Here is a 72,089-nt window from a genome sequence, read left to right as displayed (position 1 = left end):
TGTAAAGAAATGAAAATGCATTTGTTCTAATTTAGTTCTGCTTTTGAATTCTTATATGGCCTTTCCTGGGTCCCTCTGTATTGCCTGGACATAGGCAATGTCCTGTCTGCGAAATGGATAAAGCCTTTCTCAACCCCAAAGTTTAATGAATCACTTATTGTGCCTCCACCTTTTTGCTAAGCCCTAGAGTAATTAATCTTTGTTTTTAAAGTACTCTAAAATCCTAGGTCATAAAGTGTACCAGATTAATAAATTACTGTCAAGTATTTGTAAATAAGGAGGCCTTGTCTAAACATTACCTATTATAAGAATGGAGTGGAAGTGAAGCTTAAGATCACCTCTTCCTTCTTTCAACCCAGCTCTTGGAATACTCCTCCTTTAATTGTCAGATTAGGTTTCTCAGTCAGTTCAAGGGTGGAATTTCTTCCTTTTCTTTTTAAATTTCATTAGGATGTAATTCTGATCTTAATATGTTGATTTTTCAGAGGTAAAGAAATTCAGACATCTTTTCAATAATTATGGAGGGGTAGATTAGGTACCAACAGAGTATTCTCTTCATTTATCTCCTGTCCACTGAGCGAGGAAAACATGTCCATAAGTGGAGAGGGTGGCCTTTTGGTGTTGGGATGGGCAGGTGGTTGAGCACATGGTTTGGGACTATGACTTGGGGGAGCTGTGGTTCATAGAAGGTGAGCACTCAGGTAATTGAAAGTGATGATTCATTCATTCAGTACAGATTGAGCACCTACTCTATGTCAGACAATGTATTTGCAGGGTCAGAGACCTGAACAATGTGAAGCAGAGCTAAGGTTGAAATTGTTATCCATTGCCAGAAGTCCTGGGTATTTCCCAGGAGTGGCTTAGAACAGATAGAGGGATTTATAATAATGGTCATAGTTTGTTTCAGTCCTCCCCTGCTGTTGGGCCTTCTAGGTATTTAAAGAGCTGGTACTTTCTGCTCTGAGTGGAGATTTTAATTAAACTGGGATTGTAACTGCAGTAGTTTGTGAGCAATTCAGGATAATGCTACCAATGATGCCTCATGGTTTTTGAAGCATTATACTTTACAAAGAATTTTCTTAGGAATTAATTAATTTAACCCTTATAGTCCTGTAAGGTAGAAGGCTTTGACCCGCCAATATCACATATACAGTAAAATCAGGAGTGTCTGACCACATGACCAGTCTCATTTCTCTCCCTGATCTGTGTTCCCAGGGCTTAGAGCAGGATCAGCAAACTACAGCCTGTGGGACAAACCCAACTGTTTTTAAAAAGCCCCTGACCTTGTATTTTAAAAGGATTATAAAAACAAAGGATACGCGACACATAAATCTAAAATATTTATGTGTGGCCCATTACAAGAGTTTGCCAACACTTGGCTTAGAGGCTTACATACAGGTGTTCCTGCTATGCAGGGACTATTAGTATAATCCAGTCTAGAAAAGCATTTGGAAAAATTAACAGTAACTCAGAAATGTGTTCACAATTCTTGCAAAAATATTTTAAGAGGCAAAGGCAAAATGGTTAGGGCTACTGAAAAGTGTGAAGAATGCCAGATATAGGTGATGGGGAGGAAGGCAGCAAACCGCATTTCTATGTATGTACCTATGCAACAGTCCTGCATGTTCTTCACATGTACCCCAAAACCTAAAAGGCTATAAAATATATATTTTTTTAAAAAATAATACCAACCTAAAAATAGACTGTCCATGGTTCTGCACCAGTGCTAGTACCAGCTTGTAGGAGCAGAATATGCACATCTCTTCCCATCTCCAAATCCAGTGATGTCAAGTGGATGGCTTGGAATTGACCAAAATGGAAATATTTGCACTTCAGAAACTGGCAAAATCTACAAACTGGGAACTTTCCTCCACAGAAAGCTGGTTTTGAGACATTTACCATAATACTACAAAATGTATGTCATTTGATGTCTGAAGTCATTTGTAACCCAGACTCGTATTTATCCTAGTAATAAGGAGACTTGTGCTTAGAATATTTTTTTTTGTTACTTAAAGCTGTATTTTCTCAATTATATGAATGAAAATTAAATTATATAACATATAAATACTAAATAACACAGCGTTTTATTAAAGCCTTTGTCACAGTGTCTAATAAATTTTAACTGTTTTTCACAGACACTCATTGTTTATGTAGGTATTCTTTTTTTTTTTTTTTTTTGAAAGAAAGAAAGAAGGAGAAAGAAAAAGGGGGAGAAAGAACAGAATTCTTGCTCTATTGCCCAGGCTGGAATGCAATCTTAAAAAGGTATTAAAAACCTCTTTTATGCCAGTAATTGTACTTAACAACAGAGACAGGAAGGAATAAGGGAAGAAAATAACAAACAAACAGCCAACCAATATTTCATTTAAGTCTGTGAGATGCTATGCAAATACTGAAGAGTAATTTACTTCCAATTATGTAGTCACTTTCAGAATAGGTGTAATATGATACTGAGAAAAATGCATGTTCTGTAGACCTGGGGTGGAGAATTCTATAAATATTCCCTGAGTTTACTTATTCCAGGCCTAAATTCAAATCATAGATGTCCCTATTAATTTTCTATCTGATCGATCTGTCGAATATTAACAATGCGATGTCAAAATCTCCAGCTATTATTTTGCAGGAGTCCAAATCTCTTTATAAGTCAATAAGAACTTGTCTTACGTATCTCGGTACCCCTATATTGGGTGCGTATATATTTATGATCATTGACTCCTGTTGTTGCATGATCCTTTTACCATTATATGTCCTTCTTTGTTTCTTTTGGTCTTTGTTACTATTAAAGTCTATTTTGTCAGAGACAAAAGTTACAACTCCTGTTTTTCTTTTTTTTTTTTTTTTTTTTTGCTCTCCATTTAATTGGTAAATCTTCCTCCATCCCTTTATTTTGAGTCTTTGTGTGTCGTTGTGAGTTAGATCTGGATACAACGTACCAATAGATTTTAACTTTTTATTCCATTTGCCTGTCTGTGTCTTTAATTGGGGCATTGAATCCATTTAAATTTAGGATTAATATTAATATTTGTGAGTTCAATATTGTAATTTAATGCTAGCTGGCTATTTTGCCCATTAGTTGATGTAAATTCTTCATTATGGAGATACTCTTTACGTTTTGGTAAATTTTGGGGATGACTGATACTGGTTGTTCCTTTCTGTTTGTAGTGCTTCTTTCAGAAGTTCTTGTAAAGCAGGCCTGGTGGTGATGAAATTTCTGAGTGCTTGTTTGTTCGTGAAAAATTTTATTTTTCCTTCATTTATAAAGCTTAGTTTGGCTGGATGTAAAATTCTGGGTTGAAAGTTCTTTAAGGATGTTGAATATCGGCCCCCACTCTCTTCTAGTTTGTAGGGTTTCTGCTGAGAGATCTGCTGTGAGTCTGATAGGCTTCCCTTTATGGGTAACCTGACCTTTCTCTCTAACTGCCCTTAGAATTTTCTCCTTCATTTCAACCCTGGTGAATCTAACGATTATGTGTCTTGGGGTTGCTCTACTTGAGGAATATCTTTGCAGTGTTCTCTGGATTACCTGGAGTTGAGTATTGTCCTGCCTTCCTAGGTTAGGAAAGTTTTCCTGAATAATATCCTGAAGAGTATTTTCCAACTTGGATTCATTCTCTTGATGACATTCAGGTACACCTATCAGTCATAAATTAGATCTTTTCACATAGTCCCATATTTCTTGGAGACTTTGCTCGTTCCTTTTTACTCTTTCTTCTCAAAACTTGTCTTCTCGTTTCATTTCATTAAGTAGGTCTTCGACCTCTGATATCCTTTCTTCTGCTTGATCAATTCGACTGTTAAAACCTGTACATACTTCGTGGAGTTCTCGTATTGTATTCTTCAGTTCCATTAATTCACTTATTTTCGTTTCTAAATTGTCTATTCTCATCAGCATTTCGTCAAACCTTTTTTCAAAGTTCTTAGTTTCTTTACATTGGGTTAGAACAGGTTCTTTTAGCTCACAGAAGTTTCTTATTATCCATCTTCTGAAGCCTAAATCTGTTAATGGAACACACTTGTTCTTCATTAGGCCTTGTTCCCTTGATGATGAGGAACTGTGATCCCCTGTAGACGGAGAGGCATTCTGATTCTGGGTATTCTCAATATTTTTACACTAGTTTCTTCCCATCATTGTGAGTTTATCCACTTGTCATCTTTGTGATTGCCAGCTTTCAAATTAGATCTCTGAGTGGACGTCCAACTTGTTGATTCCCAGCGCTGAAACCTGAGCAACCCACTGCGCCAGCTAAAACAGCGGCATTAAGATTCATGGTGCTTTTCTGCTCGGGAATCTCTGGTCTGGCTTCCCTCTTGAATCCCTTTTTCAATCAGGTAAATGGGCGACTCTGCTTTCCCAGAGCTCCAAACATCGATCAAAAGGGGACCCAGTCCCATTTACTCTGCACCGAGAACCGCTGCGCCAAAGCACCGGCAAAACCGTCACACCGACCACAAGAGTCGCGCTGGCGACCCGTGGGGCTCCTCCGCTGGGAATCTCCTAGTCCGTGGGCAACAAAAATTCGTCTGAAAGTGTGGCGTCCTCTCTTTCTGTGCGCTTTCTCTGGGAGCTACAATCCTGAGCTGCTAGTAATCAGCCATCTTGGATCTCTCTCTTGAAATTTAATAGAAGCTATTTTTTGACCTGATCATTGATAAATTTTCTTAGAAACTGAAACTGAGGGCATATATAGATGTATATGATCTATATAAGGAGAATAATAAAAATAACCAGATTATTGGGTTGTTGTGAGAATTAAGTGCGTTAATAGATGTAAATTTTCTAAGGTAAAGCATTTAAAACAGTGCAATATTGTTTCTGTTATTTCCATATCCGTACTCTAGTTCTGTGGAACATAGTGCATTCAGACTAATGCCATCTAGGCTGAGTCTGGAGCTGACCCTGGGCTTGCAGTTGGGGGAACGGCTATCTACCTTTGCTTTGCCGTTTCCATTTATTCTCGGGCAAGTCAACCTCAGTATGCCTGACTCTTTTCATTAGTAGGCAAAGCTTAATGTCACCCACATTGCCAGTTAGTGGGAGGATAGACAAGATAATACCTGGGAAGCTGCTTTGCTAATGGCAGCATACCACACAAGCCTAAGGTATTATTATCTCACAACAATATATTCTTGAAATGTATGCAGTAAGACTCAGGCTGACATTCTGTTGAAAAGAAGAAATAAATGAGTCATATCTTCCTCTGCCTTTCACCCTTTTCTGTCAAAAGCAGTGACTCACTGGCCAAAAATGAAAACAAGGCTGTCAGAAAGGCTCATATGAAAGTTTTAATCTACTTAGATGAGCTCTGATGGCCCTATGTATTATAGCAAAACTAAGCTATTGACTGGAAACCAAGATACCGAATTTTAGTACTATAGAAACTAACATGAGGCTGGGTGTGGTGGTTAACCCCTGCAATCCCAGCACTTTGAAGGCCAAGGCAGATGGATGGCTTGAGCTCAGGAGTTTGAGACCAGCCTGGGCAACATGGTGAAACCCCATCTCAACAAAACAAAGCAAAGCAAAACAAAACAAAAATTAGTTGGGCATGGTGGTGCATGCCTGTAATCCTAGCTAATGGGGAAGCTGAGGTGGTAGGATTGTTTGAGCCTGCGAAGTGGACGTTGAAGTGAGCCAAGATCACACCACTACACTCCAGACCTGGGCAACAAAGCAAGACTTTATCTTAAAAAAGAAGAAAGAAAGAAATGAACACAAATGTGCTCAATATAGCTTATCTATTTTTCTATTATATAAAATGCAATTTTTATTTTTTTATTTTACCTCCTTTTTTAAAATATAAGTTGTGCTATGTATTCGCAAAAATGGTTTTATATTGATGTATTTTATCGCTATTGTACAAGTTCATGAAGAAATTCATTGTAAAATACTATTTAAAAACAAAAAGTTAAATGAAATTATACACATTTAATAAAATAACTGTTACGAGTGAGCTGGGAGACAGCAACACTTACTCTTGTTAATATTTGCTATTAGCTCCCGGTGCATATGAATCTCCTTGGCATGTGGTTCGAATGCAGATTCCTTTGCTATGTGGGGTGGGGCCCAATATTGTGCATTTCTCCCAAGCACCCAGGTAATACCCACGCTGCTCTTCTGCAGACCACACTTTGAGTGGCAGGTGGAGGCTCTGCAACAGTTAGCAGGAGAGATGGATTTTTTGAGCTTCTGCTGACTGACTGAAAATTGTAATCTGGCTCCCAGTGGCTGAGGTCCTCAGGAGATAATGCCTTTTTTTTTTTTTTTTTGTGGCATAAGTTCTAAACTAGTTGAAAAATGAAAGAAAAAGGTAGATATTGAAGCTAAAGTCTCACCTTTATTACTAATGGAAGTCTAAGGTGGAGGATGCAGCTTAGCATGAGAATCAAATGGGTTTACTCTCTGACTGGCAGCTGGGCCCTTTTACCAACTCTGCCCAAGCAACACTGGCCTGCAGCAGGCCAGACCCCTGTTCCAGAAACGCAGAGCAGAGCTCCTGCACTCTCAGGCTGGCTCATTCCCAAGAGGAAGAAGGGCTGAGCAAAGCTGAGAATGCCTAGTTAGTCTTCCTAAATTGACTAACTAGGTAGTGAAAGGGCTGGAGGGTGGCCAAGAGTTATGACACCTTGCAGAAGTAAACATCTCGAGGACCCAAGAAGTAGTTCCCATTAATGTCAGTGATGGAATTGTCTTTTTCAAAAGTTATTTACTCATTTTTTTTTTTTTTGGTTTCCTGTAAATACCCTTCTTCTTTTATTCTAGAGTGCCCCCTAAAAGTTTGGATCATGAGTTAGTAGTTTATTTCTGTATACGCCACTTGGTGCTGTGAACTGGGGAAGGGTCAAAAGCCAGGCCTAAGGTGGGCACCTCGTGAGTTTAAGGAAAGGGGAGCAGACGAGATGCAGGAGGCCTCATGCCCAGGCAGAAGGGCACAGTGTGGTCCACTCCCAACTGCTGCCTGTGCACCAGGCAGCTCTAGGCCATGCCAGGTGTCCATCTCTACCCCTTGGTGGGGAGGTACCTTGGAGGGAGGCAAACTCCTTGGACTCCTCAGCAACCTCGTGGATTAGATGGGGGAGTGGTCTGCAGCTGTTTCCGTCAGCTTTTCACCTGAGCCATACTTTTGTACTGTTCACATAGAACCTCTTTGCTGTGGAGTGAACATTTGTGCCACTCCCAAATGCACCTGTTGAAACCTAACCACCAGTGTGATGACATTGGGAGACAGGGCCTTTGGAGGGGGTGATGAAATATGAGGGTGAAGCCCTTATGCATGAGATTACTGCCCTTATAAAAGGGACCCCAGAAGGCTCCCTCCCGCTTCTGCTATGTGAGGACATAGCAAGTAGGCGCCATCTGTGAACCAGGAAGATGGTGTTCACCACACACTGAATCTTCCAATGCCTTGATCTTGAACTTCCCAGCCTCCAGAACTTACAGAAGTAAATTGCTGTTGTTTATAAGCTGCCCAGTTTATAGTACCTTGTTATGGCTACCCAAACAGACTAAGACACCCCTGAACTCTAGGCCAGGCAGGGATTGTCATGGGGCAATGTGGGGAAAGCAAGAAAGAATCTCAAATGTCCCTCCTGTTCTCACTGCCTCCACCAGCACCTTCTCAATATCATATAGGATGGAAAACATCAAGGTAATAAGTAGAGTTTAAATCTGCATAGAATAAGGTGAGAATTGGGGGTGAGAGGGGGCAAAAACTAAGAAGAAATGTTCAGAGTCACCAAAATTAAATGTCTCACAGATGAGAGATAGAGAGTTACATATATTGAAGAAGGTATAGCAAAAAGCAAGCAGAAAAATGTTCCACGAACACCCTTAATCATTAGGGTGATGCAGATTAAAACCGCAATGAGATACCTCTCTATTACAGTGGCACAAATCTAAAAACATGGACAATATCAAATATTGGTGAGGAGAAGATGGAGCAACCAGAACACTGTCACACTCTTGGTTGGCATGTGCAATAGTATGATCACGATGGAGAATAGCTTGGCAGTTCCTTAAAAAGTGACAATACACATACCATAGGTCCCAGTCTTTCACTCCTGAGTATTCACCCAAGAGAAATGAAAGCATCCATCCACAGAAAGACTCGGTCACAATATATGGATGAGACTATCTGTAGTATCTCTGAAGTGGAAACAATTCAAGTGCCTATCAACAGGTGAATGGATAAACACAGTGTGATATACTCAAATGGTGGAATGTGACTCAGAAATAAAAAGGAACAAACTATTAATATAACACAACACATGAATGAATCTCAAGATAGTTATGCCAATGAGAGTCTATAAAATGCAAGCTATCCATAGTGAAAGAGAGCAGACAAGTGAAAGATTGCCTGGGGACAGAGAGGTGGGTAGGATAGTGTGGTGGGACCTAGTACACAGGGGTGTGAGGAGACTCCTGTGGATGAGATACATTCAGTATCTTAGCTGTGGTGATGGTTTCATGGATGTATCCTGATGTTATAACTTATCAAATTGTGCGCTGTAAATATGTACAATTTGATGGCAATGGAAGTAATTTGGACGTTTTTCTCTGCCAAAGGTTTTTTTCTCTCATGTTGAAATGTGATCCCCGATGTTGGAGGTGGGGCCTGGTGGGAGGTGTTTGGATCATGGGGGCAGATCCCTCATGAATGGCTTGGTGCCATCCTCATGGTGATGAGTCTGTTCTCACTTTGTTAGTTCACATGAGATCTGATTAGAAACAGCCTGGGACCTCCTCCCCGTCTCTCCGGCTCTCCCTCTCGCCATGTGACACGCATGCTCTCTCTTTGCCTTCCAGCGTGATTGGAGCCTCCCCGAGGCCTCACCAGGAGCAGATGCTGGTGCCATGCTTGTACAGCCTGCAGAACTGTGAACCAAATAAACCTTTTTTTTCTTTGTAAATTATCTAGCCTCAGGTATTCCTTTAGAACAATGCAAATGAACTAATGCAACAATTAAATGCCAATAAAACAATTAATCTTAAAAAACCTCACTAACGTTTTTGGGGCACCCTGTTTATTGCTGTGGGTGTGTGACAGCTGGTAGACGGGGCTCATGGAAAGGTCAAAGGAGGCGTGGGCACTCATTCCCCTTGCCCCTGTTGTTGCTGCAGTTGGTATGTTGCTCAATATCATATCAATATCATGACTTCTTGGAATCCTGGGTGATAAGAAGTACAAATGGGTGACTGGGCCACACACAGTGACTGCTTCTGCAGTGTGGGGATTCTGTGTAAAAACCCCTTCCCCCTGGTTCTAGGTACTGGCCACCCTCCCAAGGGATGTGAGGTACTTTGGTCATCACTTACCTCCTTCCTCCTCCCGCTTCTCTCCAGCCTGTGCAGCGTGGGGGAGGAGCACCAGCTCTCATGCCATGCTGCTGAGGTCTGCTTTTGTGCTTCCCCACCTGGTGTCTGTGAGACCTTAGCCAAGCACTCTATCTTCCTGGAGCTGCTATAACAAAGCTCCACAAGCCAGGTGGCTTAGAACAGTGGAAATGTGTTGTCTTACAGTTCTGCAGGCTGCAAGTCAGACCATAGTGTTAATAGGGTTGATTCCTTCTGAGGGCCACTAAGGAGACTGTTCCAGGCCATACTCTCAGCTTCTGGTGGTTTGCCAGCAATCTTTGGCATCCCTTGGCTTGCAACAGCATAATTCCATAATTGTGGAAATATATATATTGAGACCGAGTCTCTCTCTGTTGCCCAGGCTGGAGGGCAGTGGTGCAGTCCTGGCTCACTGCAACTTCCACCTCCCGGGTACAAGCGATTCTCCTGCCTCAGCCTCCTGTGTAGCTGGGAATACAGGTGTGCACCACCATGCCCAGCTAATATTTGTATTTTTAGTAGAGACAGCGTTTTACCATGTTGGTCAGGCTGGTCTCGAACTCCTGACCTCAAATGATCCACCTGCCTCGGCCTCCCAAAATGCTAGGATTACAGGTGTGAGCCACCACATCCGGCCATTACATGGTATAATCACTACATGTGTGTCTGTGTTTTCACATAGCATTCTTTTAGAAGAATGCCAGACATACTGGATTAGGGGCCCACTCCGCTCCAGTAAGACCCCATCTTAACTAATTACATCTGCAAACATCATATTTTCAAATAAGGCCACATCTGGGGTACTAGGAGTTAGAACTTCAACATATGAATTTTTGGAGACACAACTCAACCATGAGAACAACAGATGTAATGTCCCAGTCTTCTCATCTATAAACCGGGGATCTTAGTAACATCCACATTGCAGAGTTGGTGTAGAAAAGATTCAGTCATTTACTAGACAGGCTGTGGCTAGCTAAGCCACGAAGCCTCACACTCAGCCATTTAGAACATGTCAAGCACATTGCAACAGCTCTCGCTCATAGCCAGCAGTCAGTAAATGTGAGCCATCACTATTGTTCACAACCACACGTGCAGTGTTTGACCCTGTGAGGATTTTTTTGTTCTGGATTTACAAACTAACACCCCTCCCATCTGACCTTTGACCAAGGTCTTTACTACACATATAAAAACAATAATATAAAGCAGTATGAGCTAAGTACTAAAGTCCTGAGGAGGTGATATTTCTGTGTGTCAAGAAGTCAAGGAAGACTTCATGGGAGATGTTAGCAGATTGTATTAGTCTGTGCTTGCACTGCTATCAAGAAATACCTGAAAGTGGGTAATTTACAAAGAAAAGAGGTTTAATTGGCTCATGGTTCTGCAAGGCTGTGCAGAAAGCAGGGTGGCTTCTGCTTCTGGGGAGACCTCAGGAAGCTTCCAGTCGTGGTGAAAAGCAAAGGGAGAGCAGGAGTCTTACATGGCTGGAGCAGGAGCAAGAGGGAGGAAAGGGAGAGGTGCTGCCCACTTTTTTTTTAATGCTAAATCAAATAATCAAGTGTTTATTTTCATATATTTTAATATCCCTATACATTTAAAACAGCTGTGTTTTATTAGAAGTTCTGCATTTAAGATAAAATGCATCTCCCTCTCATTTTTCCTGGTTCATATATGAGCCCACAGTATTTCTTTATTTTTATTTTTACTTTAGGTTCTGGGGTACACGTGCAGGTCATGCAGGGTTGTTGCATAGGTGCATATTATATCCGGCATTTCTCCCCATGTTATCCCTCCCCACACTTCCCACCCCCTGTGCTGCCCACTTTTAAACACCCAGATCTCGTGAGAACTCACTCACTATCTCGAGAGTAGCACCAAGGGGATGGAGCGAAACCATTGACAAGAAACGGCTCCAATAATCCAATCACCTCCCACCAGGCCCCACCTCCAACACTGGGGATTACATTTTGATATGGGATTTACAATTTGACATGGGTGGAGACATGTATCCAAACCATATTACAGACCTTGAAGATGGGGAAGGGGATTGAATACTTTTTTCAAAAATCCCATTTTGTGCTTCTGATTTTGGGAAAAATCACAGTTCTTCCTTGAGCTTCAATTTCTCACCTATAAAATGGCAATAATATAATTGTTGCAATGATTAAATGAGGCAAGGTAAAGTGCCTGTCAGATGTCCCAAACGTAATCCGTGCTCAGTGAATATTTTCTAAAACTGTAGAAGTTGTGTTGCGGGCAAAGACTTGGACAAATTATTAGGAACAAGACTGTGGCTTTTGTGCAGAGCACAGTTGGACTCGTTGGCTTAGTAATTCCACAATCGAGAACAACGACTACTAGTTTCTCAGTGATGACACATCAGGATCAAACACCCAGGAGACCTCTCCGGAGATTGCTGTTCTCTTTGAAGACGCTGCTTTTACGCTGAAGTCCGTACCTTGAAATATGGACACAGGAGGTCAGTAACGTGCTGTGGTTCTACACAGAAGCAAAACACTGAGCCCCCTGTGAGCATCTTTAAGCCATAAATTCCTTGTTGTAAACTAAGAATATGTTATTCCTTCCATATTTTCAGATAAATTGACAGGTTACCTTGAAGAAAGTATGCTTTCAGCTTGTTCAATGGAATAGGTAGGCACTACCTTATTCTTAAAGAACCATATTATGACACCGCTGTTTTGAAGAAATTTGTTTTATTTTGTTTTGTTTTGAGACAGTCTCTCTCTATTGCCCAGGCCGGAGTGCAGTGGTGCAATCTTGACTCACAGCAACCTCTGCCTTCTGAGTTCAAGCAATTCTCCTGCCTCAGCCTCCTGAGTAGCTGGGGTTACAGGCATGCGCCACCACACCCAGCTAATTTTGTATTTTAAGTAGACGGGTCATGTTGGTCAGGCTGATCTCGAACTCCTGACCTCGTGATCTGCCCAGCTCAGCCTCCCAAAGTACTGGGGTTAGAGGCATGAGCCATGGTGCCGGCCATGGTTTTTTTTTTTTTTTTTTTTTTTTATTTTTTAATGAAACCTATGTTTTGGTCAAGAGTGTTACCACATTTATATCACAACTTTTCTTAGGAAATACACTGAAAGACATTTAACATTAGAATGAGACTGATCATAATGTAAGATTTCTCTGATATTTGCAATGGGGCTTCAATATCTTAGATCTCATCATGATGGGCAATTGCTTTTTTTTTTTCCTAGCCTTGATTTCTCATCTTCAAGACAGAAATAATGCAGCTATTCTCATAATTGAGAAAATGTAGTTCAAGTGCCGATCACCAAGCCCTAAACATTTTGTGGTTCTGGCTGCCGGGTATCCTTACTATTTGGGGAGAATTCAAAGATGGGTGAGGGACAGGGCTTGCCTCTACTGCGGTGGAAGTCAAAAGGGGGCGATTTTTCTTCGACTCTTTGACCCCTGGCCGCTGGAGCATGGTCATGTGACCAAAGCGTGGCTGAGCATCTCAAATGCTCCGCCACTTGCATATTATTTGTGATGGCAGGTGTAGGCTAGTGGCATAATAGCAAGTACCTGGTGTTTGGTCTTTTATGCTGACTGGCAGCACCATGGTCGCCATGGCGACCCCCATGACCCACACATACGCCTTTGGATGGCATCCCGGAATGAGAAAATCTGAAGTAACTGGAAGGTCATGAAAAGAGAAAGAATGATCAACCCCAGCAATGCCTAATTAACTTTGAGACATTTTCTATTGTTTCTGATTTCTGCCTCCATTGATAAGGCAATTGGACTTTGTAACTGACTTTCGTACAGCCCGCGACTCCAGACCTTATAACCCCAACCCAACTTGCAAAAACCACCGTAAACTGTAACTTCTGTAACTTTCCACTGCCTACTACAAAACTATAAAACCAACTCCAATTCCTCCGCCCTCTGCTGACTCTGTTTTCAGACTCAGCCCGCCTGCCCCGGGGTGAATAAACAGCCATGTTGCTCACGCAAAGCCTCTTTGGGGGGACCTCTTCATTCAGAGCGTGCGTTTTAACACCCGGGATCAGCGGGACCCCGCAGGATGTTGGCGAGGCTTTGTCTACCTTCGCTTCTGCCTTAGTATGCTGAGTTTTCCCAACAACGCTGGGAGCTAATTTATATCCTTCTAACAAATTCAGGTTATATTTATATTAGCCAGAAAATCTGTTGTTGTTTGCAACCCAAAGCACTGAAGAGTGCAAGCTTCATGTTTAAGTTTACGGTCAATGTGCAAAGTTGCTGGTTAAAGGATTCTGGTTGGTGGATAACAAAGCTTCTCCCGAGTTTTTTTCCACAGTACAATCGATGATTGTAGAAGAACAACTGAGCAATTGAGAAAAGACCTAGTGTTCTGACACGACAACAGAAATAATATTTACTAGGCACAGAGAGCAGGGTTTCAACCAGCCTGTGATTGTCAGCCACACACTGGTTGCCTGGATGAGATAACTAGGTCCTGTGTGGCTTCGCCTTCTTACTAACTTCAGAGGCTGCACCCAAGCTCGGTTTCCCATGGGACCGGTGACTTCCTCTCTCATAACCCCCCACATCAGACCTTCAGTGAGACTAAATGGAAATACCTCTGAAATCTGCTGATGAGACAGCAGTAGAACTAACAGTATATATACGTGTGTGTTGGGGGTGTGTGTGAACATACTTCAGTATCAAAACAGGAATTCCTATGCCTAAGTCGCCTAATAATACCATATGGCCACTCACCATTGCATCAGAAGGTAAATAGCTTCTCTTCAGATGATGTTAGAAGAATCATTTGTTCAGTTACTCAAGTTAAATGTCATCTACTTTTGAAATGTTTCATTGTGCTTTACAGTCTGTAACTAAAACCAAACCCCACACCACCACTGCAAAACAAAAACCAAAACATAAAAGCAAACCACGGTTATTTGCTTCTCAAACTCTCTCACTGCCTGACATCAGGACAATTTTCTTGGTGACAGAACCTCCATTTCCTCACTGTCCCCCGCCACCCACTGCCCTAACCCCATCAGTCCTGGCCTTGGGAATGATGTGGTCAGAGAAAATGATCTCCTCTTAAATCTTTGATTGAAATGGGCTTGGCACCCTGTAATAAGGAAAGACATTTGTATCATCTATATTCTAGGTTGATCATAAAACCATCTTATAAAATTGGTTAATTATGCTGGGGTTCAACTGTTTATTACGTCAGATAAGTAGGGTTTTGGGGCAGGTCTGAGATGAAGAGATTGGTAGTAAGGGAAGGCTTAATTTATAGCTTTTATTACCAGTAAAATCCAAAGCCTTGCAAAATCTCAATGGTGCCCAATTATATAAAACCAAGGTAATTTTTCTTGCATCATCAATATTTAAAAGCCTCTTGGCTGACCATGTTGAGACACCTATGTTTTGAAGCATGTGACGAAACATCTGTGAGCACAGTTACAGCATTCCATTGAATAATGTGCTTCAAATTCAAGATGCGCAATTTCAAATTAGCAATATTTACAGACATGTCTGCATCCATTGTACCTAAAAAAAAAGTTTAAATGAGATAAAAATCTGGGGAAAAAATGTAGCAGCTCATTTCCCACAATCTCCTTTGCTTTTTTAAACTTCCTTTGAACGCAGTGCTTTTTGCATAATAGTCTCCCCCCTTAATTCTTGAATATTTCCAAATTGACGTTAAAATCTTTAATGACTCATTTTTTACACCAAATAACTCTCTCTTTTTTTCTTTTTACCAACTTTTTTCTTTATACTAACTCTCTAATATGCAAACATATGTCTGGAGTACCATAAAAAGGATTTTAGTTTTCAAGAATAAAGGGAGAATGTAGGTAACAAAATCTAATACAGAAGATGCATTTAACATCATGGTATAGTAGGAAAAAATCAAGTTATTCTTTCTTGCATCATTGATGTTTACAAGTCACTTGATGAGCCATTTATGAGATATCTCTGTTTGTAGCATGCAAAGTCAACAGCTGGGTCACATTTATAGCATTCAACTCAATACCATGCCTCAGAGTCCAGGTTGAGAATTTGTGATTTGCAATTGATAGGCATCCTTGCCTTCAGACATGGGAAAACTCTTAAATAGGAAAAAATAATGGTGAAGAAGTCATAGCATATTGTTTTCCCCTGGCAAGTAAAACATTAATTGCTGTTTGCATACCAGCTCTTTCTTATAAGAAATCATCCTAAAATCCTAAAATAGCCCCTTCATACCAGAGTCATATCTAGAAACCTCTTTCCATAGTTATCCTAAAGCACAAAATGCCAACCCTCCAAACAGTTGAAGACAGATTTTTTTTTTTTTTTTTTTTTTTTTGAGACAGAGTCTCACTCTGTCACCAGGCGCCAGGCCGGAGTGCAGTGGCCCGACCTCGGCTCACTGCAACCTCTGCCCCCTGGGTTCAGGCAATTCTCCTGCCTCAGCATCCCGAGTAGCTGGGATTATAGGCGCGCACCACCATGCCCAGTTAATGTTTTGTATTTTTAGTAGAGACGGGGTTTCACCATGTTGACCAGGATGGTCTCAATCTCTTGACCTCGTGATCTACCCACCTCGGCCTCCCAAAGTGCTGGGATTACAGGCCTGAGCCACTGAACCTAGCTAAGAATTACTTTTTCTTTCTTTTGTTTTGAGATGGAGTCTTGCTCTGTCACCTAGGCTGGAGTGGAATGGCATGATCTCAGCTGATTACAACCTCTGCCTCCCAGGTTCAAGTGATCCTCCTGCCTCAGCCTCCTGAGTAGCTGGGATTACAGGCGCCTGCAACCATGCCCAGCTAATTTTTGTATCTTTAGTTGAGATGGGGTTTCGCCATGTTGGCTAGGCTAGTCTCAAATTCCTGACCTGAGGTGATCCACCCGCCTTGGCCTCCCAAAGTACTGGGGCTACAGGCATGAACCACTGTGCCCAGCGGCCAATAATGATTTTTAATGAGAACATCACGGCTTAAAGAACACGGCTATGTACCTTACCATTTCCCTAGAGTTGAAGAGCCTTAAGATTTTTCTACTTTTTGTTTGTGTTGCAAAATGAGTATTTTAATTTAATCCCTTTTCTGTTGCTAGGTGTGAATGGTATTTTGCTTTAAGTTTTAAAATTACTAATTACTCGAACAATAAAAAACTACAAAATTTGTATTTTCTTTTATAAAGCTACATCTTTTCCTATTCATTTATTGTTTTCATGTTTTTATTGATCCATAAGAGTTCTTCATATGCTAAGAATATTAACTTTTTATTCATTAACTGTTGCAAAAAATTTACACCTCTCTTTTTGTCTTTAATTTGGTTTATGCTAAATTTTAAGATTCATAAAATTTACAGGTTTATGGGGTTATAAAGTCTATCAGTCTTTTTTCATTATGACTTCTTCCATTTTTTTATACTATAAAAGCTACTTACCTTCCAGGGATCAGAAAAACAGTTAAAGTGCTCTCTTGCTAGTTATTTTTGGTTTGTTTTTTCAGCTTAATTCTTTGGTTAATCTGAATTTGTTTTGATGCGTGGTGTGAGAGGAGAATGAGAACTTTCTTTTGGCCTAACCACAATGACAGGTCCATATATCTACCTGTTAAAATAAATGAAAAAAGACACCCAAGACAAATACCCAATGCCAAGAAATCAATTAATGGGTTTTCTTCTTGGAAACACTATCTTGTTACAAAGGAAAAAAACTTTAGGAAACTTTTATATAACTTCAGGTTTAGCCCAAGATTTTTTAAACACAGGAAAATCTCTCTTCTTTTTTTCTTAGTTATTCAATGCATACAGTACATTCCTTTTACCTTATTTCGGAGTATTCATGTCTGATTTTGTTGATGTGTAAACCCTTTGAGGCTTGTCTCTCTCTGTCTCTGTCTCTCTTGTCACACATACATATCTTTCTCATTTGGCCATCCCCTTACTTCCTAAACCTTGCAAGAAAAAAAAAAAAGGTTACCTTCAGGTGAATGAGTAACTTGGAGTTGAGATACAAAGGACTTGCTGGGTTAACTTCTTGTTATGTTGCAAGCTAAGACCTCAGAAGGGATCCTGATTGAGAATGAAGCACATGCATAAATAAACCCCCAGCCAATGCTTGATTTGAATAGATATATGGGAGCTGGGGACAGCATTGACCAGATGCCGGACCATATGATAAACACAGAGGATCACGGTGTGGTATAAAACCCGGGCGGTTCCATGGTACAGCTGGCCATGCATAATCTTCTGCTAATTTATAAGGCGGGAGCATCTGCTCTTTTGCTGCCACTCTCCAATTTTCTAACAACCTTATCCTTGGGTCTCTGGTTTAATAGAGAAGCCCCATGATGTGGCAGGAAAGAAAGGAGGGTTACCATCAGTGAAAAATGACACCGCCCAGGATCCTGTCTTTCAGAGAAAAAAGAGAGAAAGTCCTTGATTCTTGATCTCATCCTGACTAAGCCTTCTTTCTGGGATAGTGTCATTTTAAAATCTTTCTTTTAAATAGGGCATCTTGGGTTGTCCATTGCATGGTGTCTTTCTCTATAAGAAGAAGCTTCTTTCTGCTCCTTAATCTACTAGAGGAGGCCACAAGCCGTGGCTCTTGCCTGTAATTCCAGCACTTTGTGGGGCTGAGGTGGATGAATCACTCGAGTTCAGGAGTTCAAGACCAGTGTAGCCAACATGGTGAAACCCCCATCTATAATAAAGATACAAAATTTAGCCAAGGGTGGTGGCTCATGCTTGTAATCCCTGCTACTCGGGAGGCTGAGGCAGGAGAATCATTTGAACCTGGGAAGTGGAGGTTCCAGTGAGCTGAGATCTTGCCATTGCATTCCAGCCTGGGTGACAAAGTAAGACTCTATCTTAAGAAAAAAAATGTAATCCCAGCACTTTGGGAGGCCAAGGCGGGCGAATCACAAGGTCAAGGGATCGAGACTATCCTGGCCAACATGGGTGAAACCCCATCTCTACTAAAAATACAAAAATTAGCCGGGTAAGGTGGCACGTGCCTGTAGTCCCAGCTACTCAGGAGGCTGAGGCAGGAAAATAGCTTGAACCGGGGGGTGGGGGGTGTGGGGGGGAGCGGGAGGCTGTGCTGAGCCAAGATGGTACCACTACACTCCAGCCTGGTGACAGAGCAAGACTGTCTCAAAAAAAAAACCCAAAAAACAAAAAATCCCCAAAAATCTATAAGAGGAGAATTTAGGCCAAACTAAAGCTTCAGATTGCTTTTAGTTAGAGATAATATTGTTTCTATTTAATTCAAGTCAACTAGCATTTTTGGGGGACTACACAGGCAAAATTGAGAAGCAGTAGTTATGACGCCCTCCTGGCCCTGTAGCTTCCCAAACACCCTTTGAGAAGGCCCGTCTCCCTACTCACAATTCTTGCTCCTCTTACCGTTTCCCTCTCTACTTCCTGCCAGGCAGGCTGGGGCTATGGTGGTGGCCTGCCTTTCATTACCTACTACATTATGCCCAGCTTTCTGCTACATCTCTGTTTAGCCCCATTGATGTATGAGTTGGTAGAGGCTTAAAACAGTTTTATTTTAAAAGAAACATCTGAGACTGATGTTAAAAGGCTCAAAGGAATGAATATCTTAATGATAGAATTTCATTTTCTGGGACTCTTAGGTAAAATAGTTTAAAGAAATGGATGACGTTACCTTCAAATAATACTCTTTTGGAAGAAGCCTATTGGTCTAGGGATTAGAAGAGGTTTTAGTCCTTATTCTGCCACCACTATTACAGCCTCTGATGTTGGTAAACCACTTAACCCCTCTGAGCTTGGAGTCTTAATATCTTTTTGCTTTTGAATGGCAGAGAAAAACAAAACAATACACTTGGACCTTACTTCCTCAGGGCTTTTGGGACAGCCCCCAATTTTTTCTTTCTTTTTTTTTTCTTGCCCAAGCCCTAGAAAGGGATCTGAGGAATCTTCAAGTAGAAAGTAGGAGTATACTCCAATGTGTAGATGAGTATACACACAATGTTCTTGTGTGTAGTCCAACCCAGGAGCCATCTGATCACGAAAGCATAAAGCCATTTTGCATTCCCCAGGACTTGAGTCAGAAGAGTATGTGGATCTGCCACTAATGGGTGGACTGGGATGACGACCTCATTCATTGCCCTGAGATCCTGTACCATACGGTATTCCCCCAAAGGCTTTAAAATGGGTAAAATGGGGGTATTGCAGGGAGAATTACAGGGTTTTAGAAGTCTATGGGCAAGCGACTCCTTAACTACAGACACTACGCCCTATCTTGATTGGGTATTGTCTTCTGTTGCGTGAATGACTGGGGTCTTTGAGCTGTATTTTGACTGGCACTGCTATTCTAGCTCTGCCAGCCCTCCCAGTACACCATGCTAGTGGGTTGACCTGTTTGTGTACAAGAGCCACTGTCAAGGATACCATAAAACTCATAGACAAGCTTAGGTTGCTGTTATATTGGAACTCATCATATAAAGGAATTTACCCCAAAGTGTTTATGGCCTGTACACTCAATGAATGTTACATGTATGACCTTCTGCAGTTGCCCTTTGACCCAGCATCCCTTTGACCATTTGTACTCCCTTGAGCCTCCTGCCCACCTCATCCAATGGACAGTGGAGTGGCAAAGGCTCACGTCAAGTGGTTGAGATGATTTTTGCAGTGATGTGCATTCCATGGGCAAGGGTCAGGGCAAAACTTTGACCCTGTTGATCCCTTCTCACCCCCTCCTTCAGCTTTACCCATTTCTCCTGGACCTGTGTGCCATGTTTGAATGCCCTCAATTTCTCACCATGTCCTGCTCAAAGACCGTATTCACTGATGATGCACTGATTTTTTGTATAAAGATTCCCAAAGTCCTCTGGTCATAAGAATCACCTGGGGTGCTCACCTTGTAATTCTGAGTCAGAAAATTTGGGGTGGGGCCTGCTGATCTGTACATTTAAGCAAGATTCCAGGTGAGTCTCATGATCACATGAGTCTGAGACACATGGATTTAATGACTATGAGAGTTGAAAGAGGCCCCTGAGATCATTTAAACTAGTGGTTCTCAAAGTGCAGCTCTCAACCAGAGCATCATTGTCGCCTGGCAATTGTTAGAAGTGCGAATTTATGACCCTATAAAATAGGAACTCTGGAGGTGGGGCCCAGTGCCCTGTGTTTTCACAAGCCTTCCACATAATTCCTGCAGAGGCTAAAATGCCAGACTTGCTGAGGTGGACCAGTCCTCCCCTGTTGTCCTCTATTTTACAGATAAGGAATGTTGGCACTGTCTATCACTTTGGGACTTTGGGAATTGAGGTTGGGGAGGGGGAAAAGTGCTATAATTCCTAGGTAATTGTGAACAGGTGGAGAAGAGAGATGGTAGAGAGCTCCTGAGAATGGGGCATTAGTGGCGTGATCCTCAACTTCCTCTCCCTGTTCCCTGAGCCGGATGTCTCATCTGTAGACAAGGACTTCAGACACCAGGTGTCGGAAGGGTCAAAACCTTTGTGGTAAACCAGAGTTTAGATGTTTATAGTAACTGTTCATTAAGAAATCCCCTGAGAACCCAGCCACCAAGAAGCCCCAGTTCCTCTAGAGAAAGACATGTCTCACTCTCAGAGAAGTTTCAGCTTTGCTTTTGGTGGTTAGTGCCTGTTCATTCTCAGGATGGCTCATGAAAGACTCTTCTAATTAGTGCTGTGGAAGAACCATCTGAAATTGTAAGCTGTGGGTAGATAGTACTGTGGTTTAATCACACACCTTCCTGTCACACTGATGGGAAGGATCAAGGGTTCAGCATAGTTCAGCCACCCCTGTTATTCTCAAAACCAGTTTTCCCAAACTCCAGTCATTTGGCTATGATTTTCACAATGTTTCTAAATTCTGGTACAATATGTACTGTCATTTATCCAATATTTTTCATTAATTCAACTTAAAAAAAACTAAGAATAGTTTCAAATTTTCAAAATGATTGTGAAGATGGTACAGAGAGTTCTCTTATATAAACCCTACACCTGGTTTCCCCTATTGTTAAAATCTTACATTAGTGTGGTACATTTGTCACAAATAAAGAACTAAATTAATTGATACATTATTGTTAACGAAACTCTGTGCTTTATTTGGTTTTTACTTAATGTCCTTTTTTACTGTACTTGGATCCCATTTAGGGTCACACATTAAATTTAGTCATTACATTGTATTTGGGTCCTATTTCAGGTCTAACAAAGAGTGAACTGATACAAAAGAATGACACTCTGGTTACAGCTATTGCTGTGAGTATTAAAGCCCTTTGTCTCTGATCCAAGAGTCTCATGTCTTCTGGCAGCATCTAAGAAACACTGACAAGCCAATTAATTAGTTTCCAAATAGGGTAAAGGATCAGATCTCTTATAGTTCTTGACAATTTTTTGTTGTACAATTGAAGTATTCAAAAATAATTTAAAAAATCAAATTCATAAATATTTAAACTAATTCAATTAAATTATAAAAACCTTCTTAATAGTGATGGTTGAAAGTTGCCAGATTCATAAACAGAGTAATAAGGTTTATGAGTCGAACTTAAAAATTCAAGGAATAACAAGGAATTTGAATTTGTACTTTTAATAAAGTATTAATCAAAAAAATTATAGTATCGCCTAAGAAATTTTTCTTGTGTATAAAAGCCACTATCAAGGATGCCATAAAACTCATCTAGATAAGCTTTGGTTGTCATATTGGAACTCATCATGTAAATAAATTTATCCACAACTGTTTATGACCAAAAATGACAAAGCTTTACTGTGCTCAAGCACATTTGCATTTTAGCATAAGATGAACAGCTTTTTTCAAAGAATGAATGTCTAATGGTGAAAATTTGGCACCAGCACAGGGATAGTGCCCCTCATGTCACATTATGAGGTTAACTTCTTTTACAGATTCAAAGGACAAAACAGGGTCCTCTACTTTGTCTCTGCTGAATCCTTGAGACCTAGAACAGGCACATAATTGATGTTTATTAAAGATTTGCAAATTAATGTTCAGATTTTAGCCAGGGCCAGATTTCAGTTTTAGAAACATCACTCTCGCTGTAATATGAAAGTTTGGTGGAGGAGGTAACATGAGAGAGGAGACCAAGCAGGGAGTTGGTGGCAAGGCCAGACAGCAGACACACAGCCATGGCTTCCAGGGTTTTGGACTAAAATCCTACCATCTTCAGCAAATAGCTAGACTCATTCTGGAAAACATCTATTGGCTTATTACTCACCCTGAGGGAGGCTGAAAGCCTGACCCTGGGGTCCCCCGTGACCATGTGGCCTGCACTTCTCATCATGAATGGGTCTTCTCTGGACCATCAAGCCATGAGGCAGGAGGAGCATAGCAAGATTGGATCCAACCTTACAGCACAAATAAGACTGCAGGATGTCAGGGTCAATGGACAAGGTGACCTGCTCTGTGGACCTGTGACCTACTCAGTCTCTTTCCCAGATACCCTGGCGTTTTCTCAATGTGCTTGTGAGCAAATGTCCATGCAGTTGGGATGGGGAGTCCCACATGGCTCAGAAGCATGGGCCTCCCTTTCACTAAGGCTGGCTGACCTGGCTGCTGCCAGCCTGAGTGTCCCATCGGCCAATGGCAAGAAGCAGCCTATAAACATCTTGGAGGGAGCAGTGATTTGTCCTCCATAGGGTAGGCACATCCAGATTTGGGTTTACCTTCTGAGCCCAGCATGCTTATGTGTGACCCAGCACATATGACTTATTCAATGTCTTACACACCACGGTGTTTTACACTGCTTCTGACTAAGAACTCAAACTTAGTTGGCCTTGGGTCTGCTTACTGGGCCACTGAGCACTCTTAAAGTTCTTTTCTGCACATGGATCTTCAGGCTGACCTATTTCCTGGCTTGTAGGCTTGACACATTTTTCTTTCCTGTGTTTGAATGGCAGGTACCTTGAAGCCACCTGAAAAAAATATTGGCTTGAGTAGGAAGGTAACACCTGAATTTGTTCTTTGCCTGAGGGTTCCTCTCTGTTTGGCTGAGGTACCTTAACAGGCCTTTGAGAAAGGCTGTGAGTAATGGTTTTATCGCCTGATGCTAGGGTTCAGTTAAGTGCTATTGTAAGCCCTCTTTACCCATCCGTTGGTTTTTCAAGACTTACAGGTCTCATCTTTCTGGATGCTTTCTATTTTCTTCCAACTCTGCTTGTGAACTTACCAATTCTTGTCTGAGTTGATCACTTCTTAAAAAACCTCTTAATAGACAGCAAAGAGTAGCCAACACAGATTGACATTCAGATTCTTTCCAATAGTTTCATTTGAAGTAATAGGAGAAGTAATCTGCTTCTCCAGTTATCGTAGGTAATAGTTTTGCCAGATGTTTTGTGACAACAGAACAAGGATGGTCAATATTTTAGCCTGAAATGCTCACATCCCCGTCACCTGCGACTCTCTCATTGTATCAATGCCATATCTTAGGTTTCCATTATGGCATCACCATGCAAGTTTCTGTATTATTTGGGGCAAGTGCTAAGCTGCTGTAAAGAGAACCAAAATGCCTGGGCTTAAATATGATAGACACTTATGTCTATCACATATTACATATCACATATTACAGTACAATGCAGGCTCTGTTCCAGGAAGTGATTCAGAGAAGCTATGAGTGAAGTCAAGCAATTGTCTTCAAAGCATAGCTTCCACAGCTGCTGAAGACATAGAAAAAGGAAGGGTGATTTGAAAGTAAACATCTTTCAGAAAAGGAACTGGTAGGTGAACATACCAATTTCATTCATTTTCATTTGGTGAGAACTCAGGTACTTGGCTACATTTAGCTGCAAAAAGTTTGAAAAAAAAGTCATTTCAAGTGGGGCAGCCCCACTGAAGAAAAAGTGAGAATAATTTTTGGGGGATAACCAATATTGTAGTCAGCATACTGGTCTACCTTATTCTTTATAATGCTTATGTAGTATACCACGTAACAGATGCACTGTAATTTTTCAACCATGTCTCTCTTGGAGGATTTTTAGATCATTTCCAATGTATTGCTATGATAATCCCTCTTTATACATAAATATTTGAGCCCTCTAATTTTATAATTTGTGTCCAAACTGCCCTCTGAAGTTCTATTATCCTATCCTCGTACTAAGGGTATTGAGTATGCTGCTTCCCCATGGCTTCACAAAAGTGTGTCTTATATGACTTTTTAGTTTTGCCAATTTATTTGGTAAAAGATGGTGTCTTGTTTAGCTTGCATTTAAAAAGTTATGTTTAACATTTTTACCTTTCTTTATAAAATCATTCCCTCCCTCCCTCCCTCCCTCCCTCCCTCCCTCCCTCCCTCCCTCCCTCCCTTCCTTCCTTCCTTCCTTCCTTCCTTCCTTCCTTCCTTCCTTCATCTCTCTCTTTTTATTATTTTGAAACTGCCTATTCTAACCTTTTACCACTTTCCTGTTGAGGTTTTGGTAAGTTTTAAAAATAAATTTTAATTAGCATTTTATAGATGCATAATGTTTTTCTGAATATAGTATTCCCGGGCATCACTCAACACCAGGGGTGGGAAAACTATGGCTTGGAGGCCAAATCTGCCCTGTAAATGACATTTTATTGGAACACAGTCATGCTCATTTGTTGACATATGGTCTATGGCTGCTCTTGCCCTACAATGGCTGAATTGAGTAGTTTTGACAAACATTATGTGGCCATGAGCCTAAAATATTTACTCTCTAATCTTTACACAGAAAAAAGTTTGGTGATTCTTGCCCCAGACTCACGGAAAGAATCTCCAGTGTTGTGTACACACATATATTTTGAAAAAAACTTCCCAAGTTTCCAAAGCTGGAGAAGCATGTTTGGAAAAAAAGTATCCAAAGTTTGAGAAACATGATTTAGTTAGTAGTAGAATACAGAAAGGCATACTCTCTCATCAGACTTCTTTTCACCTCTTGTGCATTTCTTCCCCTTTTGTTTCCATATCTGGCCACCCCAAAACCAAAATTTTAAGAGAAACATTTAGGGGGTTTCCAAGTTAGTATGGCTTGTAGTAATCTGTTTTATTACTCAGGTATTGCAAAATTCCTTAGCTGTAGTAAAACTTCATAAACAGTAAAAATTTGGGGCAAAAGCAAAAAGTGGACATTTCTTGCATGTTAAAAAAGAAAACACAGTTCTTCTCTTTAGGAAATAATTTTTTCATGCACAGTGGTACATGTGTGTGCCTAGACATGCATACATTAGCATAATGATGTGTATGTTTATACATAGCACACATAGACACATAAACATTGAAATCGCCACTTTGGATCAAACTCATGATTTAGACAGTCCAGTATTTTGTCTTTAGTTCGTGTCCTGAGCCACCCTCAAACCCTTCATGAACAAGGAAATAACCACTTAAACATCTGAAGCTTTCATCTCGATGTCAATCTCAAAGTTACAGGATGAGTCTGAACGATCCTACTTTTCCTTAGTACACCATTTGACTCTGTTATCCATGACTTTATTAGATCCGCTTTAAAAGGTACTTATATATTTTCCCTACTCTCACTCCACCTCAACAAAGTGCAATAGGGTTCTGTTCCTAAAGACAGAAAACACTCCAGGTGATGCCATGCAATTATTACAAAGCCCCTAAAGCAGCCTTTATTTTTTGTGTTATTTTCTCTCTCATTGTGGAAAATATTTCAATACCACCTGAATTTCAGGCAAATGCTTATATAAATAAAAGCATTTTTCCCTAAATGTAAATAGATTTGATTTCCTAAATGAGGAGGAAAATCTTTACATGCTGCACTGATGGCCTAGAATCTTCTTATGTGTGAATTAGAACTTCAAATATAACTTAAAAAGTAGAATTGAAGCATACCAAAAACAATGTAAGCATTGCCTATGTTCCTTCGGCTTGGAGTTTAGAATTGTTATTTTCTTTTCAAACGGGGCATTTAGTGCCAAAGGTTCAAGGGACTATGTTTCATTTAACAGGTGCATTATGTTAGAAACAGTACCCTGGATCATAGAATTAATATATTTTTCTAGAAATGGAATTATTATTCAGAAATCGAAATTAGGTGCTTCATAAGATTTCTAGGCTCTTAGCAAATGAGCTGTGGAATTTAATAGACTGGCCATGGCCCCTCATTTCTGAGTATGTTATGTAAGTTCACTGCGTGGGAATTCTATGCTCATGCCCAGTTTGATCCATACCCAGAGCTACAGATGATCCTGTATTAAGATGTCCTTTAAAAACAATGTACACACTGAGATGTTTCGACTTAATAAAGTGAATATCTATTAATATGATGGTTAGTTTTAAACATCAAGCTGAAAGGGCTAAGGGATACCCAGATAACTGGCAAAACATTATTTCTAGGTTTGTCAGTAAGGGTGTTTCTGGAAGAGATTAACATTTAAATCAGTGGGCTGAGTAAAGAAGATCCACCCTCACCAATGTCGGCAGGCGTCATCCAATTCATTGAGGGCCAGGACAAAACAAAAAGGTGGAAGAAAGAGAGGTTTGCTCTTTCTTGAGCTGGGACACCCATTTCCTCCTGCCCTTGGACATTGGAGCTTTTGGTTCTCAGACCTTCACATTCTGGGACCTAGACTAGCAGCCTTTGACTGAGTTACACCACTGGCTTTTCTGGCCTTCAGAGTCACACTGAATTACATCATCAGCTCTCCTGGTTCTCCAGCTAGCATAGAGCATATTTTTTGGGACTTCTCAGCCTCCATAATTATGTGAGCCAGTTCTCATAATGAATCTCCTTTTATTAATCTATATATATCTTATTGGATTTGTTTCTCTGAAGAACTAGGACTAATACAGTTAACATTTAAAAATCTTCCAGGTTTCAGGATTCATATTCCTTATTCTATTCAATACAGATTTAGTTTACCTGTTCATTTCATCCTTATAACATTTATTTCATCACAGATAATACCTTTTTTTCTAGTGTCTCTCTTCACTCATGTAGGTTATGCAAGTCAAAGGTTGGTAAACTATTGCCCACAGGCAAATACAGCCTTCAGTTGTTTTTGTACAACCCATGAACCAAGAGTGATTTTTATATTTTTTAAAGGTTTTTTAAAAAAAGAGAAGAATATGCAAGAGAGCCTATATGTCAAAGATAGTTTCTGTCTGGCTCTTTACAGAAAAATTGGCCTACCTCTTTGCTACATCACAGTAGAAACACACACACACACACACACACAAACACACACACACAATTACACATGAGTCATATTCCTATTTTATTGAATGGACTGAAACTGATAGGGATACAAACAAAAGAAGAAAAGGCTTTAATTGTATCCCATTACAGTTTTATTTAAGCTATGTTGGATCTTCCTTCCCCAATCTTTGACAATATCTTAGGCAAATCCTGTAGCTTTCCAGACAACTTCAGGTATTAAAAACTCTAATTTATTCTCACATATATGCCAGTTGTCTTTTGACAAGGGTGCCAAGACATTCAATCAAGGAAAAGACAATGTTTACAACAAATGATTTTTGGGAAACTGGGTATCCACGTGCCAAAACATGGAGTTGTACTCTTCTTTCCACTGTATAAAATAATTCAAAATAGATTTCAGACCCAATTATCAGAGCTAAAACTATGAAACTATTAGAAGAAAACATAGGGAAAGTATAGGCAGCAAAAGAAAAAATAAATACATTAGTCTACATCAAAATTTAAAACTTCTGTGCATCAAAGAACACAATCAACAAAGTGAAAAGTCAGTCCACAGAATGGGAGAAAATGTTTGCAAATCCTATATATGATAAATGGTTAATATTCCAAATATACAGAGAACTACAACCCAAAAACAAGAAAGCTAAAAAAACTTGATTAAAAAGTGGGCAAAAGACCTGAATAGACATTTCTCCAAAGAAGATACATAAGTGACCAATAAGCACATGAAAATATGCTCAACATCAGTAATCTTTAGAGAAATGTCAATCAAAACCATGTAATACTTTATATCCATTAGGATGGCTACTATTAGAAAAAACCAAAAATAACAAGTACTGGTGAGAATGTGAGAAATTGGAATGAAGCACTGTTAATGGGAATGTAAAACAGTGCAGCCTCTATGGAAAACAGTATGGTGGTTTCTAAAAAAATTAAATGTAGAATTACCATATGATTCAGCAATGCCATTTCTGGGTGTACACCCAAAAGAATTTAAAGCAGGGACTTGAAGAGAGATTTGTTCACCCATGTTCATAGCAGCATTATTTGTAATAGTCAAAAAATGGAAGCAACTCAAGTGTCCATCAACAGGTGAATAATTTGTAAAGCATGTTAGTGATTTGTTTCTTTGCTCCTATAAGGCTATCTATCCTGCACAATTCCTTGAGGAATTATCTATCTAATCTACTTATCTATTGCTGCATAGCAAATGATCCCTAAAGGCAGCAATTTAAGACAACAAAGAATTGTTTTCTTGTATAATTGAGAGTTAGGATTTTGGAACAGAATTAGTTGGGTGGTTTTGGTTCATGAAGTTGCATTCAAGTTGAGCTAGGATACAGCCTTCTTAAGGCTTAACTGAGGCAGGCGGATATAAACAGAAACCCAAGCTCATTCAGATGGTTGTTGGCAGGAGGCTTCACTTCATCACATTATAGATTTCTTCACGGGGTTGCTCATGACATGGCAGCTGGTTTTCCTTAGAGGAGTGATCTGAGAGATGGAGATAGAGATAGATAGAGACAGAAGTATAGATATGTAGATATGCAGTAGTACCCTCCTATCTGAGTTTCCCTTTCTGTGATTTCAGTCACCACTGCCAATGGCAGGCCAAAACTCTTAAATGAAAAATTTCAGAAAGAAACCATTCATCAGTTTTCAATTGCATGCCATTTTGCATAGCGTGAGGAAATCTTGCACTGTCCTGTCATCCTGCCTAGAACATGAATCATTCCTTTGTCCAGTGGATTCATGCTGTATGTGCTGCCCAGCCATGATTCACTTATGAGCTGGGTCAATTATCAGCCAGAAAAAACATAGTGTATATAGGGTTCTGTACTATCTGCAGTTTCAGGCATCCACCAAGGGTTTTCCCTTGGGGGAACAGATAGTCGGTGGATAAACAGGGGTGGGGAATACTGCATACAGTGTCTTCTGTAACTCAATCTCAAAAGTGACATGCTCTCACTTCTGCTATAATGGTCAGGTCTTGTATAATAGGGGAGGGGACCACACAGGGTGTGAATAGCAGGAGGCAGGGATTTGGGGGACAATTTTGGAATCTGGCTACCACACGTACTAATGCTTTGTGATCCCCAAATTTCAGCCCTAAGCAGCCTACCCCCTACAGCAATTTCCTCCTGGAGTCCTCCAGCTCCAGTAGCCCTCTTGTGTTGAGTTCCTTCAAGACAGCTCATATCCCACTACCTAACTCATCTCATGAGAAAATCGCTGTCTTTACCATATTGATTGAGTGGTACAATCAGACTTGTGCTGCTGCCTCAATTCTGCCCTTGGGCTGCCATCAGTGGCTGCTTTGGCAGATTCTACAAAATTCCCATTGTTTATTTTAACTATTTTGCTATTATTTCCAGATAAGTATTATACTTGCTTAAGTAGACATATAATATTACTGTTTTAAGAACATATCAATGTTTTCTGTTGGTGTTTACTTGCCTTTGTTTAATGCTATTAATTGACTGCCATTTATTCAGTTTTTTCAGTTTAATAATTTTATGTGGGCAAGTGATGTGTCATGATCAGTAATTACTTCCTCATTTAATACAGAATGTGAAGTTGCAGGGATTCTCTCTAAAGTGACTAAGCTGTGCATTTGATAATAATCTTTTCACCATTAATTAATTTTTTATGAAAGATTTTAAGGTCTAGTTTCTCTCATTATTTTCAGATTTTGAGTTTAAGCGTTTATTTAAAGATGTTCTTATACAACTTTTTCTTTTTACCTCCCCCATCTCCTTTTTTTAAATTTAAATTTTAAGTTCTGGGGTACATGTGCAGGATGCGCAGGTTTGTTTCATAGGTAAATGTGTGTCATGGTGGTTTGCTGTACCTATCAACCCATCCCCTAGGTATTAAGCCCAGCATGCATTAGCTATTCTTCCTAATACTCTCCCTCCCACTAACCCACCCGCCCCAACAAGCCCCGATGTGTGTTGTTCCCCTCCCTGTGTCCATGCGTTTTCATTGTTCAGCTCCCATCCGCCACCCCTTTGATATATGTTTGATCAAGTTTCATCATTAGGCAGATGAAAAAATTATATGATTTGTTTTATATTGTGAAATCCAAATGATCAATTCCTACCATATTCTTGACTTGTAGTTATTCTCAGTGATTTAGTATTAAACAATATAATTGTGTTCAGGGGAATTTAAATATATTTATATCTACTAATAATTAAAATAAATGAAATATAAAATTATAATATCATTTTCAAAAAGTTATTTCTTTTACAAGCATATTTGGAATATGTTGTTAAAATAACTGGTAAAATAAAACAATAACTAATAAATTATACCTACAATTGAGATTTTAGAATCAAGATGAGGTAAACTGAAACAACATTTTGTCATTTTAATTAAATTTTACCACAATTTTAATAAAAACAATACAATTTACAATTCCAATGTTCCTTCTTGCTTTAGTTGTCTGGGTAAGTAATTGAGACATTACATCCACACCTATTAGATACAATTTTAAGAAAAAAATGAATTGTTCAGTATAGAAAAGTATTTCTTAGCTACTACTATGTGCAACTGCTGCACATCTCATGCTAATTTATGAAAGCCTCTAAAACATGTTTTGGAGTGTGAACAGAAGCAAGTAAATGGAGTTTCTGGAACATGGTGCTTCATGATGCAGACATTTATTAGTTTAATGCTGTGAGGAAGGAACGATTTGGAAATAGATTTTTCTTTTCTATTTTTTAAGCACTTCTACCTCTCAAGTCCTCCTTGATGTCTGAAGCTGTCTCTCTAGCATACCCCGTAACAGAACCCATCACTCTATCCCCTACTTTATTCCCAGACATAGGGCAAGAGGTGCGAACCACAGTTATTACTGTGGTATAGCTGGGATTGGTCAAGAGAGCAGGTGTTTTGAGTTATGGGTTACACATGCCAGCACATGGGATGTGGTGTACAATCTATGTTCAATGTATTTTTACTGAGTCAAATAATCTATAGTAATTAAGTCGCCTTAACTGAGACTGGATCTAGTGCTGCTGAGGCCATGAGACTCAGAGCAGAAAGAGGTTGATAGACTTTTTAATGTCCTAGGAGCTTTAATGTTTGAAGAAAATATGTTCTTAAGGGTTGTCAATTGTTTAATGTTCAATTAATAAATAATTTTAATTCATTAATCAATTGCACCCATTTTTTTGAGACGGAGTTTCTTGCTTTTGTAGCCCAGACTGGAGTGCAATGGTGCTATCTCGGCTCACTGCAATCTCCGCCTCCCAGGTTCAAGTGATTCTCCTGTCTCAGCCTCTCGAGTGGCTGGGACTACAGACACACACCACCACGTTGTGCAAATTTTTTGTATTTTTAGTAGAGACGGGGTTTCACCATTTTGGCTAGACTAGCCTTGAATACAGGTATACAGAAATACAAGTATACAGGTCTTGAACTCCTGACCTCAGGTAATCCACCCGCCTCGGCCTCCCAAAGTGCGGGGATTACAGGCGTGAGCCACTTTGCCCAACCAATCAATTGCCATTTTAAAAAAGGCGGCATTTCCCTAAAGAATTCATGGCACTTATACAAGAAATAAAAAAGTCTTATGAGAGTTACCAATTAGATTTCTCCAAACATTTAAACATTTATTAAAAATTTAATTAAAGGCCTTTTACATTTTAATTAAAATGAAGGTGTATAAGTACTTTACATCCCATAAGAAACACAAATGTGTAAAATATTGCAAAGTTTACAAAACCAATGAAAGCTGTTATACCAAACTATTATGAACAGAAGAGATAAAATTTACATTTTGTTCTTATCCTGCACGTTCCCGGGGTTTTATTTTTTACATTTTCTAGGAGTTTCAATAATCCTGCCAGCCATTGCTTTATTACTAGCTTGTGATTTTTGTAACCGTACCAGACCTAAAGAAAAATGAAGGTTATTGCTGATATTATAGCTTCTTGGGTAGAAATCACAAGTTCTTGGATGGCAAAATCCAAGACAATTAAAACCCAAGTGTTGATAACAGGCTGAGTCTGTTTTGTAAAACTATCTGCACTCCTTTTATTATGGGACTCTCAGGTCCTTGCCTTTTATGAAGATTCTCAGTTTTTGAGATGTGCTTTTCTTCATATGGGATATTCTTTAAGTTTTGTGAGAATAACTGTACGTTTTGGTATACAGACATAGATCGCTGATATTTAAAAAAAATAAGTATTTATTATTAATATTTTATTAAAATTAGTAGCTATAATTGGTAGAAATTTTCCTTTCCTAGAAAATGGGAGATTGTTTGTCTGGGTAGTTTCCTTCTTTAGAACATTTGGTGACTGTGTCCTTTCGGAAGCCTCCTGCTGCCTGTCTTTTAACTGATCTTACTATGAGAACTCACAGGTGCTGGGCCTTCCTCTCCTGTGTGTTGTATAAAATCAGCAGAGCCGATCAGACCTTCCTGTCCTTGGCATAGCTCCTACTTTTCCTGGGATTGTTTGGTTCACTCACATGTTTTTGTTCACCCTTTCCGTTTACGTAGACAGGAACAAATCCATACATACAGTTTGAAATATATATAGATTCTTAATTGAAGAACAAAGGCTCCATGAATATCACATTTTCAAATATTCATGGAGATTTCTTTAATATTTTATGTTTGTATTTAAATATATATTTAATAAATATTTTTATATTTTATGTTATATATTTAAAAGTCATTAAAAATTAAAACAATTCTTTTCATTTTTATTATTACAACCAATTTTTTGTGCATGTTATCTTGACTTTTCTCTTTTGAGCTTTGTTTTGAACTCATTCTCAAATTGGCATAACTTGGCTGGTGGGAAGCTGCCTTCTACTTCATCCTTTTAAGCTCTGCCCTTGATTTTCTTATGACAAAAATCGTGTGCTCCAGATTCATCTAGGTTTTTTCTTCCATATGGACTCCTTGGAGAGTCCTGTGTCTTTGAATCTTTGAATTGGAGGTTAGTGTTAGAGACTAAATCTGAGGGTGAGGATGCACCTGAGAACTGTGAAGGGTGAGAGCTGTCACTGCTACTATGGATTGAAAAAAAGGGAAAGATACTTTTAAGGTTATGGTTCCACATTCATCTTCCAAATTTATCATCATGCCATACCTCATTTTCACTATAGTAAACGATTTTATGACCCACCAAAATATCCTTTAATAGGCCGGGCACAGTGGCTCACACCTGTAATTCCAGCACTTTGGAAGGCTGAGGTGGGCAGATCACTTGAGGTCAGGAGTTTGAGACCAGCCTGGCCAACATGGAGAAACCCCATCTCTGCTAAAAATACAAAAATTAGCTGGGCATGGTGGAACGTGCCCCTGTATTCCCAGCTACTCGGGAGGCTGAGGCAGGAAAATCTCTTCAACTGGGAGGTGGAGGTTGTAGTGAGCTGAGATCTCGCCATTGCATTACAGCCTGGGTGACAGAGTGAGTCACTGTTTAAAAACAAAACAAAAAAAAAAAAAAAAAAGAAAAAGAAAAAAACAAAAATTAGCCAGCATGGTGGTGCATGCTTGTAGTCCCAGGTACTCAGGAGGCTGAGGCAGGAGCATCACTTGAACTTGGGAGGTGGAGGTTGTAGTGAGCTGAGATTGCGCCATTACACTCCAGGCTGGGCAACAGAGTGAGACTCAATCTTAAAAAAAAAAGAAAAAGAAAAGGAAAAAGAAAAAAATCCCTCAACAGTGACAAGGCAGAACTCAGTGAAGAGTGTGCTTTTTTTTTAGGGGATTAGTGAGATCCTCTATCTGGGTCATCCAGAGGAAAAGATTTACATATGTATGCTGTGTTTGTATGTGATATGTGTGTGTCATGTGGTCTGTGGTCTGTGTGTAGTATGTGTGTGTGTGTTATGTGGTATGTGTGTATATGGTGTAGTGCATTGTGTGTGGTGGGTGTATGTGTATGGTATGTATGTGGTGTGTATGTGTTTGTGTGTGGTGATGTGTGTTGTTTGTGGTGGGTGTATATGTATGGTTTGTGTAGTGTGGGGTGTGATGTGTGTATAGTGTATGTGTGTAGTGTGTTGTGAGTGTGGTGTATGTGCATGGATATGGTGTGTGTGTGTGTGTAGTGTGTTTTCTATGTATTGTGTGTGGATGTGGTGTATGTGTGTGTAGTGCTATTGTGTGTGGTGGGTATATATATATGGTATATGTGGTGTGTGTGTAGTATGGTGTCTGCATGTGTGTGTGTGTAGTGCATTGTGTGTGATGGGTATATATGTATGGTATATGCCGTGTGTGTGTAGCATGGTGTCTGTGTGTGTGTGTAGTGCATTGTGTGTCGTGGATGTTTATGTATGGTGTGTGTAGTGAGGGTGTGGTGTATGCATATGGTACATAGGGTGTATGTGTGTGGTGTGTGCATAGTGTGTTGATGTGTGTGGCATATGTGTGTGGATGTGGTGCGTGTGCAGTGTGTTAAGTGTGGTGTATGTGTGTGGATGCGGTGTGTGTGGGGTGTGTGTGTAGTGTGATGTGTGTGTGGCGCGTGTGTGTGGATGTGGTGTGCGTGTGGTGTGTGTGTAGTGTGATGTGTGTGTCGTGTGTGTGTGTGTGGATGTGGTGTGTGTGGGGTGTGTGTGTAGTGTGATGTGTGTTTGGTGTATGTGTGTGGATGTGGTATGTGTGTGGTGTGAGTATAGCACATATGTATAAAGTTTTATTTTCTCCTATCTTTTGATGTTGATTGCCTAGTTCCTTGCTGATCCTGGTTCCTTGATGATTTGACTTGGGGATGGGATGGTGGAGGCGAGGCATTTCTTTCCTTTTTCTGTGTGGCCATCCTGGATTTCTGTGTTCCGCTACAGATTGCCAGAGTACATCAAAGGAGTAGCAGAAACCCTGGATTTCTGGGTTTCTGCTACTCCTTTGATGTACTCTGGCATTCTCCTTTAGTTATTTTTATCAAAATGTATTTGTTTATTTGTTGTTTTGGCTGTCTTTGTTGGGGGAATGAGTGGGAGGGGCTTCTAATTGGCCATCTTGCTAACATCACTCTCAGTGCTAGTGTTAATAATTTTTATGGTATCTTGACCTACAAGCAAAAAAAAAAAATCATAAATTTATTTTGTAAATTAAATTCCGCTGCTTCCATGGCAAAAAAGAAAAAGAAAAAACAGCTTGATAAGATGAAATCTGATTTAGAATAAACTCTATCCAAGTCTTTTAAAATCATAACCGTCTTGAAATTCTTGCATTAAACTATATGATTTCCTTAACTTAGGCCATTTACCCAGAGAAATAAGTGAACTAGGTGAATAGAACTTTTCCTATTGTTGTTCTTGTGGATTTCCTTTTATTTTATTGTGCTGGTTGGGATTATATTGCCTGGAAAGGAAATTAGACTTTTGTGTCTAAACAATGACAAAAACCACTACATAGTCAATTGCTAGATGTTGCTTAAGCTGAATGACAAAAAATGATATCTACAAAATGAGGGTTGCCAAGGAGAAAAACCTTGCCTCTGATGCTTCAAAGGTACCATTTTTTTTTTCCAGCTGGGACCTCAATCTCTTCTAGTACTTCTTCGACAATAGCTAGCCTCTCTTCACCCATGGTCCCTTGGCTGGATGTGGGGCAGGGGCTGTCCCACTGACATTCTTCCCTCTGGGGAACTATTTGCCTTCCTTCTTTCTGACTCTCAGTCACATACAGAAAGCAGCCAGTTAAGCTTGACTGACATTCTCACAAATGAGCCCATCCTGCCAGATTTTTGCACTTGGGGCTTTTTAGCTGTAAAAGATTTATTTGGAATGAATTGATTTGCCCTGAGGGAAACTGATTCCAGGCAATGCTGTGTAACTGGAAATATACGTTTTAAGCAGAAAGGCCCTTCACCTTTCAGCTGAAATGATACTGTGCCCAAAGAAGATGGTCCTGGAGATGAGTCTGCTTACTTTCTTTAGGGGTCTGAGAAGGAGAGAGCTGGGTGAGAAGAGGCAGGTGGTAGATCTATCCTGTTTCCATACACATCCCTCATTTCATTCACAGCCCCAAGATTGCAACATGATAGCCCGCAGACCTCTGCTGACTCTTTCCCTTCCCTGGCCCCGTTTGTCACCTTGTCAAAGGGGTCTTCCCACCTCCCAGCCCACCACACAGGCAGGGCAATCATCTGATGGGACTTGACTCAGGTGGGTCAATTAGAGCTATTTCAAATATAAACGTTGAGAAGAGCAGCCAGCTGGCTCTCTCCTCTGGAGCCATGCACTATAAGAATCTGTTAGGCTCAGAGCTGCTGCAGGCAACTTTCCCAGCAAATAGAGAGAACTCAGTAGAGGATAAAGCCAACATGAAGGAAAGCAGAATAAAGACAGGAAGAGACAGGGTCCTGACAATATTCAATTAAATCAGCTGTGCTCAAAATCAGCCCACCTTCCGAACTTTGACTTTGAATGAGCATATAATTACTTTTTCCCCTTACTTTACTTTGACTTGAATTTCTATCATTTTCAACCAAAAAGCCTTGACTAATGGAACAACAACAACAAAAATAACAATTGCGTGTGGTATGAATTATGTAGTGTATTAACAAAAGTGAATTTTCTGTGTTCAATTTGCACTAATTGTATCATCTGCAGAAAGATACACTTTCCAGCGATGTTCTTCTCAATATTTAAAAGTTACAGCTTAGACTTTTTAAACAACTTTCCCAGCAGATGAAGAAAGCCCAGTAGAGAATGAAGCCAATGTGAGTTATGAAGCCCAAGTCAGAGTTTAAACTTTAAAAAAAAACTTTGAAATTCTGACCTTTATATATTAAGAACATTGCTGGAAAGAGCATCTTTCTCCAGATGATACAGTTACTGCAAACTGAGCACAGAAAAGCTCTACAAAAATATGCTTGGTTATTCTGGACAGGGTTTTATCAGAGACTGTGTCAGCCAACATCTACTGTTGTCAGCACATTCTCATTTTGTTTATATCACACGGTTCAATTCACAGCTTCCTTGGTACTAAATACAAGACAGATTTTATTTCTACTCATTTTTACAGCAGCAAATCAAGGCCCCATCTGATATTCTTCAGAAGTCATATGACTGTATGAATACTCTTACCAAAGCACCAATATCTCCCTTTTGTCCTATTAACATAAACTTCAAGGACAAAAGGCAGCTTTAGAACTCTCCAAGTTCAGGCCAGGAATATTTACTGACATCCTAATACATGGGCAGTGCAATGCTCGTGACCAAAACTCTATTAAATGCACTGCAACTACAATGCCTTCAGTATTTGTTTCAAATGCTTGCTGCTCTTGCTCTCTCTCCCTTTCTATTTCTTTCTCTCTTTTACACACACACACACACACACACACACACACACACCCCACACACATACACAGTTAGCATCTACCATTGTAGTCTCCTAGCATGCCATCTCTACTGTTTTGAGAACAGAGTTTTGTTGAAATAAAATAAAATAGCCCTGCCTCTAAATGTAGAATAATAAGGGAGACTGCTTCTTTAGTTGACTCCTTAATCTAAATGCCCACTAAGAACAGGCTTTCATTCCTACCTAGTCAGGCCAATACCTGATTAATAATTTCCCTGTATATTTGTGTGAAGAACAGCATTTTACATCATTTAAAATTAATCTGTTTTTGTTTTCTGTTTTTTTCTCAAAATAAGTGGGTTTCATGCTAGGGATAAAGGGATGGTTTAACATTTGCAAGTTAATAAATGTGATATACCTTACAAACAAAACTAAAAACAAAAGTCATATGATCATCTCTATAGACACAGAAAAAACATATGACAAAATCCAGCATTCCTTTATGATTAAAACCCTCAGCAAAATCGGCATAGAAAGGACATACCTTAAGGTAATAAAAGCCATCCATGACAAACCCACAGCCAACGTTACACTGAATGGAAAAGTCGAAAGCATTCCCCCTGAGAACTGGAACAAGACAAGGATGTTCACTCTCACCCCTACCATTAAACATAGCTTTGTAAGTCCTAGCCAGAGCAGTCAGACAAGAGAAAGAAATAAAGGTATCGAAATCAGTAAAGAGGAAGTCAACTTGTCTCTGTTCACTGAGGACGTGATTGTATATCTAGAAAATCCCAAAGACTCATCCCAAAAGCTCCTAGATCTGATAAATGAATTCAGGACACAAAATCAATGTACACAAATCAGTAGCACTGCTATACACCAACGGCAACCAAGCTAAGACTCAAATCAAGAACTCAACTTTTTACAGCAGCTACCAAAAAATACGTACATATATATGTATAGAATACTTAGGAATATACCTGATCAAAGAGGTGAAAGATCTCTATGAGGAAAACTATAAAACATTGTTGAAAGAACTCACAGATAACACAAACAAACAAAAAAAACACATCCCATGCTCTTGGATGGGTAGAATCAATATTGTAAAAATAACCATACTACCAAAAGGTATTATTTAGGATTTCCATCAAAATACCATCATCATTCTTCACAGAACTAGAAAAACAATCCAAAACTCATATGGAACCAAAAAAAGAGCTTGCATAGCCAAAGCAAGACTTAGCAAAAGGGACAAATATGGAGGCATCACATTATCCAACTTCAAACTATACGACAAGGCTATAGTTACCAAAACAGCATGGTACTGGTATAAAAACAGGCATGTAGACTAATGGAACAGAATAGAGGGCCCAGAAATAAAGTCTAATGCTTACAGCCAACTGACCTTTGACAAAGCAAACAAAACATAAAGTGGGGAAAGACACCCTATTCAACACACGGTGCTGGGATAATTGTCAAGCTGCATGTAGAAGAAACTGGATCCTCATCTCTCACCTTATAAAAAAATCAACTCAAGATGAATCAAAGAATTAAGTCTAAGACCTGAAACCATAAAAATTCTAGAAGACAACATTGGAAAAACTCTTCTAGACATTGTCTTCTTAAGGAGTTCATGACCAAGAACCCCAAAGGAAATACAACAAAAACAAAGAAAAACAGACGGCACTTAGTTAAACTAAAAATCTTCTGCACAGCAAAAGAAATAATCAGCAGAGTAAGCAGACAACCCACAGAGTGGGAGAAAACATTTGCAAACTGTGCATCCAACAAAGGACTAATATCCAAAATCTACAAGGAACTCAAACAAATTAGCAAGGAAAAAACAAATAATCCCATCAAAGAGTGGGCTAATGACATGAATGGGCAATTCTCAAAAGAAGATATACAAATGGACAGCACACATGAAAAAATGCCGAACATCACTAAGTATCAGGAAAATGCAAATCAAAACCACAATTTGATACTACCTTATTCCTACAAGAATGTCCATAATCAAAAAATAATAGATGGTGGCATGACTGTGGTGAAAAGGGAACACTTTTACACTGCTGGTAAGAATGTAAACTAGTACAACCACTCCGGAAAACAGTGTAGAGATCCATAAGGAACTAAAAGAAGATCTACCATTTGATCCAGCAATCCTACTCCTGGATCTCTACCCAGAGGAAAAGAAGTCATTATATGAAAAAGACACTTGCACATGCATGTTTACAGCAGCACAATTTGCAATTGCAAAAATATGGAACCACCCCACATGCCTGTCAATCAATGAGTGGATTTTAAAAATGTGGAATATATATACCATGGAATACTGTTCAGCCATTAAAAGGAACAAAATGGCATTTGCAGCAACCTGGATGAAATGAAGACCATTATTCCAAGTGAAGTAACTCAAGAATAGAAAACCAAACATCATATGTTCTCATTCATAAGTGCGAGCTACGCTGTGAGGACACAAAGGTCATAGGAATGATACAATGGACTTTGGGCACTCGGGAGAAAGGATGGGATGGGGGTGAGGGATAAAAGACTACACATTGGTACAGTGTACACTGCTTGGGTGATGTGTGTACCAAAATCTCAGAAATCACCTCTAAAGAAGTTAGTCATGTAACAAAACACTGCCTGTTCCACAAAAACCAATTGAAATAAAAAATAAAAATTAAAAAAAGTAATAAATCTTATTCTTTTAAGGAAAAGGTAGATGTGATTGTGACTCCTGCTTTTTAGTAAAAGAAAAAGTAAATCCACATCATTATGCAAGGAAAATAATTAGTCAAATACTAAGATCTGAACTTATTCTCTCAGCAACTACACTTGGAATGAGCATCGATTCCTTTGCCCTCCCCCAACTGAGTGAGGAAATACAACTGATCTGATAGGAAAGCAACTCTAAGAATTTTCTTCACTACCACAGTGGCCAGTACACTATGGGCATGCTTTAAGTATTGGTTACTTGTTGAATTACCTCACATCTACAGACATTTGCTATTCTTGAAGGATGCTTCATATCACAACCTCTGTTTGATGATTGAGTCATCGCCCTGGTTTATGAAATAGTAGCAGATGCTCTCTCTCCCTCCCAACCTTTCTTGCAACTAAGGGCAAGTACTTGCTAATCAGATACTCCTGGCCCAGACTTTAAATTGCAAGCTGGGTCACAAGTGAGCTGTTCTCTGCAGAATCCATTCTGGCAGGGGTCAGGGAGCAGGGGTGGCTCAGAGACAGCTGTGGCTGTAGCTTAAGTGGTAGATTCTGACGTCTAGTGTCAGAGCTCTACGGGATGTAAGTTGCAGTGCTGTGGCCAGTGGCAGCAAGAGAGTCATCCACAGCCTACTCTATAACACAACAGAAATGTTTTTCCTGACTATGCAGCCTAGAACCTGGTCTTCTGTGCCACCCATCCTCCAGAAATCCTGTAAATTAACCAAAATTGATTTAAAAAATTAAGTTATAATTCACACGCAGAAAAGAGTCTTAAGAATGTAGGTCAATAATAGCTTACATATCTACTTCCCTCTGTAACCACTGCCTGGATCAAGATATAGAGTATTTTCAACATGCAAAAGTCTTGTTCATAGAGCGCTCTCTCAGTATTTCCTTAGGAACGGCAATCCTAACTTCTCTCCCAGAGACAAGTTTCTCCTGTTGTTGAACTTCATGTAAATGGAATGACACAGTATGTAGTCTTCTGTGCCTAGCTTCCTTCACTCAACATTGTGTTTGTACAATCCATCCACACATGCCTCTATTGAGGCATGCATCAGATCAGTTTTTAAACTGATGTCTAGATTTCCATTGTGTATTTATAACACAATTTATATAGTTTGTTGACGAACATTTGGTTGCCCCCAATTTTGGGTTATTACAATTAAAGCTTCTACACAGCTTATTGTGTATGATTTTTGGCGGACACAAGTACAGATTCTGCTAGGTATACCCAGGAGTAGGTCACTGGGTTTAAGTATGTTTAAATTTAGTGGCTACTCACATTTTCCAAAATGATTGATTTATATTCTGACCAGCAATATGAGAGAATTTTAGTTGTAAATATTTGGCATTGTTAACATTTTAACTTTAGCCATTTTGGCAGGTATTAAGCCATGGTTCATTGGGATATATTTGTGTGTGTGTGCATGTGTCTTTGACCACATATTAAAGAAACTCATGAATGAGGAATCAAAAGAAAGATAAAGCTTGTTCAAAGGACTAAAGGAAAGATAGAAATACTTACAGTCATTAAAAGAAAAAAAGTTACTTTAGATAAAAACTTGCTTAATGTCCAACAGGTAAATGAAACCATAATCTTTAGTGTTATCTTTTTTACTGAGACTAATTTACATGTCTACAGAAAAAAATCAATTGCATTGTTCTAGAGAATAATTTACATGCCATTCAGTTTACTAAAAATTAACGTCGATCTAGATGTACAAACTTAATTATTTTATCCCTGCAGAAGTTGTATGTTGGAACCCTACTACCCATTGTGACCGTATTAGGATGTGGGGCCTTTCAGAGGCAAATACATAATGAGGGTGGAGCCCTCATGAATAAGATTAGTGCCCTTATAACAAGAGACATGAAAGAGATTATCTTCCTCTCAGCCATGTAAGACTACAATGAGAAGACAGCCATCTGTGAACCTGGAAGTGGGCTGTCACCAGACACTGGATCTGCCAGCACCTTGATCTTGGACTTCCCAGCTCCAGAATTGTGAAAAACAAATATTTATTGGTTAAGCCACCTAATTTATGTTTTCTTGCTATAGCAGCTCAAACTGACTAATATCTTGACAAATAGCAACTACTGAGTCAAAGATGGACCTATCTGACAATGAAAGGACATGCAGTCATCCTTTTCTCTTTACAAGTTAAGGACATTTTTCATTAATCATTCTTTCATTGCTATTACTAAGGATCTCATGGTGGTTCAGCCTTGTACACTTACATAGATGCAGCAAGAAGCATTATTTAACATTTAGAAAACAACTTGTGATGTATAACCAGGAAATTTAGAGCTGTACCTACTTAAGAACAGGAGATTAACTTCTATCTAAAGATGTTGTAGGAACAGTTTTTCAACAGTCTTCATTACTCCAAGATATTTTTAGTTACTCTTCTATCCTAATAATAGAAAACCAAACCCAATAAATTCATCTCCATTAGATTTTACCTGCAGAACGTATAAATGTGGGTACATTCCTTTGTTGTCAAGGTCTCAAAAATCTTCTGAAACCATGGGCCTGCAAGAAAGTGACCTTACTTCCTGTAAGGCTGGGTCTCTATCAACCATGGAACAGACACAAGACCAGCTTCCTAGGAGGTTTTTTAGACATTGGTTTCACATAGGAAGTACAACTCTTGTTTTTTTAATGGTGGACTAGTCATACATATTAAAATAAATTTATTGGCACTCTAAAAAATAAAATAATTTGGTATTTGTCAATTAATTTGTAAAATTAATTGTTTGTTAAAAAGGCTTTGTTGAATCTATGTAAGTAACTAAGTAACTACATTGCCACTAAAAGAAAAGAGATTCAGTAAAAATAATTGTTGCTGACTACTGAAGGATCAATGAGAATAAGATACCCTTTTTAAAATTTCCTACTAAAATAAGATTAGAGATAAAAGAGTTCAGAATAGGTTAAGTAGCAATATTGATTGTATACCTATCAAAAATATAACATTGGTTGGACATGGTGGCTCATGCCTTAATCCCAGCACTTTGGGAGACCAAGGTGGGCGGATCACCTGAGGTCCAGAGTTCAAGACCAGCCTGACCAACATCGAGAAAACTCATCTCTACTAGAAAAAAAAAAAAAAATAGACCAGGGGTGATGGTGCATACCTGTAATCCCAGCTACTCAGGAGATTGAGGCAGGAGAATCACTTGGACCTGGAAGGCAGAGGTTCCGGTGAGCCAAGATCGTGCCATTGCACTCCAGCCTGAGCAACAAGAGTGAAACTCCATCTCAAAAAAGGAAAAAAATATATATATATATGTGTATATATATAACATTGACATGCAACACATGCAGGGAACTAAAAAAGAAGAAAAAGATATAATATCAAAACTAATGCTAACATTATTTCAATAAAAAAATTACGGTTTTGTATTCTCATCAGTTCATCATTTCTCTTAAATAAGTTTTGCTTCACTAGATATTGGGGAGCAGTCTAGTTTTCAAGAGTTCATGTCTTTCTAGACTGGAAGGAGTTCTGGAAATCTTGTCCCATGGGACACTCTGACAGTTGCCCAAGCAATGTCCGCTCAGAAGCCGTGTATACGTGAGTCTAGTTTTGGAAGTAACAATAGGTATAGAAGTTTCTCGTGCCGTCTTTTCCAGTAAATTTCTGAAACTATCTTTGTTTGATAAAGATCCATTTCTAGAATTGTAGCTTATAGCAGAGCCTTCAGGCAAGCATAAGACAAGGACTGAGACCACTGGTTTATGAGAAGACAGACTGGCTGCAGTTATTGTAATAACTAACAAAATCAGAATGAAGGAAAGTAAAATTTTCCACTAGGGTATAGTATATAATTACTTTCTGAGGATTTGATCAACGTTTCCCCTGAAGGTAAGAATAGTCTATGAACAGTTAGAGTTTTTAACAAATATCCAGGGCTTTCCAATCCCTTCTGCCAAATTGTAACAAGCTCTGAAACACACTTATCAGGAAGAGTTTACCAGCACAGAACTAACCTAGGAAAAACTGAGCCTCATTTATTTGACCTTTTCCCATGTAGCTCTTATATTAGTTTGAACGAGTTAAGAAAAATAGATCAACCCGAAGCTAATTATTTTTAGCCTCCCTCTTTTGATAAAGTTAAAGAAACAAACAAATCAATTTTTAATCTGGGAAGAACTTCAGAGGAACCACACAGTTTGTTTAGGTGCAAAACATTTTAAGAAAAGAAAATTATGAAGCTAAGATCTGATCTTGGGAAAGAAAACTGAAACAATTAACACAGGTACGTGGTTCCTTGGTTCAGAGCACACAGAGGCTAGTGATCAGTGAATAGTCATAGTAGGTGGTGTGGTCACCTATTAATAAGGGGATCCTGTAGCATTTAAAAATAAACCCAGCAGAAGGTAACACCATTGTAGGAAAACTTAGCCTATTCAGAAGTAACTTTTATTCTTTGTTTGCTTGCTTACTTCTTTGTTTAATAATCAAGAACAGGACGGGTACAATGACTCATGCCTATAATCTAAACACTTTGGGAGGCTGAGGCAGGAGGATTGTTTGAGGCCAGGAGTTCATGGTTACAGTGAGCTATGATCATGCCACTGCACTCCAGTCTTGGTGACAGAGCAAGAACCTGGCTTTTGAAAAACAAACAAACAAACAAATCACAGTCAGCCTAAAGCATAGAAAGTTATTTTGATTAGCTATATAATCTCTGCCATTTGAGATAACACAAAGGTAAAGGATAATCTACTATCACTTATTAAGAACAGATTGAGGACTAAAAGTCCAACTTGTCATTTTTAACAGAGGAAAAATAATTATAGTCAGGCATTAACACAGTATTCCTGAGTTTTCTTTTTTAAAAAAAAAAATTTTACAAATAAAACTGTCAAGATTGATCCAACATTGTCAACACTTTTAGCAATTTTATTGCTTCTTTTCAGATTCATTTATCTTTAGGTATTAATCCAAGGCAAATAAAATTCTCTTTCTGCAAACCTTCTACAAACTTTAAATATCATATCAGGTTTTTTCTGTATTGCTTCTTTAACAAGATGCTCTCCTTTAAGAAAATCTAGTCTTTCTCTTCCTTGCTAAATAATGTCATCCCATTATTACCTAGCTCCAACATCCATACTTCTCTGTCTTCATTGTACTCAGGATAGTCTCAACCACATAGAGTAATTATAACTTTTTAAACCAAGTAAATAATTCCTCTTTCACGGAAAACTCTAGAAGATAGGACATTGAGAACTGTCTTTTGTACACTAGCATTTTAGCAGAGCAGCAAAGCTCACAATGTATAGACATGCCTAAAAAGAATAGATCCTTGTCATCCCAACAGCGGTGACAAAAGTCAGTGCATAGAATCAGATCTCCATTCACTGCTGCCACAAAAGCAGAGTAACACAGCAGCTGTGCACCAGCCAGACTCACAAGTACACAGGGCGGCGACCTCAGTAGAGACAGGCCAGGTACTTATTAATGCTAGTCCCTGAACGTCTGTAAAAAAATAAATATGGACCAAATTTAAATTAGACAAAGTATACTTGGACAAATAGATGTAGCCCAGAACCAGAAACAAAAACAAAAACAGACTCCAAGAAGGGAAAAGAACAGAGAAACAGAATCAGCAGCGGTAAGTGTGTATTGCTATTTGACACTGTCTCCAAGAGCCCGAGAAATACCTGGCATCCATCAGTGCAAAATTCAGTGCAGCCTAATTAATTTTAGAAAGGGGTTTACTAAGACATCTACATGGACTCTCCAAAAATTGTCAAAGTACAACATTCAGTCAAAACAGATCTCCCAGCCTCATAACTTTAACGCAATAAAGACATATTAAATTCATTATTAATGAAGGAATCAGCAGAAAGATAAAGCTGGTTTCTTTCCGGCTTACGATTTTAAATTGCTTTTCTCTAATCAACATCCTTTTAATACCTCCCCTTTTCTGTTTAAATTATCCAGATTTGGTTTCTGTTGCTTTCACCTAAGAAACCAGCCTACTACATAAATTAGTACCATCACTGGTTCCAAATAACAGACCTCGAGGGAAGAAGAAAATTTGTGCGTATTTTTTAGCCTTGTTAGAGATGAGAGCAGTGAAAATATAGCTAAGAGATGGGATACTAGAAGCTAATGCTTGCCTTGAATCAACTTTCCTGTATGGTACCCTAGAATTAAAATCTCCCTTGAAGTTAAGGCTCTAGGGGAATGAAGGGAGGTATTGTCTCTAGAAGATTTAAAAGCCTTCATACAAACAAATATAAGTTCATTTGAATTTTATTACCATGTGCCTGCATACCCATTCACTAGCTTTTCTTGGTCTGCAAAAAGCAGGTGGGTTTTGGAAAATGACAAAAGAGTAATTGAACGTTATAGCTGCTGTTGAAAAAACACTCATCGGCTGGAGAAAGCCAACGCAGCTCCTGGAAACCAGTATGCAGCTTTTCATCAGGCAAATCTATTTTTCTCTATTTTAATCAATATAGAACTCCGGAACACACCTTCAGCAGGAAGCTGGAATGTTCTACCGTCCACAGGACACGGCACTGTCTACTGCTCGGAGGAGACTGGCCTGACAGAGCTGGAGAGCCAGAATTAACCCTCACCCGATATGATTTAGTAGGATACGTGTGTACCAGAGCGTAGGAAATAAACTTCATAAAATTCAGGAACCTACCCAGTCAGTCAAGTCCTGGGGCATTCAGCACACTTGAGATACCCTCTGAATTAAGTGACATTTTCTATCCTTTTTACCGTCTACCATTAAAAGAGGTCACTTGGCGTACCTCTTCAGGGTTTGGAGGCAATATTTGGTTTACTGCCCCTCTCATTTACTAGATGTATTGAAAATTTTCGTATTTGAATTCGGCCCACAAAAAGAGATGGCTTTTCTAGTTCATGCTGCCAACAAGCAGCTCAGCCATTTGGTTCTTAAGGCCCAGGAGAACTAATTCACCGTATTCTGTGGACAAGTTAAAAATTAACAAATGCCAACGCACCCTTTAAAAGTGTTGAGGTAAGAAATAGAAAAGAAAATTAAATATTTATATCTTATATATTCACACATATATAATGTTATCTATATTTATATATATTTTATATAGATTCCTATAATTAATTTTTAATTCTTTTTTTACACTTAAAAATATATATGTTTACATACACATATATGTGTAATATCAGGTTGGTGCAAAAGTAATTGTGGTTTTTGCCATTACTTTTTATCTTGGTCTCTGCTGAATCCTCAAGACCTGAAACCAGCATGTAATTGTGCTTATTAAATATGTGTTGAAGGATTGTGATTGAACAAATTAACGTTCAGATTTTAGCCAGGGCCAGATTTCAGTTTTAGAAAAGTCACTCTGGCTGGACTATGAAAGTCTGGTGGAGGAGGTAACACTACGGAAGAGACCAAGCAGGAAGTCGGTGGCGAGCCCTGACCAGCAGACACACAGCCGCGGTTTCCAGGGTTCCAGACTAAAATCTACCCTCTTCAGCAAATAACTAGGCTCATTCTGGAAAACATCTATTGGCTTATTACTCACCCTGAGGGAAGCTGAAAGCCTGACCCTGGGGTCCCCCGTGACCATGTGGCCTGCACTTCTCATCATGAATGGGTCTTCTCTGAACCATCGAGCCATGAGGCAGGAGGAGCATAGCAAGACTGGATCCAACCTTACAGCACAAATAAGACTGCAGGATGTCAGGATCAGTGGACAAGGTGACCCGCTCTGTGGACCTGTGACCTACTCAGTCTCTTTCCCAGACACCCTGGTGTTTTCTCAATGTGCTCGAGAACAAATGTCAGTGCAGTAGGGACAGGGGTCCCACATGGCTTGGAAACTGGGCCTCCTCTCACTGAGGCTGACCTGCCTGCTGCAGCCCTGAGTGTCCCGTCAGGAAGTGGCCTGTGAATACCTTGGATGTTAGCATACCTTGGAGGTGGCAGTGATCTGTCCGCAATGGGACAGACACATCCAGATTTGGGTTCACCAGCCTAGCTCATCGTGTTTCTGTCTGGGCCAGGTCCTGTGGACTTACTGAGTGACTTATTGGCCACCATGCTTTACCATGCAACACTGCTTCTACTAAAAGAACGCCTATCACAAGGAAGAAGTAGAGTAATATATCTAATTGTCTACTGGACATCTCCTTTTGGTTGTTTTGGAGGCACCTCACACTCAACATAACTAAACCCATGATCTTCTCCCAAAACCCAATTCCCTAAGTGAATGGCACCATCACCTACCCAGGCACCCAGACCAGAAATCTTGACATCATCTTAGCACCTCCATCTCATCCTTCATATCTAATTTGTTTCCAAGTCCTATTAATTTTCCCTTCTAAATATTTCTTAAATCCATCCAGTTCTATTTCCACCATTTATCCTGGGTAGAACTTTCAAGAAGATTTTAATCATGTTTTTAAGTAGGTACTGCCACAACTTTCACCCTCACCTCTTCCCCCTAGTTCCTAACGGAAGAGTGTACAGAAAGCATCTTGTGAGGTGCAGAAAGCATCTTTTAACCCTGAGGCAAAAAGAATAAGGACAAAAGCCCCTACATGCCGGAGAACGTCAGAGTAGAAAGACAAGATGTGTCCAGATTTCAGGGCTCGTTGCACTGTCAGGATGCGCCTGGCCACCTGCCTCCATGCACAAAGCCCTTCTTGTATACATTTCTGAATGTATGTAAGTAACTTCATTGCCACATAAACTAGTCTCACCATAGCTCCCCTCTAACTTTTTCTCTGACTTGTGAGGCAGTGGTCATGAGGGCTTGTGTTTTGCTAATTCTTAAGGAATGAAAATTTTGTTTTTGTTTCAAAAGAGAAAAAAAACTGGTGAAGAAAGAATGTTGCTGGTACACTGTTTGTTCCTTTGCCTCAAGCTAAAATGCTTCCCAAACCAACACACTCAAAAGCAATACTAACCACTACCCTAGTCAGCAAGTCTGTTCTTTCCACCTTCTTCTGCATGCTTTACTCTAGCTGCACTGACAGCTGCTTAGACGATGCCCACCCAGATTGAGGGTGGGTCTGCCTCGCCCAGTCTGACTTAAATGTTAATCTCTTTTGGCAACACCCTCACAGACACAACCAGGAATAATACTTTGCATCCTTCAATCCAATCAAGTGGACACTCAACATTAACCATCACATAAGGCATCCTGGTTTTTCATGGTTTTATCTACTTGCCTCGACCTTTTTAGAGGAGACTCTAAAATTCTTTTTTGTCAATATGGATATGTCTTTTTGCCGGACCCAATTTTACTCCCTCTCTCCTTTTGAAGAAAATCTGGGACAGGACTTTTGGACTTGGCCACCAGCCAGGGAGAAGAAACAATACCTCAGAAGTGACACTCTGTTGGAGGAAGAATGATGATTCTAGAATAGCCCTCTGCTGTGGCACCAGGACTGCACAAAATCTGGTCTCTGCACATCTTGGTTTCTGCATCCCGGTAAAAAATGCTTCTTTCTCACACTTACCCATGGAGGAAGATGAGGCAGCAAGTTGTAAGAAATTACAAGAAAAGCCTCCCTCTGGGTCTCCTGACCCCCCCATCTCACGCACTCAGTGCTTCTACTCTTCGTTAATTTATCCAACAAATACTAATTGTCTACTAGGTCCCAAGTTTGGTTATAGATAATGCAGATACGGCTGTGGAAAAAGAACCAGCAACCTGCCTTTACATTCTAGTGGAAGAAGAGGAAGATTATAGACAAGGTCAACAGGTAAACTACAGCATATCAGGTGGTTTCAGTTCTGGGATGGAAACTGAGGGGTCTAGATCATTGCAGAGAGTAGGTTGCAATTTTAATTTGAATAGTGAAGGCAGCCTCACTGATAAGGCAATCTTCCAGGAAAGATCTGACAGAGGTGTGGAAGTGAATCTATGGAAACACGAGGGTACAGCCTTCCAGCAAACAGCAGGTGCAAAGGCCCGGAAGCCTAGGGCATTTGTATCTGAGGGCAAGCAAGAGCTCTGTGAGCTGGAGCAGTGTGAGCAAGGTGAGAATTAGGGAGTGAGGTCTGGGAGATTATGAGGAAAGGAAAAGATCAAACAGGGCCTTGGAGGCCATTATAGAGACTTTGTTTTCTTTTACTCTTATGAGATGGGAAGCCATTGGGGGTTTCAGAGCAGAAAAGTGACATGATCTCATTTACGTTCCAAGGCTCACGCTGGCCACCCTGTTAAGCTTAGACTGGAGGGAGGCATGTAGAGTGAGGACACACCAGTGAGGCAGCCATAGCCACCATCCAGGGGAGAAATGATGGCGGCCTGGAAAAGGTAGTTCTGAGAAGTGTTGTGTTTTGGAGGCAGATCAATAGGATGTACTGGTGCATTGAATATATATGACGTGAATGAAAGGAGGGAGACAAAGATGACCTCAGAGCTTTTGGCCTGAGCAGCTGTAAGACTGGGATTGCATTCTATCACAGGGCAAGCTCATTCCGGCTCAACACTGCTTCTTCCTGGTTGGAACTTCACATGGACCTGAGATGTTTACTTGGAATTTCATCCGGTGGACTTATACGTTGTATCCTTCTTTTAAAAGCTCAAATAACAAATATTCCAAAATGCAAAGCAAAAAATTAAAGGATTTATTGAAATAGTGTGAAAATATACCCTCAACACAAGGAAGAAGATGACAATTATGATTTTCACAGAGTATTTTGTACTTGCCTAAGCACAAAAGCAAAACCAGAGCAAGGCAAACAACATACGAACAAAACCTGATGTTATCTAATCACTTTCATGAAAAAATTGTACATTAATTTTTTTTTTTTAAGTCAGGTTTCAGGACTCCTGAATTGCATTCACTAAAATACTGTTTGAAATTTTACTTACTCCCCACCCACCCCACTGCTCTTGATTCATCACCCTCCCCACAAAAGGCAAAAAAAGGTAGTAAGTAAAACATAAATAATTCGAATTCAAAAACAGAGATCAAAGTAAATTTTTTTTCAGTCTCCGCATCTATGCTCAAATCAATGTTTTCTGACCGTATAGTGAAGCAAGGAAACCAGTTCTCTAGCTCTTGCTCCTCTGCCTCTCCTTCCCTCCCCCACCAATACATTTCTGAACATTTTTTAATCCATTCATCACTGAGTACCTGTATATAACTGGAAGCACCAACTATATTGTTATCACACTTTGGAGCAATTTTCAAGGGGAATTGTATAAATGTTCTCTGATATGTATCTCCGCACTAGAAAGACAACCTTAAACATAGATAACGACTAAGTCTCAAGTGAAGAAGGCGGCTTTCTGTTGATCACGCTGAGCCTTAGGCCACCAGATTGCTACTCAGGAGAGGCAGATGGGCAGGAGGGGCCAGTTTGGAGGGCTTTGTCTCGCTCTATAGTCTTTGTAGGCGTCTACCAACAGCAGTTCTTCTCCTGCTACCCCTGTATGTTTCCAGCTTCAAGCTGAGTTCTCTGCTTAGACTCCGGCAGTTCCCAATAAACCACCATTCATGGGATCCTCCTATGTAGAGACGAGGAAGGCACCACAAGCAAGATAGTCTTGGCCAGAAGGGTTGAGTAATGGGGTTTCTTTTCTTCTTTGTCGCTAAAAAGTATTACATTTAATTTTGAGAATAAAGATAAATTCTTCTAAGACAGGATTAAAAACTAAACAAAGCAAAAATAGAAAAGAAAATTTTAATGTATGTTTTAAATGAGGGACAATTGCGTTGAGTAGACTTCCTTATTGTTGATAGTCTTAATTCAGCTATCAATCCAGAAATCATGAGATATTTTTAGCCAAAAACCTGTTCTTATTTAAAGAGAATAGAATTTGAAACAAAATTTTGATTCATTTAGTAGAAATATTTAATAAGAAATACATATTTAAAAAGTATATTCATAGAAAATAGAAATATGTGAAAAATATTCATCCATATAGAAATTTTAAATTGGTATAACAATGCCAATTTAACTGGCTCAATAAGAGAGTGAAAAACGATTGCTTCGGGACTGCCTCAGTCTATAACGCTATTTTCAAAAAATTATTTCAACATTTTCTTAAATACTATTCCTTGGTTGTTAAATTTTTATTTTGCTGTCTTAGAAGAATGAAAGTTGTTATCAGGGATGTTACATTCAGAAATAAAGTTCCGAATTTCATAGAACCGTTTATTCTCTGCCTCGTCTTTTAAATTTTGATTTTTGGAGAGAATATTGGTCGAATATAGTTTATAAATGAAATATAAAGGATGAAAGAATGGATAAACGAAGAAGTCCCCAAGGTGTAACAGTGAATATTGCTTTAAGAAAATACAAAACAACTTTAAATAAGATCCTTCAAACATGAGTCATCCCATTCTCAGGGAGCTTGAGCATTTCCACATTGTTGAGTGCCCACAAGTCATGGAGTCTCCACACATCTCTCTTCACTTCTCTGACTTCTGCCTAACATGGGCTGATATATTTCAGCCACTACACAGTAGCTGGAGTGTGGTGTTAGAGCTTCGATTTCAACAACTCTGTGAGTCCCTTCATAAACCTTTTTCTCCTACACACAAGAGAGAAAAAAATCAGATGACAGGTGGTTGCCATTAAATCAGAGCTGTATTTTTGTTTCAATTAACAAGTTGTACATGGTCACAGTTGTGGCTGGGTTGTGGGATTTCTTCCTAAACACACCTTTCTTCCCTAGAGTCCTAGGCCATAGCTTGGTAAAGGGACAGGGCAAGTGGCCGTGTAGGTGAACCTGACTTCTCTTTGAGGGCTGGGAGCTGGTTGACCCTGTGGTTAGAGTCTTCCTTTTAAGAATTTTGTTTGTTTTTTTGAGACATAGCTTCAGTCCATCACCCAGCCTGGAGTGCAGTGGCACTATTTCGGCTGACTGCAAGCTCCACCTCTCTGGTACAAGGGATTCTCGTGCCTCAGCCTCCCCCGAGTAGCTGGGATTCCAGACGTGCACTACCATGCCCGGCTAATCTTTGTATTTTCTTTAGAGATGGGGTTTCACCATGTTGGCCAGGCAAGTCTAGAACTCCTGACCTCAAATGATCTGCCTGCCTCGGCCTCCCAAAGTGCTGGGACTACAGGCATGAGCCACCCTGCCTGGCCATCTTTTTAAGAATTTGAAGTGTGAAATGAGAATGGTGTAGATGAGCAGAGCTGACTGTAAGCATGCAACTGTGGCCGCAGGGAGACAGAAAGTCTGAGAGACAGAGCAGGATCCCTTAGGACTACTTCCATTTCCCTTCTCAGTCACCGCTAAGCCTGCGGGCACTCCATGTCCTGCTTCTGTCCCCGAGATTGTTTGCCTATCTCCTAATAATCCCTCCCCTCCTCTTTTCCTCCTCTTTTGTTTCTAAACAAGTTGAACTGGGGTTTCTGCACCTTACAATAAAAAACCCCTCATCTTAGAAGATGCCAAAAAACGAAAAAATTCAGTTATCCACCAAATCCAGACCAAAGCACTGATGGTGGATTAGAATACCACAGCCAGGCCGGGCATGGTGGCTCATGTTTGTGATGCCAGCAGTTTGAGAGGCCAAGGCAGGTGGATCAGTTGAGCCCAGGAGTTCAAGATTAGCTTGGCAACATGGCCAGACTCGCCTCTACTAGAAGTACAAAAAACACAGCTGGGGATGGGGGCGCACACCTGGATTTGGGGTGCTACTTGGAAAGCTGAGGTGGGAGGACCATTTGAGCCCAGGATGTCAAGGCTGCGGTGAGCTGTGATTGCACCACTGCACTCCAGCCTGGGTAACAAAGCCAGACACTGTCTCCAAAAAAAAAAAAAAAAAATCAAAAATCACAGCAAAACACATAAATATATAATCATGTGATTCAAAAAGTAAGGTGTGAGGCTGGGCATGGTGGTTCATGCCTGTAATCCCAGTACTTTGGGAGGCTGAGGCAGGGGTATTGATTGAGGGCAGGAGTTTGACACCAGCCTGGGCAACATGGTGAGACCTTGCATCTCCAAAAAAAAAAAAAAAAAGCTGGATGTGATGGTGCAAGTCTGTAGTCCCAGCTACTCAGGAGGCTGAAGCAGGAGGATCACTTGAGCCCAGAAGTTAGAGGCTCCAGTGAGCTATGATTACCACTGTACTCCAGCCTGGGTGACAGAGTGAAACCCACTCTAAAAATAAATAAATAAAATAAGCTATGCAAAGTCCATACAAATAAATATTTGTGGCAGTCACATGGAATTCAGTACTGTTAATACCAGTCTTTAGATGTGCAGAGAAGACTGTGGAGACAAACTGCAGGGCCGAAAGGGCACGCACATATTCCGATGGTGATGCCAGCAACCAGGGATTAACGCTGGTTGAGAGCAAGAAGGAATTAAAGATAAGAAAAAATAAGAGGAGGCAGAGTAGCAGAAGAGGACATCTACTATGACCAAAATATTGCTTAAAGAAACAAGAAAAAACACTAAATAAATCTATTTATCTGAACTTACCTTTTCTAGTGAATTGTTAATTATAAAAACTCGGTATACTAATTCATAGTAATCTTCTATAGATACATTTTTTTCCTTTTGGTATCTATATGGTAAATTTGGAGCATGGAGAATTACCAACAACGATCCATTGACTTGAGTTATATTCATAACTGGAGGATCTATTTTTGCTGGAGAAAAATAATAAAATTTTGACAAATCATCAAAGGAATGTATTATATACAGACACATTATGTATAACGACAAATCAACATTAATCCAGAAATCTGACTTCATAAAAAATTATTATGAAGAGATACTCCTGACATCTAAAACACAAATATCTGAGAAGTTTCTTTGAAGATAATTTTTTTATTTGCAAAGACTAACACTTTCTGTTTCGGCTTTAGAAGGACATTTATCAACAGTTTCCATAGCTCTCAGTTATTGTTTTGGAAAGCGAAATATGAAAACCTATTTGAGGAGAGGTCAGAGACTAAGGCAAATATTATATAGGTCTTCAAGCACGTAAAATTTCAAAGCAGCTCTAAAACCGTTTGAAGACTTATAGCTATAAAATTCAACAGGATTATGTCTCATACTCTGGAATAGTGTTGGAAGAGGCAAAAGAGAGAATCTTTGGCTCATGTATTTTATTACCAATAATCAAAATCATTATAAAATAAGAAAGAGAATTCGATAGTCACTTTAATTGTCCCAGATTCATTATAGTATTGCTAAGTATGAATCTGTGGTTTTCTTGTGTGGTATTTATCGTACTTTCTATTTATAGATTTACATCTTTTATAATTCTTTAAAATTAACCATTCTTTCTCTCTCTCTGCATCTCTGCCTCTTTCTCTCTCCCTCTATGTGCATGTGTGTCTGCACACACGAACACACACACAGACATACACACATACATAGATACGTGCTATTCTTTTGGAATTTCAGTTCATCATCTGTTAGAATTTCTTATTCTGTTTTCCATGTGTCTTAAACTCTTTAAAATTTGTTTCATCTGTCTTCCTAGTTGTTGCATTTTGACTGATTTCTTTAGACCTGTCTTCCAGCCCACCAATTTATTCCTGTTATGGAAATAAATATATATATTTTTAATTTTAATGATTATGTATTTTTCATTTCTGTGGGATTTATTTGGATCTCTTTCAATCAACCTGGTCTTGAAACCAATAATATTTTGTCCTTTGATGATGATTTTATTCCCTCTGCTATAAGTTTAAACATATTCATTTTATTATCTGATTCTAAGTTTGCAAATGCCTGAAGTGTTGTTCAGGTTAGTGCTTGTTTCTCACAAACTTGCATGTGGTCTTTATGTTTCCTTGTAAGCACAGGTTAAAAGTTGATATTTTCTTTTTTGTAGTTTTGGTTTGAATTTTTAAATTTTAAATAATTTTTGTTGACCTATAAGATAGATACAGACAAATAAATATAGATTTGACTCAAAAGTCTTTACAAACAAATATTCCTGTATAGGAAACACCAAGATCAAGAAAGAACATTACAAACAGCCAGAAGCCTCCTTTATGTTTTCTCCAATTACTGAACTCCAGGAAAGTAAGCATAGTTACTCCACTGAACTGCACCATGGGTGTAAATCAAATGACCACATATGTGTTGGGTTGCTCTGAACTCTGGTTTAAGAATTTGGCTTTGCTTCTGGAGGGTGTTCTGTGGCACCATCAACCTGGAACAATCTTAAGTTGATGTTTTCTGAAACATGAAAATTGTATATGTAGGCTGGGTGTGGTGGCTTATGCCACCACTGGCACTTTGGGAGACCAATCCTGGCACTTTGGGAGGCCAAGGTGGGCAGATTGCTTGAGCTCAGGAGTTTGAGAGCAGCCTGGGCAACGTGGTGAAGCTGCATCTCTACCAAAACAAAAAGCAAAAAACAAAAATTAGCCGGCATGGTGGCATGCATGCCTGTAGTCCCAGCTATTCGGGTGGCTGCAGTGGGAGGCTCACCTGAGCCCAGGGAGGCTGAGGCTGCAGTGAGCTATGATCATGCCACTGTACTACAGCTTGGGCAGCATAGTGAGACCCCATGTTAAAAAACAAAAACAAAAATAAAACATAAAAAAAGAAAATTGCACATGAATTTGAATCTCAAACCTTTATGAATTTAGGGGGCGTTAGATTCTTAGCATTGTAAAGATGGAAACACACAAATTACTTTTCTCTCTTTACTGAAAGGTTTTTCTTAGTCTCCTTTTTTTGTTTGTTTGTTTGGTTTTGAGGTTTTTTTTGAGACAGGATCTCATTAGATTGCCCAGGCTGGTCTCGAACTCCCGTACTCAAGTGGTTCTCCCTCAGCTTCCTGAGTAGCTGAGACTACAGGTGCATGCCACCAAACCCAGGCTCGTCTGCCTTTTTATTGACAGTGTAACCCTTGGAGGCCCTAAGATTTTTGTTGGGGTATTTGTTGTCACTGACTCCCTGCCTTGTGCTGGCCTAAAACCTTGCCTTTTGTCCTAGGAGTGGCTGTTACCACTCAGGGTCTAGTTCCCACGTCCAGCACATGCCCTCAGGTCAGCTCCGGCTTCACTATGTTTATCCTCTGCGTCCTCTTTATTTCTGTTTACTTTGTTTTGGCCCCCGAGAATTCCCTTTATTTTCATTTTTGCTTCTCTGTGGAGTTTGGAAAATGTGTTTTATTTTATCCAGAATTTCTTAGTGTTTTAGAAGAGGAGAGTTTCCTACTCCCAGGCTATTTAATTTAGAACCATAGCTTTTTAAATCACTTTCCAACTATATTGGACATTTTCCTAATTGCTCGAAGGAAAAGGAATTCTCCCTTTGTTTACACTTGAATCCTCCAAACCGGTGGATACTTAATCTCATTTATGCTTCCCATGCTCCAAATTAGCTGACCACCAGAGAACACTTACCTACCACTTGTGAGGTGAGAATGAATCACTGCTCACTTTCATAAGAGAATATCATGCATGATCAATTTTCTCCCAGATAAAAACACACTTCCAACATTCTTGTCACATATTTAGCACGCGAAAAACCGCCTTTCTTGTGTGTGACCCAGGTGTTTAGAACTCAATTGGTAGAAATTCGTTGAAGATAAATGTGACAGGATTAAATACTATTGTGTATTTTTTTTCTAAAGTATTTATATTTAAGCCAGATAGCATCTTCCCCTTCTGGCCCAAACTATAATTACTGAAAATTTTTCTTTTATTAATTTTTTAAAAAATCATTTACACATATTTTATTTTCTTGTTTGACATCACTGGGGATCTTCCTAATTATGCATGGATTAGGTTAATATTAAAAAAATTTTTAAAGACCAGGCATGGTGGCTCATACCTGTAATCCAAACACTTTGGGAGGCCAAGGCCGAAATAGAATTGATCAAGGCCAGGAGTTTGAGATCAATCTGGGTGAGGTCCGGGCAAGACATCATCTCTACAAAAAAATTTTGAAAATTAGCTGGGCAAAATGGTATGTACCTGTAATCCCAGCTACTTGGGAGGCTGAAGCTAGAGGATCACTTGAGCCTAGGAGGCTGAGGCTGCAGTGAACTGTGACCATGTCACTGCACTCTAGCTTGTGCAATAGAGTGAGACCCTGTTTCTAAAAAAATGATAATTGGCAGGGTGTGGCAGCTCACTCCTATAATTCCAGCACTGTTGGAGGCTGAGGGAGGAGGATTGCTTGAGCCCAGGAGTTCAAGACCACCCAGGGCAACACGGTGAGAGATCATCTTTTGGATTGGAAATAAATGTTTCAAGATCTTTTTAATATCACCAATTTTACTGCAGCCACAGCCACAGTCTTTCAAGATGCTTATCAAGTAGTAGGAAAAAAGATGTTCTCAAGAGAAACTGCTTTTAAAATGTGCTTCTAGGCATACCAATTTCCATTCCTTGACAACTCCTCACTGCAAGCCTGCCATCCTGTTTCCAAGAATTTTCTTTTAATCATGTGCATATGGAACCTGTCTTTTGAATGTATGAATTCATGATCTTACATTTCAATTGTTTAAATGTGATAGTTTACTATGTACACATCCCTTTTGTAGTGAGGCACACATTTTAGACATTGACCTATCAGTGAGTCAGCCTGTGGACATCACAGGGTTCCTGGTTTGTGATCTGTGATGCTAGATTTTGCAACTGATTGCAAAATCAGTTTTGCAATCATTTGCAAATTTCTTGACTCATTCACTGGATTGTGATTGTGTTACAAGATCAAGTCAAAATTATTTTACCTCGTAGCACTTTACTCTTTAACGGCTCCCTCCTTGAAATATTACCTTTTCACACTGTTCATGAACATATCAGCCCACAGATTTCCTCCTATATTTTTGGCTATTCCTTCTCAGCCTTCTTTTAAGATTTTTCTTACTCAGGCATCTTTGGGTGAGAGTCCCTCAATATCTGGTCTTACTCAAAACTATCTCTCACTCAACACTCTCTCCCTAAGCAGTCCTATCAATGCCCACTGTGCTATGTGCATGAAATGACTCACACATTTTTGTCTCTAATAGAGACTTTACCTTTGGGTCTTGGATATGAAGAGATATGTCCAAAAAAGCACCTTAAACTTAACATACTCAAAACCAAACTCATAATCTCTATTACCTTGCATCCCACCAAACTGGTCTTTTTCATAAAACCCCATCAAAAACATCTCAGCGATTCATCTAATTCTGCACGCAAGGAACTTAGAGGTCTTCTTTGACGTGTTCTCTTCACCATTATATCTGATCTAGCACCTGGTCCTGCAAATTTTTCTTGCTAAATGTCCCTCCAGGAATAAATTTTCTCTAGTCCTTTTCATCAACCAAATGCTGTCTCCTGTAGATGATTATTAGTAAACCACGACTTCACTTATCCTCATCCAACCTGTTCCCCAAATATAGTCAAAACGATCTTTTCTATACACAAGTCTGATCATGTAGCTCCTGAGTAAAATTACATTTTTCTGGAGGAAGTCACAACTCCTTAAAAATTTCTTGTACCTGGCCTACCTTTCCAGTCCCAGCTCATTGTGGACTCCTTCCTGCATGCTCTTATTCACTACACCCGTTGTCTTTCAGTCCCTCACGTTTGCTATGCCAAAGGGCCTTTGCAAATGCTGTTCTCTTTGCTTGGAATACTCTATTCTTTGCCTCAAGTGATCCTCCCGCCTCAGCTTCCCAAAGTGGTGGGATTACTGGCATGGAGTCGCTGCACATAGCCTTCACATCTATTTTTAATCCAAGCAATTCTCGGGTCAAATCATATTGAAATCTCACTAAGTATCAAATGCTGCTTTTAACTCAAGAAGTCTTATTTTATTTTATCTTTAAAATCTGCTTTGTCTCTAGATAGACACCATAAATCAGAACTTCTTAATCTAAGATAACATCATGCTGCTCAAAATTGGGTGTCAGAGGAGCCAATGCATGCAGCTGGCTCATTAGTCTATATCACAGATGCCAGGACATGCTGTCCTGAGGACGTAGAAACATGTTTTTTGAAATATGTTCTTCAGAAAGCCTTAGGAGCTGTGGTAAGACGATGCAAAGCTGGGAATTAGGAGGCAGCTGAGTGGATCATTCCCCTCACTATTGCATCAACAAGAGTAGCAGTTATTTATAGACTGAGTTTCCTATTCTTCTACTAAGAGGCCCTGAAATAAAATAAAATGGCTTTTTAAAGGACCTGGTCTAAAGCTTTTTCTTTCCTTTTCTGATTCTTTTTTAGGGAGAATGGTCATATAGAGAACACACAAACCCTTCTTAACACTATCCCAATTTAAATAGAATTGAGCTAAAGCTGTGTCAGCCAATGTCTTTGGCTATTCATACCTGGCTGGCTTAATGGCACAGACTGGAGAGGGCTTCATTTGATAAGTAAATCTGAATGTGACCCTATTTCTAAGCCTGAATATAAGAATCAAATTGATCTGTGAAATTCCCCCACTGGTGTTCATCAGTTTAGTCATGAAATCTCCTTTTCCTCAGCTAGAGAATTGCTAGTTGAGTGTATTGACCTTGAATTTCAGTTTATCAAGAAACAATGTGAGAATTACCATGAATTAGTTTGCTCAACTCTGTTCCACCTCCTGCTAATTAGAGAGTTGGGGGAAAATGCCTTTTTCTGAGTTCAATTGCATTTTGTACATGCTCCAATTAACTTGTATCTAATTGGACCTTGCACCAGTTAGAAGAGGTATATGGATGGATCCTTAAGTATTAAGACATAGAATGTGAATATTTCTGTGGTCATATGAATGCAAAGCAAAGGGAGCAAAGGACTCACACTGAAAGGAGGTCTTAAAAAATCTAGGTGGTTAGAGAATTGCAAGGAACCCATAATGTCAAAACAATCTTGAAAAAGATGAACAAAGAGGAGTGCTCACCCTTTCCAATTTCAAAACTTACTACAAAGCAACAGTAATCAAAAGAGTGTGGTATGGGCACAATGATAAATGTATAGATCAATGAAATAGAATTGAAAGTCTGGAAGTAAATCACACTTCTATGGCCTATTGATTTTCAACAAATGGTGCTGAGGCAACTAGACAGTCATATGTCAAAAAATAATATTGGACCCTTACCTCACACCAGATACAAAAATTAACTCAAAATGAATCAGACTTAAATGTAAGAGATAAAAGCATTAAACTCTTAGAAGAAAATACAGAGTAAATCTTCATGATTTTGGATTTGGCAAAGGATTCTTAGATAAGACACCAAAAGCACTAGCTACAAAAGAAGAAATAGATAAATTGGATTTCATCAAAGTTTAAAACTTGGTATCAAATGATCCCATCAAGAAAGTAAAAAGACAATCCACAGAACAGGAGAAACTATTTGAAAATCGTATATCTGATAAGGCATTGGTATGCAGAATATATAAAGAACTCTTACAACTCAAAAATAAAAAGATATAATTAAATTTTTTAAATAGGCAAAGGATCTCAATGGACAATTCTCCAAAGGAAGGTACAAAATAGCCAATAAGCATAAAAAAGAAGCTCAACATCATTAATTAGCAGGGAAATGCAAATAAAAAACACATGAGATACCATTTTATAACCATTAGGATAGCTATAATAAAAAAAAGATTGGTTAAAAATGTGGAAAAATCAAAACCCTTATATACTCCTTAATGCAAAACAGTGCAGATGCTTTGAAAACAGTCTGGCATTTTCTCAAATGACTAAACAAAGAGTTACCATGAGACCCAGCCATTCCATTCCTAGGTATATATATTAAAGAGAAATAAAAATGCATTCCCAGTCATGCATGGTGGCACATGCGTGATAGTCCTTGCTACTTGGGAGGCTGAGGTGGAAGGATTGCTGGAGCCCAGGAGATCAAGACTGAAGTGAGCTATGATTGTGCCACTATACTCCAGCCTAGGTGACAGAGCAGGATCTTGTCTCTCAAAAAACAAACAAACAAACAAAAAAAGCTCCCACACAAAAATTTTTACATGATTATTCATAGCAGCATTATTCATAATAGCCAAAAGGTGGAAACTCCTAAATGTCCATCAACTGAGGAATAGATAAATAATATGTGGTATATCCATATAATGGATTATTATTTGACCACGAAAATGAATAAAGTACTGATACATACTACAACCTGAATGAAGCTTGAAAACATGTTAAGTGAAAGAAGCCAGACACAAAAAATCATATATTATATAAGTCTATTTAGAGCAGGGAATTCTACAGAGACAGAAAGATTAGTAGTTACCAGGGCTGAGGGCTAGGGGAATGGCAGGACTGGAAGGTGATAGGCAAAGGGTGTGGAATTGCTTTTTGAGGTGATAAAAATGTTCTAAAATTGTGAGGGATGGCTACACATATTTGTGAATATAGTAAAAACCATTAAACTGTATGCTATATGCTTAAAGTATAAGCTGTGTGAATTATACCTCAATAAGACTGTTTAAAAAAAATCTAAGTGGATGCAGTGACAGTCTATTTCCCCAGTGTCCTATAGTTGGTTTATGGACTCCTGAACGAAATAGTTGCATGATGGAGGTTATATACAGACTTAACAATATGGATCTCCTCTTACCAAGGTTGGTCTGACAGTGCCAAGTGTCTAACTTTCCAGTAGTGAAGATCAATGTTGAACCCCTAATATAGTGCCATATTTTAGGGGCTCTCATCTGCCATCTCATTGCAGGTAGGTTTATTTTTGTTCCCTTCCAAAAGGGTGGAGGAAAGGGACAAGAGACACTGGTTACAGTTTTTCTTTACTGCTGGGTGTAGATCCTGTTTACAGATTCTGTTTATAGATTTGTATTTACTGCTTCAATGCTTTTATCAGCAGACCCTCCCCACTCCTGGGACCACACACACCCACAGATGTAGTCAATGCCTATTCATGAGCATAGTACTCCACCATACATTGCTTATGAAACAGAACTTAATGCGAAAGGAGTGAAGAAAGCTCTCAGACCTACAAGAATATTGGGCCTTATTGTATATTTGTCACTCAGAAATCCATGACCTTATAGGAAGGTGAAATGCATAATTAAAACTCAGTTTGAGAGACATCTTGTGAAGTGGTATATGAATTGATAAATGCTTCACTAAGCCTGTGGCCAATATATGGTGCTTGTTTCTTCCATGGACAGAATTTACTGGCCTAGGATATCAGAAGTGGAAGTGAGAGGAGCAACGGTCACTGTTACCCACAGTGAACAACTCATGACATTTTTTTGTTTCCCATATACTTGGCCTTGAATTCTGGTTTATAACAAAGGTGGTTTCCAAAAATTGGTAGTCAAGGGTCTCTCCTGATCATTTGTAGTTCCACATACCATTTAACCCGCAAAAAGAAAATGAGGTTCTTATATTGTCTGGGGTGATTCTGATTACCAAGGCACAATACAATTATAAATACCATGGTGTCAGGTGGAAGAATTCTTGGTATCCTCAAGTGTCCCTCTTACAGCTTCTCTATTCAGTGATAAAAATTAATGTACGATTAGGCCGAGCTGTGACAGGAAGCACCAAAAGGACTCAGACTCCTCATGGATAAAGAACTGAAGTGCTGGCTGAAAAGAGTGAATGTTGAGTTTATAATGAGGGAAGAAGTTATAAATATTAATTATGGCTTTGTGACGAGTTGCAATTATGAGGACTGTGGTAAATACCTTAATTTTCTTTCCTGTTGTTTATGCACATCTTTATACCTATACATTAAACCACTTCTCTCTCTTTCTTTTCTCTACTATTTTATACAAGGTCTGTTGGTAATGGTTAAGTTTATCACCTACATCTTAGATTATATTATTCTATGATTGTGACTAAACCAGATGAGGAATAAATATCATTCAGGATGGATGATATTTATCTAAGAGAACACTTTTGGTCTGCCTTTTTGGGGAAGTGACTAAAACTTTTAATTTCCTCAACAGAAAATTCTTCTAATATGAGTATTTTCAAGAACTTAACCCTCATATTTGGGAAAGGACTAGAGCACTATGACAAATTCTGCTGCTTAAAAATACTTTTTTGGGGGGCTGGGTGTGGTGGCTCACATCTGTAATCCCAGCACTTTGGGAGGCCAAAGGGGGCGGATCACCTGAGGTCAGGAGTTTGAGACCAGCCTGGCCAACATGGTGAAACCCCATCTCTACTAAAAATACAAAAATTAGCCAGGTGTGGTGGCACACGCTTGTAATCCTAGGTACTTGGAAGGCTGAGACTGGAGAATCGCTTGAACCCTGGAGGCGGAGGTTGCAAGCTGAGATTGTGCCACTGCACTCCAGCCTGGGTGACAAAGGGAGACCCACACACACACACACACACATACACACACAGTAACAAATTGATGGAGTGGAGGCTCTGCATTCAGAGCAGCAAATCTGAACCCTGACTTGGATAATACCGGCCATGAGATTTGAGCATTGACCGAAGCCTCTACATCTAGATGTTCTGGGCTAGAAAATGAGGGTAATAAAAGCTATCTCCTAGAGTTGTTCTGAGAATTAGACCAAATGGAGATAATGATGTAGACCTCAGCAAAGCACAAGGCCTGGTGGTCACTAGCCATGCTCTGGGAGGGCTGTCCAAAAGCAGGAAGAACAAGGGCAAAGAAACTCTATGGAACTCACTTTCCCACCAGGGAGTGAATCGTGGCGTCAGGCTCCAGTCTGAATAGCTCCCAGCAGAGACCGCTCTCACTCTCCCGTAATAAGGTTCCTGTATGTCTAAGGTTTCATTGGTAAGGTCACAAAAGAGTTCTTGAATACCCCAACAGTCCTCTTTATTTTTCCATTGTCTCTGTCCATACCTGTAGCAGGGAAAAGGCAAAGATCTCAGTTTCTTTTCTCCACTCAAGGAGTCTTCAATATTTTCAGATGAATAATTCTTTATACCTGATTCTTGTATCAATACCACCATGAAAGCATATGGCTGCTCTTCAGAATCTTTAAAAATATTGCTTCTTATTAACTGTCTCAGTCCATTTTCTGTTGCAATAACTGAATATTTGAGACTGGGTAATTTATAAAGAAAAGGAATTTATTTCTTGGAGTTTTGGAGGCTAGGAAGTCTAATGTCTAAGTGCTACATCTGGTGAGGGCCTTCTTGCTGATGGGGACTCTCTGCAGAGACTTAAGGTGGCAGAGGACATCATAGGGGTTCAAGAGAGATGACTTTTTTTAAATAAAAGACCCATTTTTGTGAAAACTAGCCTACTTCCTCATAACACATTAATTCGTTAATTCATCAATGGATGAATCCATTCATGGGGGTAGAGCCCTCATGACCCAATCATCTCCCCAAAGTCCCACCTCTCAACATTGCTGCATTGGGGATCAAGTTTCCAACATATAAACTTTTGGGGGACACATAGAAACTACAGCATTAACTAAAGTGCTGTCTTGCTGGAAGATAAACATCCCGGACATCTCCTGTATCGCTAACATAGGGTTTTATTTTATTTGTTAGTACTCGGTGAAATGTTCTTTCTGGAGTGTGGGCTGACTTCCATTTTTGAATACTCACTCTCCACGTCCTTAACGCTTCTGAGGTTTTGGCTGTTTGTGGTTTTTCTCCACTTCTCCTCAGCATGCTGTTGAATAATGTGGCTGCTTCTGAGAAGTTCCTACCGCTTTCCATCCAGGTGTTGCTTACCCAAATATACGATTAATCTGTTTATTGAAAACTGATGGGAACTTGTAGTAAGGACTATGTATGGAGCCCTGTAATTAGGGATTGGGAGAGGGGGAGGGAAACCCCTGAAAAAAGGTAATGAGGCAGAGGGGTTGACTCAGCCTGAGGCCGCCGGGTGTTGTAACAGCCGAAGAGAAGATTCACTCTTCGCTTCCTTACCGGCCGTGAATCAGACCAATGCAAAAAGTGATGGTGGGGATTGAAGAGGGAATTGGAGGCTGGGGAGAAAGTTTTTCAAAATATTTATTAAAAGACTTGAAGTCTAACTTTCTAGACAAATAATAAGGAAGACTAGCAGTATCTGTACTCGGTAATCTACATGTGGACAGCAGTTTCATTCTCTCACAATTAAAGCAGAATCACAACATGTATTGAGCATAATTTGATGTTTTAAAATTATTATTTATTTATTTATTTATAATAAGTCTTTAACTTAGCTGTAATGACTGACTTCTTTTTTAATAAGATCTCATTGTTCATCCTATTCTAAATGCGAGGGATATAACAGTATAGCTCATGAACTGGATACACTAAAGTGAAAGTTTTCAAAATTCTAAATTTACCTTCTGCTGTTGAAAATCCCTTAGAGACAGGAATGGATTCAGGTATTCTGGAGTCTGAAATTTATATAATCTTAGTCCATTAAGTGTTTCTGTAACAGAACACCTGAGGCTAGGTAAGTTATAAGGAAGAGAGGTTAATTTAGCTCGTGTTCTGCAGCCCAGGAAGTTACAAGAAGTGTGGTGCCAGCATCCACCTGGCTTCTTGTGAGAGCTTCTCAAGCTGCATGAGAACATGGCAGAGAAGTTCAATGGGAAAAACGGACTGTGGCAGAGGCAACACTCAAGGGGCATCCTGGCTTTACCACAACCCACTCTCATAGAAACATTGCATGAGAACTAATTCAGTCTTGCAAGAGTGACAACTCACTAACTTCAGCAAGAATGGTAAGCCTTTCACGAGGGCTCCATCCACATGACCCACTTCCAACACCACCACACTGGGGATTACATTTCAACGTGAGTTTTGGTGGAGACAAACTCAAGCCATAGCAGCTTTGGAGTCCTCTTTAAGAAAAGACTTATAAATATAAAATCTTTCCATGGGGTCCTGAAGTTTAATCTTCATTAGATTCCTGGTAATACAGTTTCTAATCTTAGTACTTAGGACCACAAATAGGTCCACTTTTGACCTATTTATACTGCTTAAGGGGAAGTATAAAAAGGGTACCAATCTCTACTTCCGACATGCTGAAAGTATCTCCAGCGATGCACAAATCTACTTTTGTAATGGAGAAATGTTCATTGTAAAGATTTGTAAATTTTGCAATCCCCACATAAAATATGTAGAGAGAAGTAGCAATGGTTAAAGATGGAGATGCTTCTGGGGATAGTCCTTCTGAAATTAATTAGCAAAAAATCCGACCTAGACCTGCTCCAGGCTGGAGAGACATGGATGAATTTATGGGACAAAAAATGCTATTTTGGCCCATAGCTGCATTTGATTTTCTGAATTTTTTGTGAAAAAACATGAAAGCTAAACTGTAATATCTCCTGTCTCACTGTCAGAGGAGGAAGAGCCTCAACCCCCCTCACCCCCCAGAAATATAGGAGTGGAAAAACCTGCCATTTTCAAATCAGATGTGTTTGTTTCCAGGCCTTGAGCCAGGGAAGGAGTAGATTATATCCGAGCTTTGGCAACGATCCAGCAGGAGTAGCCCGAAGATCATGCGAGGGGAACATGCAGCAGCATGCTCCAGTTTGTGTTCATGCTTACAGGAGTCATTAGTGTTTGAAAACAATTTTCTAAACAGTAAATCCATTCTGAAAGTGACTTTTAAATTAAAAACTTATTTTACACATTCACCTCCACGTTTGCCACAACTTAACTTCTTTTTCAACTAGTGATAGTTTCACTCATTGAGTACTTGCTACGTGCTAAATAACTGCTTCCGACATTTGCTTGACAAATCTATTGAGAACCCACCTTGTGCCAGGCTCCACCATGGAGGCAAAGGCTGAGCCTGTGAGGTCTTGGTGCAGGTCTAGGGCTGAAGTAACTGCCCAATGCACTGCACACCATCATGCGTTTTGAATCCCCAGGTAACATTCAGGGGAGACAAGTCACTGCTATCCCAACCTTGGCTTCTTCTCAGCCCCTCTGAAACTGAGAAAAAGCTCGGATCCTAACACTCCATTGCATTCTAGAACATGTTATCCCAGTGCTGTCTCTATCAGCTGAAGGAAGCTCAATTTACTTACATTTTGTACTGCACAAAATAGACACTGCTGTTGCCGGTAAGCACCCTCCCAGGCTGCCATTGCAAAATGTTGTGAAAATTTTGGGACTGAAATCGTACCCTCTGAGGCTTCAGAGACTCATGGGCCGGCTGAGTTCCTAAGATAATAGAAGGAAGAACATTGAACATTGTTAGGAGTACCGTTGTTCCCACCAGTAGTTTCCAATGCAATATCTGCATCAGGATTCCCTGAAGTAGTTGCTCTAAGCGCAGATAGTAGTGGTGGAGCCCAGAAATCAACATTTTGAATCTCCAATGCAATGACTTTTGAGGCACACTAAAGTCTCAGAATGATGAGTTCCAGATCCTAAACATGTACATGATATCTTCCCACCCTATTTCCCAAGCTGTAGGGGAAGTAAATTGCAGTGAAAAAATATTGTTCTTATTTGATTCCCAAATAGTGATGAAATATAATGACTGAGAGGAAGGACCCACACTAAGACCACCAACCATCTTCTTAGGAACCTCTATATTAGCGCTACGCAAGCTAAATTTGCTAGGGACCAATTCTGGCTCCAGGCCCTCAGCCCAGCACTCGGTCCCTCCTTTCTCAGGTGCTTGCTCAGTCTCTGTGTCCTGCTTCCAGGTAGATCTGCCCTTGCTGTCCCACTCCTGAATGGCTGTATTTACCTGCCTGCGTCCTGGCTCCAAGTCTGCAAGCATAATCCCTCAGATGAAATGGCCATGCTAATGAGGAAAACTGCCCAAGACCCTGCTGGGGACCCAGTGTTTCTGAGACTGCTCGTGGCAGGAGATGGGGTAATTTGGCACTGGCATGACTTGTGCTTTCTTCCTCAAATCATGCGACATAGGTGGGACAACCTCACTTGCCTTTAGTTGCATAGAGGCAAGATAACTTCGGGAAAATTTGATTTAGGGTTCAAGGTTTCTTTTAAGGGATAAGAAGTTGGGCAGAAGGAGAAGGAGTCAGGAGGCATATCTTGTGTTTCCTCCCTCACCTCATCTTCCGTCACTCCGACCCCTTGTGTTTGCAGCATTGACTCCTTCACTTGCTCCACCATGCCCCCGATGACCCTGCCTTAGGGCCTCAGCACTGGCCCTTCCCTTTTCCTGGTCTGCTCTCCCCGTGGATTTCACGTGGCTCATTTCTCCACCTCCTTCAAGTCTTGCTCAAATGTAACACCTTATTGAGATGGTGAAAAAATACTCCCAAGCCCATGGTCTCAGCTCTGAACTTTCAAGATTTGTTATTTGAAATGAGCAAGGCTGTTTCCTAAGGCCTTTATTCTTACCAAACAAATAGTGTGAATACTGTTGTTTTTTAATTTGTTTTCACTTGTATTTTTTGGACCACCTTCAGTGCATCAAAGGGTGTTGTGTACTTGGAAAGAGTCTACAGCTGCAATTGATTTTGCTCACAAAAATCACCACCTGACTGATGATCTTTAGAACCTAAAAATTCCAGGAATTTTCAGGAGATGACAGGCACCATTTCCTGAAGGCCTGCCTAGAATTGATTTGCTCACATGAAGAAAGATGGCTTAATGCCCTTTATCTCTCTGTCTATGGATTGCTTCTCTCATTTTTGTAACATCATTGAGACCACTAACAGTAAGAACAATTCGCTCTTCACCAGGCACTGAATGACTTTATCTCCATCAATGCATTTAATTTGCCCAGCTCTTCTGCGAGGAAGGTACTGTGCATCATGGTCTTCCTCTTACAGACTGAAAAAACCAAGCCTGGGAGACCCGAAGGAGCTTTCCGGGCAGCCAGTAGTGAAGCCAGTCTTTTCCCCAGACAGTCTGGCTGCAGAGCCTGCCTCTTTTCTCCAACAGAAAACCAAGAGCAAAGCCATGGGAGAGAGGAGTCAATGAAAGAAGCTGACCAATTAGAAACTGAGGGTGTACTTTATCTTCTTCCTTCTTCCCTCCTCCTCCTTCTTCTTGCTGACATTCATCAAACATCAAACATATATGAGCATTAACTTATATTAAGTACCATGTTCAAAGCTTTACAACTTAATTCCCACAGCCGCCAAGTAAGGTATTTTTATTATTGCATTCTACAGATGAGGAAGCTGAGGCTTTAAAAAATTGCATCTCTTACTCAAGGTTACAGGCTTGGTAAGATGCAGAGCTGGGAACATTTTGACAGCATTTGAATTCTTGCCATATTTTGCTAAATGAGTCCTTGCTATTACCAAGGACCAGAGGCATAGTCTTCTCAAATCCAAACATTTATGGAAGATGAAGGCTGGGATTGCTTTTATGTATTAGTCACTGAACAACTGTACCATCTTGGCAAGTTACTTGAATCACTTACACTGAGAGGTACCCGATTGTGAATTTGGATTCTTATGCTTGCTCAGAAGTATGCGGTGGTGATAAGATGCTCTACACGCCTGAAGTTTCCTCCAAGAATACCAGAAGTGAATTCTCACATGTTGTTTGTGGTCCCTATTCTGTGCCAAGCACTTCTTTAAGCACTTGGCATATATTAATTCATTTAATCTTCACAGTGACCTAGAATGCCCATTCTCCTGATGAGGAAATTGAGGCACAGGGGTGTTAAATAAATTTCCCAAGTTTTCCTATATGGTAAAATGGCAGAGCTGAAGTCCAGACTATGACAGTTTGGCTTAGGAGCCTGTGCTGGTAACCACCATGATATAGTGTTCCTTCAAGGTAAAAGACATTCTAAAGTGAGTGAGAGCCAGAGAGAGAGAGAGAGAGAGAGAGAGAGATAGACATGTACATTTGTTCTGTATGAAGTCTCTGCACCCTCTAGAGTGCCTTTTCTTTAGTGAGTACTCACTAAGTACATGTGGGGTCTTTCAAGCTGCAGATAGACACTAACCCCATGCCTGTTCTGGTCATTTAGTGACATCGAAAGCTGCAGCCCTTATAAAGTCCAAAAAAGCATGAGTGCCGTTTCTAACAGATCCTTGATCTGAGTGAGATGACAAAGCTACGAGCAATTAAAAAGAAACAAAGCACTTACCTGCTACACCAGTCAGGAAGAAACTGATGAGGAAGCCTAGAAAGCAATGTTTAGGCATCATGGTTGCAAGTGAGACTGTTCAGGCAACCAGTGTTCCCTTTAATGAGAGGCAGCTCGGGACCAAAGAGGAAACTATAAATCCGAAAGCAGACCATCGCTCCTGGTTTAACCAAAGGCAGATGGTTCCGTGAAGCAACCACAGTTTTATTTCAATACTACATTATATTATTTTACTTTAGGAGAATTATGAAAGTATAAAAACCACTTCAAAAAACGTTTGCTGCCACTTTTACCTGGAAGCTCGTTTTTATTGGGAAGCTTGTTTTTTGTTGGGACTTCATTAGCTGTGGAAAGGCAAGATACTGAGGATGGGCAGACCCGAAGGGCAGGGCAGTGCAGGAGTTGTGCAAGTGGCAAGCAGGTGGTTGAATGAAAAGACTCATGGGGCCTTAAGGGAATCTGGCCCCAGGAAGTGGAGAGGCTGCCAAGGACGAGGAATTGGCTGCCAGGGTGATTTTGAGTAATATGCTTGGCAGTTGCAGCTATCAGGGCCCCCGGCAGTGATTCAATGCAAGAGGGGTCTCTCACTGATTCTTCCTTTTCCTCCCATTTTGGTAGCTCCCCAGTTCATCTCCCTGCTATGCCCTATACCCTCCCGCTGCCTCTGGCTCTCCCTGGGGCTCCCTGCCGTACTCTTCAGCCTTCCCCACTCCATGGTGGTCCTGGGCTCCGTTTAGCTAATGCCTCTTCCTCTTCCATTTCCACACCCAGTCTCCAGCGAGCTGGAAAAAGATTTGAGC

General features: G+C 39.8%; 1 protein-coding gene and 1 long non-coding RNA gene across 2 annotated transcripts; one reads left to right on the top strand and one right to left on the bottom strand.

The window, feature by feature from the left end:
* Positions 1 to 28,346: 28,346 nt before the first annotated feature.
* LOC116549016 lies at positions 28,347 to 39,485 on the top strand. Its single transcript, XR_004267672.1, has 3 exons — positions 28,347 to 28,487; positions 36,101 to 36,110; positions 39,475 to 39,485. It is a non-coding gene; the product is annotated as an uncharacterized LOC116549016 (long non-coding RNA).
* An 11,541-nt stretch (positions 39,486 to 51,026) lies between these two features.
* IL22RA2 (interleukin 22 receptor subunit alpha 2) lies at positions 51,027 to 71,566 on the bottom strand. Its single transcript, XM_032274657.1, has 5 exons — positions 71,290 to 71,566; positions 68,285 to 68,420; positions 64,961 to 65,139; positions 54,870 to 55,039; positions 51,027 to 52,961 (listed from the first exon to the last, which is right to left on the bottom strand). Exons 1-5 carry the CDS (start codon positions 71,348 to 71,350, stop codon positions 52,815 to 52,817), a joined length of 693 nt encoding a protein of 230 aa, XP_032130548.1. The 5' UTR covers positions 71,351 to 71,566; the 3' UTR covers positions 51,027 to 52,814.
* Between the last annotated feature and the right edge of the window lie 523 nt (positions 71,567 to 72,089).

The sequence above is a fragment of the Sapajus apella genome, unplaced genomic scaffold (genome assembly GCF_009761245.1).
Source record: "Sapajus apella isolate SASKATOON/1434 unplaced genomic scaffold, GSC_monkey_1.0 scaffold6, whole genome shotgun sequence".
Lineage (NCBI taxonomy): Eukaryota > Metazoa > Chordata > Mammalia > Primates > Cebidae > Sapajus > Sapajus apella.
The sequence above is the reverse complement of the archived record's forward strand: the minus strand, read 5'-3'. Positions and strand labels throughout refer to the sequence as shown.

Coding starts and splice junctions, on each gene's coding strand:
- IL22RA2 (XM_032274657.1), bottom strand. CDS start 71,350: ATGATGCCTAAACATTGCTTTCTAGGCTTCCTCATCAGTTTCTTCCTG. Junction 68,421..71,289: donor CTTCCTGACTGGTGTAGCAG/GTAAGTGCTTTG, acceptor CTATTATCTTAG/GAACTCAGCCGGCCCATGAG. Junction 65,140..68,284: donor TATTTTGTGCAGTACAAAAT/GTAAGTAAATTG, acceptor TCCCTGCTACAG/GTATGGACAGAGACAATGGA.